Source organism: Fistularia commersonii, chromosome 30 (assembly GCF_037954325.1).
Source record: "Fistularia commersonii isolate RoL2024-O1a breed Wild chromosome 30, RoL_Fcom_v1.0, whole genome shotgun sequence".
In the NCBI taxonomy this organism is placed as follows: Eukaryota; Metazoa; Chordata; class Actinopteri; order Syngnathiformes; family Fistulariidae; genus Fistularia; species Fistularia commersonii.
The window spans coordinates 11,113,715-11,185,257 of record NC_141313.1 but is presented as its reverse complement, the minus strand read 5'-3'; the positions used below and the strand labels follow the sequence as shown (position 1 = coordinate 11,185,257).

General features: G+C 50.2%; 1 protein-coding gene and 1 long non-coding RNA gene across 2 annotated transcripts; one reads left to right on the top strand and one right to left on the bottom strand.

Annotated features, from left to right (window-relative positions):
* Positions 1 to 55,376: 55,376 nt before the first annotated feature.
* Positions 55,377 to 60,013, bottom strand: cited4a (Cbp/p300 interacting transactivator with ED-rich tail 4a). Its single transcript, XM_086177742.1, has 2 exons — positions 59,870 to 60,013; positions 55,377 to 58,390 (listed from the first exon to the last, which is right to left on the bottom strand). The coding sequence occupies exon 2, from the start codon at positions 58,369 to 58,371 to the stop codon at positions 57,694 to 57,696; it is 678 nt and encodes a 225-aa protein (XP_086033868.1). The 5' UTR covers positions 58,372 to 58,390; positions 59,870 to 60,013; the 3' UTR covers positions 55,377 to 57,693.
* Positions 60,014 to 60,802: 789 nt separating this feature from the next.
* On the top strand, positions 60,803 to 65,186 carry LOC147216418 (uncharacterized). Its single transcript, XR_015109120.1, has 2 exons — positions 60,803 to 62,206; positions 64,065 to 65,186. It is a non-coding gene; the product is annotated as an uncharacterized LOC147216418 (long non-coding RNA).
* Positions 65,187 to 71,543: the final 6,357 nt, after the last annotated feature.

The window sequence follows — 71,543 nt, the reverse complement described above, 5'->3', positions numbered from 1 at the left end:
GTCAACACGTGTGGGTGGAAAGGTGCGCTTCTGAAGAGCTTTGGCGGTTCAAACACGTGGGCGGGATTTTGCACGCGTTTATCGGCGTTTGCAGAGGATGACGGGAACGTTTCAGGGCGACAAAGACACTCCAAGACGTCGTTTTTTTTTTCTAAATCTGCCGGTGACAGCGGGTCCTGCCGCTTCCATTGTCTCCTCGGAGCGGCTTCTCCTCCTCTCAGGCCGTTCGCTGAGTCTCTTGCACAACCAGAAGGGCAACAATTCCACATTTATTCATGCAGGGCCACGGTTTCTCTCATTTCCAGATTTTCTGCACCCCAGTATTGATATTACATCATTTGAGTTCTTCGTCTGATTTGTGAGAAGGACAAATCATTTTTTCCCCTCCCCGATTCTGAAATCTAAATATTCTCAGATGATTTCTTTTTTAGAACCCTTTCCCTTCCAAACGTTCCTATTGTTTTGGAGGGAATTTCTGTCCTATTTATTCATTTAATGAAAATGTTTGCTTTTTTTTTTTAAATTTCTCTGACATGTCTTCTTTTGAAATTAAATTGCAAATTAACAATTGCAATTTATTATCATTCTAAATAAGCTTTTGAATTTTTCAATTGCACTCTTATGCCTTCATTTGGAAATGAATGAGCCATAAATAAACTAACACTTTTCTTCCTGGCTGTGAAACTCAGTAATAATACAGGGAAGCACTTTGTAACGTGGAGCTTGTCAATGTATTAAATATAGATAAAGGAATTTATCGTTATTCTGTTTTATCAGCCGTCTCTCCAGCACTCACCGTGAGGACCCGCTGCTAATCCGGGTCGGTTCTGCGGCGGTTCTGTGTGTTTGTGAGGAAACCTCAGGCTGGAGCTCGCCGTCCAGGTGGTCAGACGCTGACCTCAGTGCTCGTGACGTGAAACACGCCGACCGCCAGAAGAGTCGACCCTCTGAGCGCAGTCGGGAATGATATTCCGCATTACGGTTGTCTTACTGTCGGGGAGGCCGGTCGCTGCCGCCGCCTGACGTGAGAACAAGATGTTGTAAGTTACATTTGGAAAACCGGGTGGAAAATGATGAATCCCGAAATGTCCGTTCTCGGTTCCTTCACACCATGCTTCCCGGGGCCGAGGCGCAGCTCCGGGCTCCTCCTCCAAAGATGCAGGGGAAGTAATGGAGGATGTGCAAACTTAGGCATGAGTAACAGCCAGACGTGTGTGTTTTTCCCATTCAGCTGAGGTTGGTTGTCATAGTGACACCATGTGAAACAATACCACGGGTACCCGGGCTCTGCGGACAGTGTGATTTCATCCGTGAGATTAAATCGACGACGCTAATCAGTAATTTCATGATGGTACCGCTGCTCATCTGCTACGTCCAACCGTCGCGAGTCTCTTCAAAAAGAGAAATGCATGCGAGTAGTTTTTCAAATGTCCTAAAATGAGGCTTGAGGGTCAGGAGAGGCCAACGGCCTGTCGCTCAGCAAGGCTCCAACGCGTGAACTGATGTCGCTGTAAGTTGTTATGTGATGCAGCTCCTGAACACAAAAGCATCTCTTACCTTATGACAGATCTACTTACTGCCGACATCCTGAGGTGAAGGACCGATGAAGTTCTCATTGCCTTCAGATATGCCTGTGAAAACCTTTCCAGATCCATTTCAATCTGGGATTTAAGTGTACGGGAAGATGTTTTACAGTTAGACTTGCCAGAAGGTCCTCCAGGATTGGAGTGAAACCACAGGATATAGGGTGCTGCAGGCTTGGTCCTGCAACGTCCGTGGCACTGGGACGCCCTGGCCAGAGGTTGAAGAGCTTCCTGTTTGCGATTCCTGTTGGACTTTAGTCGTGGAAGGACCTGCGCTCTGACCTTCTCCTGGCCCGCAGGAACCCAGACCGTCAACATGACATCGTCCTGTCCGGTGTTTTTCCGCCTCTCCGAGGCACGGCATATTTTTGGGATGAGGAAGCTCCTGCAGAGCAGCACCAGACAGAAATATTACAGAATTATACTCCGTGTTCGTACATCTGCCGTCCAGTGGAGGGGAAGAGGATTTAATTGGTTGGCTTGTCACCACATCGCCGGCGCCGATATTTAACAATGACAGATTATTTGCAGTCGTTGAGTAGCGATTTTTTTTTTTGGACCAATTAAGCGAAATCTGATGCCTGACCGTCTGTCACGGCCGCGGGGGTGAAAATGTCTGGTCGGACGGTGATCTGCTCACAGCTTTGTTTTCTTTGTAGGATCCAAAGTGGAGCCTTGGCCTTTGTCGCTGCGTGTTTCTGTGGTGCTGCAGATTCTGGCTTCGTGCTCAGCTCTTTCTTTCTGTTTTGGTATTAGATCTGGGAATGGTCTCCTGGCTGTCTCCTGCTCACCGCTGGCCAGGTGAGGCCCTGCTGCCCTTCGTGGATCCGTGTTGGAGGTGAATGAGATCCAGAACCTAATTGTTGGGTTTTTACCGAAGCGCGTCGCAGATGTTACTTGGTTTGGTCAGAAGGTCCATCCAATCCATACAGCCAGGTGTCAGCGCACGCTGACTGTTTGTCCGCCATGAGTCTGAGTACATCTTCTTTGGTCATCTTCTGCTGTCTGCAGAGCTTTCTGTTTCTCCTGTATCATCTCCCATCTGTTGTACAAACTACCGACGATTGGAACCGCTGATATTTGTGCAGGATCATGGCTGGCTGCCAGCTCCTCGCGTTTGGATCCTGAATTATTTTCCTTCTTCGAGGTCAGACGGTCTCTGTTTGTCTATCATAATGGAACTTCTGCTCCTCCTGCCTTCTCCTTAGCCTCCTCTTCACCTGGGCAGCTCCCTCTGGAGTTAGCGGTGAGCTCGAGGATGAAAGAACTCCTTTCAGCCGTCATCCTGTGAGCAGCTGTGCCTGCAGCAGACCTGAGACTTCCAACGCCGGCACAGTGAAACGCAGGATCGGCATTTCACTCTCCCACTCCACTCGTCCGGTCACTCAGCATGAATGAGACGAGGTGTGACATGCTGGAATTATCCACATTATCGCAAACTAGGCCCTTGTAAACAGTGGTTGTGGTGCTCATAGCCCTCAGAGGAGTGACTTCTGGGAGCTTTGAGTAATAATCCCACCATAGTGAAACGCACTGAGCTGTTTCCTGGTCAGCGTGGGTTGCTGCCTTCATTCTCCTCCTGTCTCCTCCAACTGCCTTAGTCTGTTTAGTACCCCGAGGTATTGGGCCCGATCTGCCCAATACCTTGGGGTACTTTGAGCCTCGAAAGGGGAAAGCGCTTCCTCTGCTGTGGACTGCAGGTGGAGTTCCATTTTATTAAGGGTTGAAATGCTTCGGGAGATAAGGTGGTGACCACAGAGGTGTGATCGCAGTTGGTGCCCTCTGAACCCCCTCTGTTGGTTGGGACCATCTTGCTATGATACCCCACTCTGTCCTCCCGGAACTTCATGTGGCAGTGTGGTCGGCCCAGGGAAGCAGCCGGGTCCATTCCAGACACCGTCATCCTCGAGCCTTTGGCTGCTCCGCAACTTCATGCTTTTCAAGACAGGCGGAAGTGTTCCCTCCCTCCCTCTTCTGTCAGTCTGTATCTGGACCTCACATGTCAGGTCTGCTCCTCTTGACAGCGCCCTTCAACCAGCATCAGTGATCCCACAAACCCTCCGGTGGCGTATCAGGGCGTCGGACACCCGCCCACACTCTGACTGACTGGGACGGATAAATCAATGGTTCCTGTCTCCTTCCTGCTCATTTGGAGAACAACTGATGATGATCCTGAAACTTGTGTCTGTCATCCTCCCCAGAGGCAAATGAAGCTCTGCCAGCACAAGTGCACGGGATCTATGGCGTGCAGTGAAATCAAATCTACAATTCTATCGTTGCTTCAGCAGATAAGGTGGATAAATCAGATGGCCGCGTCCTGATGAGGTTCTTTGAAAGCATCCAGACACACAAAGATACATGTCCGATGTGGCTGAAGGGGTTTCCTTTGAGCACACGACTGAACAGGACTGCCGTCGGATCCCGCAGGATGATTCGAGATGTTCCTCTGACCGACGAGGACCACTAAGAGACACTGGTCCATGTGGGCGCTGTGTGGTCAATCAGAGTGTTTGCCAGAGATGAGCATATGACTGCAAGCTCAGTGAAAGGACAGTAAAAGCTGACCCATTTGTTTTAAAAAGATCCTCTGCCACTGGCAAAGATCTGTACACATCACAAATGTTTGTGGGATTCTTGATGCTCTGAAGAAACTCCCTTCCTGAGGCTGGATCCTGGTAGCCACGGCATTTCATTGGCCTGAACTTTACGCGAAGACTGAGTTGGTCATTTTTCAATGTCATGACGTCTAGAAATGCCCACTTGGTCATACCTGAAGTGTGTGTATGTGTGTGTAAACATGTCTCTCAATCTAAAGATGAAGGTCCGAAGCAGCACCTGAAGCAGCCGTTGTGCTTGACGGAGAACCAGAACAGAAATGTCCTCCAATCTGACCGACTTTCAGCAAACCTTAGATTATTATTGTAACTATTTTCCAACTAATCCAGGTCAGGAAAGCGTGCAGCGTGCTGATCTGCTGCCGCTTCACATTCTAATTCCACGCTGGACGTCCAGGCTGCAGCTGCAGAACCTAGTGGGAACTAACCGTGCATGTGGGAGGAGAAAATGACATTTATAAATAACAGTTTTCAAAGAACCCACCGACAAGCAACCATATGTATGGATGAACCTGTGAGACGGAACCTTCGGAATACCGGGTGTAACAACCGAAACCTCACTCTGGTCTGAATGGTGCTCTTCATATCCTGATTTCAGGTAGAATCACAACTTCTAAAATCCAAAGGAGCAGGAATGTGGTCAAAGAGGACAAACATCCATGGTACCTCCATCAGTCACAGCAGGTGGTCGGAGATGAACGATCGATCTGCTGCTTCAACCGCGCCACTGCTGTCTATTTTAGCACGTAGTCCCAAAAGACCCGCTCTTCCAACATGTTGTGGTCTCCAGAACAGTCCTGGAGATCCACAGAGGACCTGTGATGCAGCATCTTCCCACGCAGCCCAAGTAGACCACAGCTGGGCTTGAACATGTTATGAGTAAATAGATAAACATGTTTGCTGGAGTCTCCAAAGCATGGAAATGACTTCCACCGTGTTTTTTCCAGAAACCCACCGGTGGCCGTGGCTCACCACTGGGCTCACCATCTTGAAGAGAACTGGAGCTTCACCCTCCTCCATCTACGCATCGCTCACGGTGGCAGAACTTCCTGTCCTCCCCTGGATGAACACAGGAAGAGACAGACAGACGAGTGGCGTCGGCTTCTCAGAGACGAATGTTGATTGACAGCCTCCACCCTTTCATGGCTTTGTCATTACAGATGCTCCGACGCACAAACAAATAAAATATGCATCGTGCAAAAGACGTGGGGTGAAAGTCCTCCTGAGGCGTTCTGCGTTCAGCTCGCTTCTCCTCGGGCCCGGAGTCATTATGTACGTTAGCAACTGGCCTCCCCACCACGCCGCTCAAATACCCCAAGGATGATAAAGGAAGAGCAAAGATTGAGATGAAGAGGAGGGTGGTGCTCCTCAGTGCGAGGGCAGCGTCCCCATCCACGCGGGCTGCTGTTTGATGTGGAGAACATGGACCCAGCTTGGTTTTTAATGTTATGCAACTTTGAAGATGTGCTGTTTGAAGTTATGCATGAGTTGGACTCATTTCCAGCTTCTTCCTGATTTGTTTTTGTTTTTTTTTTGTTGTTTTTTTCCATCCCTTTCTTCTCCTACAGCCCCTTTTTTTCTATGTGAGGCATGAGTAATGTGTTTGAAGTGAAGGAATGTTTCAAGGGTATCTGCCAGAGCACCCAGAGTGGTCCTGGTCTTTGCTGTGAATCCCTTAATTGTGTCTCTTAAGTAATTGTAGCTGCTGTGTTTCCTCATTTGGTCTCACAACCGTGGTGTGCTGGGGCTTTGTTTGGACCCCCAGTTCATAAGAGTATTTGAAAGAACTTTGTGGACCACAAAGGGTCAGCCTCGAGGAGAGGAGAGAGAGGACCTTCTCTCAGCTTTCCATTGGTTATGTGACATACTGTGTCTGTTGAATGGCTCTCCTGCAGGACACGCTGCAGACCACACCCCTAAGGTGGGCAAACAGGCATAGACCGAAGAAGTCTGCTAAGTATCTTCTGTTGTGAAGGTATGGACATGCACCTTGGATCACTGCAGAGGCTTCTGATTCATGAGAATACAAATAGAGTGGGGTAAAAAAGTATTTAGTCAGCCACCAATTGTGCAAGTTCTCCCTCTTAAAAAGATGAGAGAGGCCTGTCATTTTCACCATCGGTACATTTTCACTGTGAGAGACAGAAAGCGAAAAAAAAATCCCATAAATCATATTCTCTGATTTGAAGTTATTTGCAAATTATGGTGGAAAATAATTATTTGGTCAAGAAAAAAAGTTCATCTCTATGCTTTGCTACATACCCTTTGTTGGCAATGACAGAGGTCAAATGCTGTCTGTAAGTCCTCACAAGCTTTTCACACACTGTTGCTGGTATTTTGGCCCATTCCTCCTTGCAGATCTCCTCTAGAGCAGTGATGTTTTGGGGCTGTCGCTGGGCAACACGGATTTTCAACTCCCTTCAAAGATTTTCTACGGGGTTGAGATTCGAAGGCTGGCTTGGCCACTCCAGGACCTTGAAATGCTTCTTCCGAAGCCACCTCTTCGTTGCCAGGGCGGAAAGAGGTTTTCACTCAAAATCTCACGATACATGGCCCTGTTCATTCTTTCCTTTCCACGGATCCATCCTCCTGGTCCCTTCGCAAGAAAAACTGCCCCAAAGTATGATGTTTCCACCCCCTTGCTTCACTGTAAGTATGGTGTTATTCAGTTGCAACTCAGCACTCTTTCCCCTCCAAACACAGTGAGTTGAGTTTTTACAAAAAGTTCTATTTTGGTTTCATCTGACCATCGGACATCCTCCCAGTCCTCTTCTGGATCATCCATGTGCTCTCTAACAAACTTCAGACAGGCCTGGACATTTACCGGCTTAAGTCTGACTAATGTATGGTACTGCAGGATTTGAGTCCCTGGCGGTGTAGTGTGTTACTGGTGGTAGCCTTTGTTACTCTGGTCCCAGATCTTTGCAGGTCATTCACTTGGTCCCCCTGTGTGGTTCTGGGATTTTTGCTCACCGTTCTTGTGATCATTTTGACCCCACGGGGTGAGATCTTGCGTGGAGCTCCAGATCAAGGGAGATTATCAGTGGTCTTGTATGTCTTCCATTTTCTAATAATTGCTCCCACAGTTGATTTCTTCACACCAAGCTGCTTACCTATTGCAGATTCAGTCTTCCCTGTCTGGTGGAGATCTACAATTTTGTTTCTGGAGTCCTTTGACAGCTCTTTGGTCTTGGCCATAGTGGAGTTTGGAGTGTGACTGTTTGAGGTTGTGGACAGGTGTCTGTTATTCTGATAACCAGTTCAGACAGGTGCCATTAATACAGGTAACGTATGGAGGACTGAGGCGCCTCTTACAAAAGAAGTGACAGGTCTGTGAGAGCCTGAAATGTTGCTTGTTTGTAGGTGACCAAATACTTATTTTCCGCTATAATTTGCAAATAAATTGTTTAAAAATCAGATAATGTGATTTTCTGGAAAAATGTTTTTGCATTTTGTCTCTCATAGTTGGAGTGTGCCTGTGATAAAAAATTTCAGGCCTCTATAATCAAGTTCTAGGAGAGCTTGCACAATTGGTATCTGACTAAATACTTTTTTGCCCTACTGTATCCGGTTTGTTTATAAACTCTGCCAGTCTTAACCAAGGGAGGCTCGGTGGCAAAGGGATCAGCAAGAAGATTAGATTCCAACATGGTTCCTTCCTGTGTGGAGTCTCCATGTTCTCCCCGTGTCTGTGCGGGGTTCCTCCCACAGTCCGAAAAACATGCAGGAGGTTTTTCAGAGACTCTACATCGTCCAATCATGTGACTGAGAGGGTGAATGGTTGGATGTCTCTATAGAAAGTACTGGTGTAGGACTATCGGGTGACGCGTCAGCATGGGGGGGGGTTGCCAGGACGCTGGATTTCACTGTTAAGCCTTCTTGCACTCGACAAATCACAGAAGATGGAAGGTGCCCAATTGAAAGCCCCGATGATATGCTTCAGGCTGTTGTCTATTGTGAGTAAGCGGTGTCTGGCTGGTGAGGTGGGAGTTTGCTGCTAGCTGGCTTGTTGTTGGTTTTAGACAGCTTCTCTACAGCCAGGATTGGGCTTCTCGACGTGTTTCTACCTGGCATTTTGGCACAAGACATGGTAACACTTTGTCCTATATATTAATGAATGACTAAACCTACTAATACATCACAATGTACTCATTTCAGGGTCAACCATGTCTGAATCTTGTACATGTTGCAATCCTGGGTCCTGATGTATTTTTGTGATGCAGGGTGTTTATTGGCTCTGCCGAGGTTTAATCCTGGACTAGACCCAGCACACAGCATCTCTTCGGGGAGAAACCATAGAGCCATCTTGTTCTGGTGAAGAGCTTTACCGTCAGACGATTCCGCGGCACGCTGTTACTCCCAGCATCCAGAGTTTGCTATGTTGAGAAAACAATGAAACGTGTCAAATGTGTGGAGAAAAGGTAGGACTGTGAACCTTTGAGAACTTCTAGAAGAACCGCTCGAGTGTTTGAACTATCAGAAGCACACGCCGGTCACAAGAGGACATGCCAAATCTCTGCTTTAGCGATGTGAAGAAATGTTACGCAACAGAAAACACAATTGTCATGGTTATTTGCAGCATTTAGAAACAACACCAGTGAATGCGTTTGTAGCCTCACCGTAATCCAATAACTGTAAAAAAAAAAATGGGCTGGTGACAATAATCTCATTTTGGCTGATTATGTGTACTTAGCACATGTGAAAACTCAATTTTCCAAATTCAGTCAGTGCAGTCTGATTTCTCATTGCATCAAAGAAGTTTGTTAAAGATGCACATTTATGGATTTGATAAAAGACGTAAAATAAAATCAGTGTTTTAAGATGAGCTGAACGAGTAGAAAAAAGGACAAAAAGGTAATTGCAGCATTCTCAGTATCTGACACTTTAATCAAAGAGAAGTGATTGTTTACACGACTACTTCCATACAATGGTAACTCCATTAATACCGTAATGAGCTATTAAGTGGTGTCCATGGAAACGCGCTCAGGGCTGGGACATAATGCTTTGACAAATAATGTGATTATGCAGTTATGGCCTGCTCAGGTTGCAGCATCAAAAGTAACATGTCAGCCACCATGACTGATGGGCTACCAGTCCTGTTTCATCACTACTTTCACAGAAATCCTTTTTTTTCGTGTTACATTGAATATTCAGCTGCTGATTCATTGACAAAGGTAGGACACCCAGTCTTGTTTGGGGTAAAAAAACAGAAGGTATTCTAGGTCTGCAGGGTCCTCGATGGCAGAAGTTGCCAACCTTTTTTGTACCCGGGACTAGTTTTATCCGTGAAAATGTCTCCCTGGACCAGTGGTGGCGCAGGGGTTCAAATCATAAAAACTTTTGTCAGTTCACTGGATTTTATCGGAATGCAGCCGTTACACTTTATGTAAGGCAATTACAATCATTTTGCACTATGATATCAATCCTCAATCCTTATCCCCTCCAAAAAGTTCACTGCCAATGTCCTTCATAGCATGCAGAATACATTTTTCCCCAATAGTAAAAGACTTCTTAGCTTTAGCAATGCGGGCTGCAACTATGGATAACGCTTTCAGGGCTGTCCCATTTGTTGAAGTGGTGACCCACAATCATTGCTTTTGTTCTTCAAGTAGATGTTTTTTTGTCTGCGAGGGCTTGTCTTTTCGTGCAGGCTGTTTTATCTGAATGTGGCAAAGTAGTGTTGCGGGTTTCATAGCTTCATCAGCTAGCCGTTCACCGCGGATAATGCATAGCAGCTGCGGAAGTTGTGTATCACCTGTTACGATGACCCCGTAACTTAGGTAGGAATCTTGATATTTTCTTTTAAGTGCAGCTTTCTTTTTGCTGGCAGTCTGCGACGCTTCTGCGCTTTCATCGTTTGCTTGTTTCCTCCTGAAAAAGCTCTCTGGCAACTTTTGTTTCTGGCTCATTTTTTTCATGGGTTACCTTGTGGTAGCTGATGTGTGAAATGGTGCAACAGAGTTAAGTGCAGCAGTAAGGTGAAGGTGGAAACAGATGTTTTTCAAAGTAAGATCTGTGAGGTTGAATGAAAAAATTATCATTTGAAAGATTTTCTTTGCGAATCAGTACCGAAAGGCCGGTACCGGTCTTGGGACCCCTGGCCTACAGGACACTTTACCTACAAGTCTGTCTGAGAGGGTCCTCACACGTCCAGGCTGATGTTGTTCATTGTCATAGCAACTGGACTTGTTCTGATGTTTCCCCGCTTGGCCAAGAGGCTTCTTTGGTTCTTACAGAACGCGTGAGGTGAGTGTTCTCTTCAGTTTGACAAAGATGGCTTCTTTGACTCCTCTCAAACCACTGCTCTGCCCAGAAGGCGTGTTCAAAAGACCCACGCTTGTCGTTGAGATGTAAATGCACCAGAGTCCTGACCTGGAGAGGTGGCTTTCCTTGTTGGACCTTCTCTTTGTGTAGAGGTTGTTTTTCCTGCCTGCTGTTTTGTTGAGTTGTGGAGGTCGTCACACCCCACAATGCAGCCACTTCTCTCCCATAGGGGGTCACCGCTACAGGCCATCTTCCTCCATCTTGCCCTTTCTCTACACCTTCCTGTGTTTGATCCAATAACTGCATGTCGTCTTCCCCCTTTCCTACTGACTGTCAGCTCCATCTCCAGATGTTCTTCTACCAATAAACTTGCTCGTGCTCCTCTTCACATAACAGACCATCTCAATCTGGTCTCTCTGACTTGGTCTCTAAGACATCAAACCTGGGCTGTACTTCTGATGTGCTTGTCTCCAGTCCTGTCCACTTAGACTTAAAAGCATACACCATGTTTTCAGCCCGGTGCCTGGGTGTTCTGTCCTTGTGGTGCACCAGCCTCTGCCTCGGGGAGTTGTATGCTTTGGAATGCATCGGGAGTTGGTGTTTGTTAAAAACCCTCCCTCTGACATTCCAGTAATCTGTTGTTTTTTAATATCCTTCCCGGTGTCTCCAACTTTGGTGGTTTTGGTTTTTGACAGAGGCCAAGTAAAGGTGGCCACAGGATTTTATGGCTTTCTTGACCTCCCAGCCTCCTTCGGCGGCAGTGGGGATGCTCTTTGGCCGATGGTGGCGGGTTCAAAGGACCCCTAGTTTATGTTCAGCAGGTTAATGAGACTCAAACATGGAGTTATCGTTCAGTTTGAGTTGGTTTCTGATACTGTATATCCTTTTGTCCAAGCCCTGTTATGTTGTATGAGCACTGCACAATCCAAGAAAACCCTTTTGTCTTCTTCAACGTCCTCCCTAATTAACTGAACGTGTCAAAGGTGTTGAGGTTAACTGGGTGCTTCAACCTCTTGTTTCTGGATGTTGACCCATGTGTCATTCACATATCTGAACCAATGGGATGGTGTTGTGCCCTTGAAGTAGGTTATGGCCCTGGTCTCTACCTCACCGTGGGAAGTACTAGTGAGCCCATGGCACAGCCATGCTTGTGTCTGAACAAACAGCTGTTGTATTGAAAATAGGTCGATTTTAAGCACAGATTCAACAGGGTCCAGTGTAGCCTGTTAGGAGGTTGGTCCTGCTAGCCTTGCTCCTGTCTTTTAGTGGTCAGTGCTTCTGTTTTACCTTCATCTAATGGAGTCATTGCTTTGGGGCAGCAGCTTTACGAAATTGACCACCATGGTTTCATCTGGCCACAATTTCGTTTATTTGACTCTGCTGGCCAAATATGGTAAGTTGTTGATTTGGTGAGAGGTGATGCCAAACCAAGGAGCCAACACTACTGCACTTTGCTTTGAATGGTTGTATGTAGTGTTGCTGATTTTGGGCCTCTGCTGATGTAACTTCAGTTGTCCACTGATGCACGGGAAGGCATGAAATGGTTTGTCTATTGTTGTGTTCTGCTATAGTTGCTGTGAAAAGCCGATTTAACTCTTGTTGCCGCTAATAGTTGGGTCATATTTCAGGGTTTTGCATGTAGTCATGTCCTTCAGGTTCCCAGTCATCCAGCTCATGGTGAACCGTTGTCAAGGCGACTGGACTTTCTTCACTTGAAGACGTTTCAACCCTCCTCTGGGAGGCTTCTTCAGTCCTTGAGTAGATTCCATTTCTGAGATGTGATCCCTGCTGTCTACAACCACTGCGCCGCCACCTTCCTACCATTGGCTGGGGGGTGGATGATGTAAGATCCTCTTTTTTCCTAATCAGTTGAAATGAATGGTGGGGACTTCACACCTGAGAGGGTGGCTGATGTTTTATTCTTCTCTCTAACTAAAGGAGTCCACTTCCTATTTAGAAGTCTGTAAACCAAGACTCAGATTCCACATAACATTACAAGGGTGTCATCAGCCAAATTCTCCCTGAACAGCTCTTTGGGGTTCAGCTGAAGTCATGCCGGCAGGAAAGCCCAGGTTGGGACCTCAGGTCGGTGAGGTCCCTTTGGTGCGACGTGGGCAGAAGGTCACTTTGTGCTTGTCAGGCATTCAGGCTGGGATTCTTCATGACCCTTGACCTACTCAGACCTTCTTGGATCTACTAGTGGTGGCCTTTGTGGTGGCGATCCTGGCTTTGATTACAGGGTTATCATTAATGCTAATCTGCGTCTTAATTTCCTTGCTTTGTCAACCGTCCAGGACAGATTACATCAAGAGAAGAGCAGTCCATACTTTCTTGAAAAATAAATAAGCAAAATGACACAAAATATGAAACATGTGCAAAGTCCAAGGAGTCAAAAGCTCTAATAGAGTATACATTTTATCTATTTATTTTCCCCAAGCCCTGTAGCTGCCCCTCATTTGTCCACCCTGCTTCCCCTGGGGTCTGTTGAGGAGAGAAAAAAAATTCACCATTTGCCAAATTCCAATTAAGTCCCCTCAGAATGAGCCATCTAAAGATGCACAGTTACTGCTCAGTAATGGCTGGCAGCAGCCAGAAGGAAAACACACCCAGATGCTAATAACCTCTTGACTCCTCTCCTGCAATGGAGAACTTTTTGTTTTTTAAGCTTTGCGAGACTGTGCTGTGTGTGTGTGTGTGTGTGTACCGAATCATCTTTGGTATGCGCCAAGTGCCGTTCAACAGCAGCTTCGACAGTTAGGTTGTACAACAGCGAGTACATGGAGCTTTTCTGTTTCTGCTGCATGCTTATAGTTGAGGTTCTCGAAGGAACCACCAATGTTTTGCACATCCTGCAGGTGCAGCGGGAGGGAGGTCCTCCCGGCTGCTCCGAGGCCATCTCTGAGAAAAAAAAAACGAAGAGCACTTATTTTATGTAAATGTGGTTTTCCTCTCGATGTCCGTCCTGTCGCGGCTGATTCTCTCAAGCACAGTAAGGAACAGATGTTCAGATGTTTCTGCATGTGAACCCGGATCAAGAGCGTGTTTTCCTGTGTAGGAGGCTGATGCAGATACGGAGGCGGGAGTTCCAGGAGCCAATATTAATTTCATTTCTTTCTTTCTGCTTCATTATTTTTTCTAAACATTGTACTTTTGTGCTCACGAGTTATGGATCTTTTTTCAACGTTGCATTGTTGAGGTGTGGACCACTCCTTCTGTTAGCTTCTCCCTTTTCTGGAAACCAGTCAGTCCATGGTTACAGTCCTCAGTGGACAAATTCCTCTTGAATTATTCCGTGAGATCAAAATCAAAGTTAGCGGGATGCGGTTAGCGACCCCTCAAGAACGTCCCCGCTTGGATTCCCACAGGGAGTCTGTCCGTCCATGTGGCGTCTCCATGCCCTCCCCGTGTCTCAGTGGGGGTCTTCCAAGTTCTCTGGGTTCCTCCCACAGTCCAAACACATGATGAAGGTTCGGTGGAGAAGCTATATAAGCGTCCCTGTGATGGATCCAGGGGGAACCCTGCCCCTCACACGATGACAGCTGGGATAGGCTCCGCCCCCGACCCGTACTGCAGGATAAGTGGAAAAGAGAAGAAATTAAATACCACTCAACATACAGGTATTTTCCACAAAGTCTGGCTGTTTAATCTTCTTCTCCCAGAGAATATGTTTAAGGTGTGGACAGCCTTCCAGTGTTTGCCGTGCGAGTTGTTAGACCGGGATTGCAAGTTGGCTCGCTGAGCTTCCACATCCACGCACAGATCTGACCAGAAGCATTTCAGTGTGACGAGCCATCAGACTTTTTTACTTCCATGCATCCAAATATGACTGCCCTCCCTCCTGGATGGATGAGGACGGAGCCACGGCGCCGCGAGGCTCCGACCCTTTGACGCTTTCCTCTCGATTCAACGGGACACTGCCGATTTCCGGGCTTTGTAAAATCAAGGGATTTTGATCTTCAGCTCCGCTCCGGGCGAGGGAGGATTCGAGCCGGTTTCTTGTACACTGAAGACGATGGGTCTTTATTTTTTATGGTTCTTTTCCCTGCCAGTATAACTCCAGATGACAACACGAGCCTTCAGTTCATGTGAAACAGCCGTCTCACAGCCACCAATCTCTCCCAAATTTGGCTCGGGTCTCGGGCTTTGTCGCAGCCGGGCCTGATTAGCACATTTCTTTTAACTTTTGTCAAAACCCGCAAACATCCAATCGTCACTCTCCTTTTGTTTTACAGTGGATTCTGAAAAAAAAAAAAAAAAGAAAAGCCCGCAAGGCTCGGGGCGGCTCGATGCTCATCAGTGGTCACCTTCATCCTGCCACTTGGCTCAGGGCAGATTGTGAGATGCGAGATTATCAGAGCCCCGTTTCCTCACGGTTTCTTTTCCATCTCCCGCTGCCAATGGTAGCCGCGGCGCCCGGCGCCATCCGCTTCCCGGCCGCTCCCCTCCCCGCCTTGTCAGGGAAGACAAACGACGTGAAACCTTCCTTTTTAAGAGCGGCGAGGCCCATTTCGGATTGTTCCGCGGGAGCAATAACAGCTCAGTATCCAGGATCGGCGTGGAGGGGGAAGCGTTCCCTCGCCATGGCGTGAGGCTTGAAAGCGCGGTGTGGAGATCTGTGATGTGCACTTTTAATGAAGCCCATTAAATCAAGTGGCAGTTCCTCAAAAGGAAAAGTTGGTCGGTGTTTAATAGTTTCACTGCGGGCTTACATAAGCCTCTTTAATTCGGCGCTCTGTCTGGGCAGCGCCGGGAGAAGGCTCCCCTTGCTCCGCCGAGAGGCACGCTACGGCAATTAGTCGCTCTCTGGAGTCTTAATTAGGCATTCGCGTCGACCTGAAGACGGGAGCGCAAGAGGACCACACGTCGGTCAACAGCCAAACAAAAATAGATGAAAAAAAATAGAGGCTCCAATTAATTACAGACTGCAAATGAGCATCCAAGTGGTATCTGGTCCTTGAGAGAGGAGCGGGATGCGGCTGGGCGGGGCGGCCGAGCCGTCGTCCTCTCCATCTGGCCTGCGCGCCGGGCCGCCGTCGCACACCGGCGCCGGGGTCCATCGGGGTCCAAGGGGGTCCACGGGGGCGCTATGGTTTCATTCGTTAGCTTGTAACTGGCTTTAAGGGGCTCTTGTGCTTCATTTGTGTCAAAGCACGCGCTCTTGCTCTCCATACGCGTGCGGCGGCTGCTTTTGTTTCGTGGGTACTGCCTGCCGTGGCCATGGTGACGGCAAACATCATTGGCGGGTGATAATCGCCATGGTGAGGTGTTCAGACACCCCTCTCTGTGCGGCTGATGACGCAGGGACGGCGCCTAGTGTCATGGCTACGACGGCGGCCCGAGATCGGTGGCGTTGCCCGTGCAGGCGGAGGACAGCTGCCTCTCGTTAGCTCTAATGAGATAAAGACATGCTCTTTGTCTGGGGAGCTCGTTTTTTATTCTCTAAGGTGACCGAGGATCCGGTTTCCTTTCGGACGCGCTAACCTCAGAAACAAACGGGGGAAAAAAAGAAAAGGCGGCGGTGTGTGTGTTTGCTGTGTTTGCCGCTGACGTTGGGCTTATTTTGCAAATGCTCCTGCTTTTCAGCAGAGCCTGACAGCTGACATTTTAACGATGCTACTTTGCATCTGTGTGAGAAAAAAAAACAACAAAATGTGTGCGAGCCTCTTTGCATGTGTGTGATGTTCAGAACGAGGCCGGGCAGCGAGCCAGCCTCTAAGTGACAACGCCCCCCCCGTGCCCCCGTTCTTGTTGGCGCATCTTTGTCTCAGAAACTAATGGCACACGGAGAATCAATTACTGCCACGGCTCTGGTCCGGATCCAGCTCTGCCGGCCACGCACTCTCCGTTTTCCTCAGCCGCCGTCGAACCTGCGCCGGCGCCTGGATTTCCGCTTGAACCCCCCCGGGAGGCCGTGCGGTCCTCCGACCAGGGTTCAAAATGTGATCCCAAGGGTCCCGGCCATGATCGCCAGCGGGGATGTTCCATACGACCGCTGCGTTGGTCACCATACGGCGCGGCGCAATAAACATAAAAAGCCAGGAATTCGGAGCTGCGGATTCCAAGTGCGTGGAATACATGCACATAAAACGTGGGTGCAGTAAATCTCCTCCATAAAAACACCAAAAATCATGATGGTTATGATCACTTTCATCATCTTTCATCATCATACATCTCCCGCTGAAGGCGAAGGCTCGCTCCCTTTCAGCCTTTCACATCCATGAACTCGCCTTCATCTTCTAATTTATCGCCCGACCGTCCCAGAGTCACAGGCTCTCCACAGCAAGCAGGTCCTCGGTTCGATTTCATTTCCCTTCCACGGTCCAAAGACACGCAGGGGGTTCATTGGAGACCTCAATGTGTGAATACGAGGGTGAATGGTTGGCTGTGTCTATAAGAAGCCCTGTGATTGGTCCAGGGTTAGCCCCGCCCAGTCACAGCCGGGACCATACCCAGCATTTCCCGACACCACAACAACAGGATAGGTGGGGAAAAAGAATGATTGAATAAATGAAGCTGGGATCGGGACTTCTGCCCTTGGTCGTCATCAACAAGAAAAGTATTTTTTGTCTAGAAAGCAAATCTTTGGTCGGTTAAAATCCCCGTTCTGTCTGAGGTCCGGGTGTCAGGTGGTCATGTTCCTTGGTGTCCATCGTTCCCCTGTGATCTGGACTGTTTCTTTGAGTTTCTGGACTCTGACCGTCGCCGACGCGTTTGGATTGCGCTTGTTTCTGGTCACCGCGTTCCGACGTCACACTGATCAAGAACCTTCTGTGGAGTCCTGCTGCAATCGGGTCCATCCGTCCCGCTACCGTATCCATCAGCAGTTGTGGGCGATATGCAAAAAGGCCGAGGTGCCGTGGAGGAGCGTCTGGCGGTGGACAAAGTAATAGCCTCAACGGCGGCTTAAACGGGCCATATTACCAGAATGAGCCTCTACGTCAACCTGCATTCTGAAGAGATGAACGTCATCTTGGGCCAACTCACTCCTGCCTCGACAGTTCTTTCAAATTATCCATCAAAATGGAGCGGACTGTCGCACTTCTTTCATGGCTTCAAACAGAGGAGGAGGAGGAGGAGGAGGAGGAGGAGGAGGAGGAGGGCTCGGCAAAGGTGGACGGAGGCATCTGACAAGCTCATCTGCGACGCTGTGGAGAAGTAAAGTGTTTGTGGTAGGAAAACTAAAAGAGATGTCTGTCTTCTGCTGTTACAGTAAATAGCTTTTATGTTCTCGGACAAAAAAAAAAGTCTTCCTCACCTCGGTTTTGAAAGTTGTCTCGACGAGACGAGGTAAACGGGCTACATTTGATGTGTTGCCAAATAAAAGATGAGCTGCTACTCAAAGGGCCTCTTCGCTCTCTTTATCTCCTCCTACTCTCTCCAGCCTCTGAAGTCTCTCCTCGTCGCTGATGGCACCTGTCTCCAGGAGGACGGGCAAAGAAGTTAGCGTCTGAATCAGCTGGCCGCGTCTCCGCGGGCACGTGGCGGCTCCAGAGGTCGGGAGCTCAGCCCGCCAGATTCGGCATTTAGTCTCCGGTCCGGCATTATCAGAAAGGGAAAAGCGGTTGTATTTCTGCTTTGCATAAAAGCGCGAGGCTTTCATCATCCTAGGATGAGCAACGTTTGTTTGCCCGCCGCGCCGTTATGTTGCTCCAGCGGTTTTTCGGCAATCGTGTACGATGTGTTAACTCATGTTTTAATAGGTCTCCCCACGCAGGCTAAAATTATAATTGCCACGCATCTGATGCAAGCATGGGTCTCACACACACACACAACAAAACACTTATCCCCAGCCGCTGCCGCCTTCAGTAGAGCCGTTTCGCAGCTTCCCCCGCCGTTAATGACATTTGCTGTCCTTTATGTAATCTGTCACCGTTCTCCCCCCCGCTGAGTGGCTGGCTGATGTTTTTACAGATCAACCGGTCAAGAATGTGTGGAAACATGACGGCACCGGCCAGAATCAAAAGCCAACCATGGCCTTCCACCATCCATCAAACCGTGAGCTGAGCGGCGAGCGGACGCCGACCTGCAGCCCGGATCAGACGTCTTTCTGGACGGACGCTAGAGGAGACGATCTTCTCCCTGCGGTCTGTCAGACAGAAAAATGCATTCAGAGAATTTGGAGCCGCCTCCATAGCGGACCATCTTTCTCATCTGGAGCGGCATCTGTTTCACGGGTAGTCTTCGCCCTCCGTCGTGATGTCCGCTCCGGTCTCCGGTGTTAGTCTGGTGCACGTCTTGACGTCACCATGGCGATGCTGCTATGTCCAGGTCAGAAACACATGGCTGCCCACCTTCTCTGCAGACATCTCTTCATGTGATACTGCGGACAGAAAAAGCAAAAACTGACCAAAAGTAATTTGTCTTTTCAAGTATTTATAGTTGGACATGTAAGGATACCTGGATGGAATTTTACTCGTCGCCTGTTTTAACAATTCAAAGACCTCGCCGAAGAACCACGGTCAAGATATGGTGGTGTATCTTTAGTCTGGAGTTGAGAAGAGCCTCCAGAGATCTGAGTTTGTGCCGATCCTGACCGGGGAGGAGGTAAACACGAACAAAAAGCGTTGGTACATAATGACGGTGTTGGCAGGGAAACCGTGGAGCTTGGCATTTCTTGGGCTTTCACCCAGCGGCTGTTGTTTTCTGGTCAAACGCTCATCCCTCCGTCACCGGAGGAGGCTTTGCAACCGCTGGGCTTCAGGGCCGCCGCCGTCCAGCCCACACCTTCAATCTGTTCGAATATCATGTCCGTAAACCCACGCGCAAGAGTTAAAGCGGAGACCGAGGAGACGGGAAAGGCCTCAGACCTTCTGGCCACAGGGCGGAGAAGCTCGTGGCCTGGAAGGAATGTCTGGCGAGAGGCTAGTCATGCGGCTTGCAGGTCAGACTGACAGTTAGCTACGTGGGAAGACGGCTGCGGTGCGACGAGGTGGATGACCCACCGCTGAATCACACAAGGACGGCGGGCTTTCACGGGCGACGGCTCCCCGCCTCCCCGTCCGGTGGTATTCCAGGGGTGTGGTGTGGTTGATGGTCTGCACGTTAGGAAGCTTCTTCTCTTCTATGAACGCTGCGCACTGACATTCCTGCCGCAGCGTGTCATTTCGCCGAAGAGTTAAGCACTCGGCCCGTCTTTGTCGTGGCGAGGGCGTCGCGCTGGACCGCCGTGGCTCTGAAGCTCCACGGGAAGCTAAAAGGAGGGGTTACTCCTGTCCACACAGGAACGGGAGAGGAGATGGAGGCTTCTTTGGCAGATGGGTAGGGTTCTCCTGGTCTTTAAGCAGGTTTACAAAACCTTTGGTACAAAATGGAAAGATGTAATTTCATTTAATCTTGTTTCTTTGGTAGTGCCAGTCTCCTCGGTCCAGGATTCCGGTGACAGAGGTCCGGGCCTACCCAGGTCCACCTCTCCGTGGAGATGAAGGTTGAGGTACGGCAGCTAGCTTCGAAGACAGGGCGTGCCAAGGCTAGGGGACACCTGACTTCCTGTCCTGCTCGATCTGCTTTGACCAAATGGAGGTGGCGTCCATCGAAAGCCTGGCCTATTGAGATGTGCTGCAGACCTTCTGCTGTATTGATGACCATGGATGGGAGCAGCTGCAATCATCTGGCTGTGAAGCTCCTGTGGAAAACAAGGTTTGGCTTCCATATTACAGGTCTGAGCCCGGAAGGATCTGTCCACGAGGTGTCTTGACCAGATGTAGCCTCCTCATCTGGCCGATGAGGAGCAGGAGCTCTACTCCGAGATGTCTGAAGTCTTCATCCTTTATCTGTGGGAGAGCTCGGACTCCCCGAGGAGGAAACCTGTTTCTGCTGCTTATATCCACAATCTGGTTCTTTGGGTCTCCACCCACAGCCCCTGTGGGTGGAGTGTGGGAATGTAGATCCACACTCATAACCAGAACCTGCAGATTCTCATCCCTGACCTGGAGATGGCGCTTCCTCCGAGACACGTCGTTCCCAATGTTTGGCGCCGAAAGACCTCTGGAACCCTTAAATACTCAAATCTGCTCGGTAGCTTGACAGCATGAGGAAGAGGATACATTTGGTTTTTAGTAGTGTGTGTGTGTCTGTGTGTTATAGAGATGACTTCTCCTGGCCCTCTGAGTGTGCAGGCTGAACAGAAGGGTGCTGAATCCTCCCCAGCAGCTTGAGGAGCAGCGTGGGCGTCATCAGACCATCTCAGTGATCACCTTCTGCAAAAGGGGGCTAAAGTCTTCATCATCAGTGTGAGGAGATATCATGCGCTACACCTCCTGTCCCGTTTGATCAGCCCCGTGAACTTCCCCGACGCCTCTGATGGACAGGAGGAGCACGCTGAGCTGCTCGCTGGGAGTCGAACGTAATATGGAAGCTTCCATCTCCATGACTTCATACCACCAAGGCATGTCACATGTACCTCTTGCAGCTTTCCAGCATATGTGACCATTTGATTTGAATCTGGTCCATTGTCTATGCTGCACACACACCCACACACACACAGAGCAACGTAGAGCAACTTCATCAATTAAATTGTCCAACGATAGTGTGTAAAGCAGCAGTATTGCAGGCACCGGCTCACACAGCATCCTCATTAACATTCATGAGCAGAGGGAAGTTTGAGATAGTGTTTGTGTGCGCGTGCATGCGTGCGTGCATCTGTGTGTGTGTGTGTGTGTCTTCATACCCCAGGGGAGATCACAGCAGTATCTCTATCACATGAAAAGACCGGGGCTCGTGGGAAACTGTGCGAAGAGTGCTGCCAACACCACACACACACACACACACACACACACACAATAAATAAATAAGAATTTCTGATTACAGTAACAAGCATATAAATTATTCAGGCTGGGTTGAGAATGATGAGCTGATGAAAGTCAGCTCCTTTTAACCTTTTTTCCCAGCAGAGGGAGAATCAGCATGCGTCCCTGGACCAGCGGATGAGATAGTCCTAGATTAGGTCCAGACGAGGTGTGGTAAGCCCAGGCTGGGGGGTCCAGCCTCAGTGCTGCATGTGTTCCAGTGAATTCTTGTGTTTTCACCAGGGAGGGGAGCTGCTTCCAGCTGCCGTTCCCATTTCTGCCCGGAAAACCGTTTGTTGCGGCTGTGTTTTCTCGTGTGTGTGTGTGTACGTGTAGGCTGTGGATGCTGGATTCGATCAGCCTGGCTACCGAGGGCATTCTGGCTCGAAGCGAATGTGCCATTGGCAGATAAAGTGTTACTAGTAGCACAATTGGCCACACATCATCAGCACCACGACACACACACACTCACTGACTCACTGACTCAGCCCTGGTCCAGGGCCGGTGAGCACTACTTTGGCTGATGCTGAGCGTGGAGCTTCTCTCTGTGTGTCGTGAGCATTCCTTTGGATGAACTGCTACTGTGATGACCGCCACGATAGATGGCTGGGCTCATCTTGGGTACTTGGAGACCTGATCCACCTCTGTGGGCGGGTTGACCTCCAGGCTGGGGAGACTGTTCGACATAGTGGTCAAAGCGTCCTTAAACTGTCAATGTGAAAGAACATCGAACACTGAGAACCATCTGAATTCTACTTTCCTGTGGCCTCTGCAGCCACGGTCCACTAGCTCGTGTCCAGCCCTTTCTGTTCTTGCCTACATGGGGACAGTCACCCCAGTGGTCCTGATTGTTTTGATGGGACCGGAGGACAATACCGGGCCATACGGAGGTGTTCTGATCCTGTCGGGGAGCGAATGTCAGTTGCCATGTCACTGCCACCTCTCAGGGAAAGGAGGTTGTGCTGTAGCTCTGGCCTTCACCTCATTTCTGACAAACTGATTGGTCGCTGTGGGGTTCTTCAGGCTTGACCAGTTAACCTCCTGCCAGTGTATCAGCTGCATCCCAGTTTGCTCCAAATCTGGGTTCCAAGAAGAGCCCAGATGGTTTCATAATGCAGAAGAGAAGCGGGTTGCTGACGGGGCAGGTCCTTTCGACACGGACCGTTGCTGCCATCCAACTATTCAGGTGTTAATAGTCACCGGGACACGGAGACAGAGTCTGTGTCCTTGTGCAGCGATGAGCCTCATCCGGTGGATTGTCAGACGGAAGGTTGGACAGAAGGTGATTTGTAACATCTACACAGACCCCCTTGCAGTGGGGGCTCTTGAGGCTGCCGGGCTAATGGGGTCGGTGGCTTTGCTGGTGTCTGGACACAGGACTGGAAAAGGGCTCCTTCTCTAAAAAAAAAACGTCTGGCCATCCAGCTGAAGTCTTCCATGCTGTGGGCCCAAGGAGGCCATCAGCAGCTCCAGAGCCCCTCACTGTTACCACCTTCAGCTTCTTGATCGTAGAAGACGTTAGAAAGTGTTGTGGCTCCACTGGACTTTCAAATGTCATCCATTCATTTCGTTACCGACAGCTTCTGGTCCCTGCCGTCAGTGGATGAGAGGCCGGTTCACCCCGGACAACCAATCACAGGACCACATATCGAGACATCCAACCAGTCACGGTCTCATTCAGACATCTGGACAATCCAGGGTCTCCTGTGAACCTCATGCATGTTGTGGGAGGAAGCCGGAGAACCCTGAGGAACCCCAGGCAGACACAGGGAGAACATGGGGAGTCCACACAGGAAGGCCCCCTGTGAGAATCCAAGCAGGGACCTTTTGCTGTGAGCTGGACGGGCTACTGGCCTGCAACCGCTGTCCGTCAGCTCGGACTCATCAAATCAAGGTCGCCAAATGGTTCATTTCATTGTTTTTGACTCGTAAAACAAAGGTGCTATTTTTCTGCTCCACCTCTCCCCATATGCTCTACTGCCTGAACAGGAACATGTAGGGTTGTTCGAGGCAAGCTTTTTAATCCCACAATATAGAACTAAAGCTCATATTTGCAGTCTTTTCAAAAACAGAACAATGGGAATGTGCTCTCAAATGATACAAATATTGCATTATATCATTATTTCCATTGAGCACAATTGAATCATCTCGTTCTGGTTCAGTTTACACATCAAAAAAATATGAACATTCACATATGTGCACCCAAGGATATCTGGCACCTTCCCAAATCCCCAATCCCACACAAAGAGCCATTGTAGTAGGATATGATAATGAGCTCAATATGCCCTCCTCGGGAATGTGTGAAAACAGTGCCGTTTCAGTGCAGGACTGCCCTCTTTCCCACAGTCTTAAAGACGGAGCGGCCCCTCCGAAACATGACCGGCATACGGATGCCTTTGTGCCGGTGTCCGGGGGTGCGGGAGGGCGCCCCTGAAAGCCTGCAGAGATGAGCAATGACCGCAAGCTGAAGCGTCTCCCCTGTGCAGGGCCCGGGAGCGAGCCCGAAGCGGGGCAAGATCCGGCCGCGAAACTGGACGAAGGTGGCTGGGACGGTTCCAACGGGAGGCTCAGATTGGCACATAGATCTGATAAACGTATCCAAGTGACTTCCACGATTAAAAGTGATTTTATCAGTCGGTCGCAACAACTTCTGCTGCCCATTTGTGTCCACTTAAGATCATAAAACAAACAATGTGAATAGAATTCCATGTGTTTTCACTTCTTCATCCTGGCATCCTAGTTATTGCAGTTATATAAAGTAGAAGTATCAACCAAGCTGTGTGAGCGCGCTTTTTGAATGTCTGAGGTAACATGTGACAACACAGAGTAGTCGGTGCATTTTTGATATTTATATTCGGAGCTGCCAGGCAAGAGGTCTCGAGGAAGACCAAAGAGAAGATTTATGGACGTAGTGAGAGAGGATATTAAGGTAGTTGGTGTAAGAGAGGAGGATACAGAGAATAGGGTCAGATGGAGAAGGTGGACTCGTTGTGGCGACCCCTGAAGGGAAAAGCCGAAAGAAGAAGAAGATATTCATATTTTGAAAAATAATTGCCATGAAATGAGTGTGCACGTGATCCCCATGCATGTCTGGGTTCTGTCAAGGTTCCCCGGCTTTTTGTGATGGTCCAAAAGATGCCGACCATGATGTGAAGGGTCTGGATTTTGGGTGAGCGTGAGAGTCGATGCTCTGTGTGTCCTCGTGTTTGACGAGTGGCCGGCCCGTCGGGACGGGCGTTCGCCCATCGTGATCCTGGAAACACTGGGAGTCCAAACGCCACATACAAACGACAAGTGTAATGTCACAACATCCCCGTAACCATTGAGCTCCAGAGGCATGCCCGTGGAATGTCGAGGCCAAGCTGGCTCATTCTGGTTTTGGTAGCATGCGTGACAGGGTACCTCCCAGTAAATGACTCAGAGCCCAGAGTTGGGTATGCTGTGGGTATGCAGAGCGACGACAGACCGGGTGGTCAGGCCGGACAGCTGTGCTAAACAGATGTCCGTGACGGTCTGGATGGAAGTTGGAAGAGTGAATGGGTTTGTTCAGCACTAGATCGTTTCTGTCAAGTTCTCTCAAGTGTATGCTCCACCATACTATCATGTCCTAGTAACATCAAGCACTGCTTGAGGAGGGAGCGGCAGCGCTACGAGCTGTCGCCCCCATCCCCTTCACAGAATCATTTGAGATCTCGGTGGCAGACAGACGGTTTGAGGAGTGAGGTCCCATTCTGGGCAGAGCTTCCAAGCCCAAGGATGCTCTCAAGGCAGCCAGGTCTTGTGGCCTCTCGGGCCAGATGCTGAGAGGCCATGGACTTCAGAAGGAGAAAAGATATCACCCGCTTTGCAGTCACCTGAAAGAAGGTGCATGAACCTTGGATATTTCCTACATGGCAGACATGACCAACAAGCATCCATAGCAACTGAGTTGCAGATAGTCAGAGCATCCATCCATCCATCTTGTGCCACTTAGCCGAAGGTATCTGGGCCAGAAGCTTCGTCAGAGAATGGCTGATGAAAGCGTGTATGATTACAGAACACACAAAATACAAAGTCAGTTCATTTTTGTGTCCTATATAGCGCCGAGTCCTGGGCTCTTAATGTCACCGTTCAGATGTAACGTTAATTAACGGGCCAGAGCTGGTCCACGTGCAGAAGAAGATAAATAACACGGCAGGAACCCTCCATTCATTAATCCAGAGCTCCACAAATGTCCCCGAACACACAAGCTGCTTTCATTTGGTGATGAATCTGTCACTTCAACAAGCCCGGCGACTCACCAGTTGGAAATGGATCATGAAGGAGAGGCAAGTTCGAGCTTCATTATTGGAATATCAATTATTAAAACTCCGGAGTGATAAAGATGAAATAAGAGAGAGGAGGAGGGCGATTAATCACGGCCTGCACTCCCCGGGAAGTGATGAGCGGGAGAATTGCTATCGTGCAAATAATTTCCCATTTCCTAATCGACAGCGGACTCTCAGTGTTACCCTGACGATTGTCAGAGGTGTTTCTGGGGCGGCAAAAATCAGAAAGTCAGAGTCCAGGCTGACCTGATTGGACGGTTCAGATGTTCAGCTGATACCACGGACAAGATCTCTCATGTTGATCTCCTCGCTACCGCCCGTCAGCACGCCGTTGACAGTCGAACCTGAACGTGAATAAACGTCTGGCGGAGCGGACGGCCCTCTAGTCAGATGACGGCATGGTTTCCTTTGGCAATATGCTGAACCCAAGGTAGCTCCAGATGGTCTTGTTGGTGCCTCGCATGGCAGATCTGCTGTTAATGGGGGAATGCGGTCCAGTGTGAAGTGTTGACAGTGCTACATAAGGGTAAACTGTCTAGCAATCCTGTAGATCCATGAGTTTTTGGTTCCATTTAGCTGCTGTGCCTCAATTCTTTCAAATGGGATCCAGGCAAGCGCCAGGGGTTTGACACTCCAACACTGAAACCAAGCAATAAAAGGCTTTCAGAATATATCCCAAATTGCTAGAGATCTTCTCAGGTGGACGTTTTGTTGACCAAACTGACTCGATTACTGGTCCCGGTCTCAGACGGACGAGGTCCTAGATTTTAATACGCGGTTCCCTCCAGTGATCAGAAAGTCAAACTTGCCGTGGAGATTTTTGCATCCGAAGCCTTGAGACAAACCAAACTCAGTTTCTTCTGTTTTCATCTCCTCCTGTACTTCTTCCCGGCCTCGCACATGCGATTGATGTGAACAAACACGTCCATCCCGCCGCTCAGCCTGGGCTTGAACAACCTCCGGTGGCAGACGAATTCTTCTTGACTCCGGAGCTCCCCTGGGCCACCGCTGCTGCTCATCAGCTGGAGGCGTCCAATCTGTGGGTGAAAAACAGTAGGGCTCCCAGCGGCGCGTCCATCTCCGTGTTAAGGTCATTAGATGGAACATCATGATGAAAACCCCGGACAAAGTCCGGGGGAGATCAGGCCTTCGGTCGTTATCGTCTCGGGGAAAACCACGCGCAGTTTGTGGACAGCCTTGCTGCGTCGTACCGTTTGAAGTATTCTGTTAATGGCCGAAGCTCCGAAACTCACGTTTCCGTCGGTTTTAGGTGTCGTCTCAGGGCGCGACCTTTGCCTTTTAAGGCCAAAAGCTGTGGTTCAGTGGTTCCAAGCAATGGCGTCTTCATGGGGAGGTGATTGAAATCCCCACCAAAGAGATGGAGCGCTATCACCCAGCCAGATCTGATGTTTCCTCCAACACCGAGTAACTTCTGGTCTCGGTCTACGACAGATCATTACTCAGACATGATGGTTCATGTGATATTTGCAAGGTTTATTCCTCCAGTATATGCACTGTTTTGCTTTCATACCAGTTAAAATGAAATCCCTCAGGCATATTTTAATGGTGTGTGCATATGGTGGCGGCGTGGAGTTCAGTTCCCGGCATCCTTGGAATGAACATTCGTGGTTGGATTCCCGGTTGTGCCTAGCCTGTCAAAGTGTTGTTGAGCAAGACACTGAACCCCTAACTGCTCCCCTGGTGATGTTTTCTGCTCATGGTTATCCATGATGCATCAAATGCAGTGGGAGAATTCCGCTGATGTGCTCGATGCAGAACTGCATGTGCGTGCGAACGTCACAGCAGTCGCACGTTCCTGAAGATTCCTCCTCTACAACATGAGGAAGGTTTGCAGATTCCTCATGGAGGATACAGCGCAGATACTCATCCAGGATCTAGTCATCTGTCATCTGGTCTACTGCAACTCCCTCTGCCGGTTCCCCAGCGGTGACCATCAGGCCTCTGGAGCTTATTCAGCCCGCCTGGTGTTCAACCGTCCCAAATTTTCCCACACAACGAAATGAATGTATGCATGTATATGGTTCTGAGATGGCTGTTTGGTCGAGTGGTCACTTCTGACTTCCGACTACTGGCATTTCCGGATTTTTGGTGACTGATTTGCACTTTTTGTAAGTCCCTTTGGATAAAACGACTGCCAAATGACTGTAATGTAATGTAATGTGACGATGAAGCCATTTTTTCAGCTCTTCTATACATGGTGTGAGAGCTAACAATGGTAGTCAGTCTTTATGGGATGTAAGATGAGAGACATGTATTTAAGGTCCTCTCAAAGGGATGGTGTCGGGGCTGGAGCCAATCCCAGCGGCCCTTGGCAGGGGCAGGATTCAGTCAGAGGGCCACTTAAAGAGTAATAAGGCACAAGGCCGTTCAGTCGCTCATCCTCTCCAGAGAACCTTCCTTCATCGGCGGGAGGAGAGGGAAGAACCCAAAGTCAGCAAATTGCATCGCAAGGGTGGATCGAGACGTTCTCAAAGAAAACCTAACCCTAACTGTTTCTTCTGTCTCCATCCTGTGCTACAGGATCCGAGAGCAGCAGCAGCAGCAACGAGTCCTAACACTCTCATTACATATAAAGATTTTTATCATTTACCTGTTTACCTCCTTTACACTAAAACAAAGGAAAACTTTGGGCTTAGTGTTACTTCTAGGTAGTGATTTTACTGGTCAGGCCCACTTGACATCAAATTAGGCCGTATGTGGCCCCCGGACCAAAATGAGTTTGACACCCCTGGCGAGGAAGGTGTTTAAGCCTATCATAGAGGAAAGTGGCTGCAAAACCAAATCTGATTCAGCAGCTGCAGAAATAATGGAGCCAATAAGATGCAATCTCAAGCATTTCACAGCAAAGAGTCACGAGGGAGGGCTGGGCTCATCCAGCAGGAAGTGGGACAAGCTATTCAAGGGGAATGCCAAAATAAAACAGGAAGTAAGAAACTTTCCCTCGTGATAGGGCGCCCAGGACTGGTGTATAAACTGTAAAGAGAATGGACAAACTCAAAGCTCAACAGATAAAGCGGGCCAATTGTGGCCCAGTAACAATATTTTGTGGCCCCCTGACTGAAATCAAATCTTTGTGTGACTGTGCGACCCGTGGGTTTTTTGTCATAGCAGCTGGGGGTTTTATGCAGTGGGTTTAAAAAAAAAAAAAAAAGGCAAGGAAAAAATGAAAAAGTAACTTTGCAATGTATTTTTTGCTTCAAAATTTGAAAACAAAATGATTTTTTGATTAAAAACCTCCAGTAACATTGCTAAAATGACCTTTTCTTTTCTTATTTCTATAAAAACCACAAAAGTTATAGCAAAAAAAATAATGGACAAAATTAAAAAGATTGATTTAATAACCAGAATAGACACCATTAGCCTTGGAAACATTATACCTCCTCTCATACATGCTAACAATCAATTTTCTAATAAATTCCAGCGACAAGATTTTCACTTTTAACTCAAAAATATTTTCCTGGTGTAATTGCATCGATTTTTTTTTTAACATTCATTTTTAAAATTAATTTGTCATGTATTTTTTAGAGGAACAATTCATTACACATAAAGATTTTTATCATTTACCTGTTTACCTCCTTTACACTAAAACAAAGGAAAACTTTGGACTCGGCGTTACTTCTAGGTAATGATTTTACTGGTCCGGTTGACATCAAATTAGGCCGTACTTGACCCCCGGACCAAAATGAGTTTAACACCCCTGGTGTTGAAGGTGTTTAATGTCCAGTATGTGGATGGACATGGTTCACATGGAAATGGTGCACATGAACATGGTGCACATGGACATGGTGCACATGGATGTGGTGCACATGGACATGTGAATGGGAGGGTGAATGGCTGCAAGTCACTATATGTGACTGTGATTGACTGGCTGGTTAAGGGTGAACCCTGCCTTTAGCTCAGTGACAGCTGGGGCATATATATGAAAACACACACACACACATCGCTGGACTTTAGCATGCTTTGAATTGCCTCCATGCTCCTCAGAAAGCAGTAGCTCTGGCGAAAATAGAAACAAAAGAGGAATCCTGGCCTCCCGCTAAACTCCACATCCCTCTCAGCCGCTGGTATTAATTTTAATGCTGTGCGTTCTGCAGCTGACCTTTCCCTCCCCGCTGGACACCAGAGCTTCTGCTCCGGTCCAATGGACGTCCGTTCATCTCACCACATCTCTCAGCTCCTAAAGACTTTATTAGGGAGCTGGAAATATTTTTATCCAGACAGACGTCCGATGATCCCTCCGTAAAAAGGTCATACCTTCTCACATTATGGAGATGATTTTGTACCTTTGCATATTCGGTCGCTACCCCTGGGATTTTTCTCTAAATATATTCTGTTGCACTATAAACACAGATTTATCACCAAAAAGCACAATCTTTGTATTTCCGCGTTATGTCATGTTCACTGTCAGGATACTGTCAATATTTGTCCCTGAATTATAAAAACAACATTCAAACAAAACTCTAAAACCAGGACAGGGAATCAAATATAGAAGGTGAACAGCAAACACGAGGTGATGTTTTATAAATATATATGAATATTTTAGTTTATCAGCGCTCATAGGAGCTCTTGCTGCTTCAAGTGGAGTAACCAGCTGCTACACAGAATACACAACTCCACATCACCGATTGCGAACCACCGCTAGTAGGCTTATCCTGCAGCCGGGGTTGTTGGGGCGCAGCCTATCCCAGCCGTGATTGCTCAGGGTCGGGGTTCACTCTGGACCAATCGCACGGCCACATGCAGAGACATGCAAGCGTTCACACGTCACGAGCACTTCATTTAAAATCACTCCATCTATGTATATCTGTGTATAGTCATGCGGTTCCAGCCTCTCTGTGTCGGCGCTCTGATGAGATGGAAAGTCTTCCCGGGCTCCAAAGCTCAAACAGGAGCCGCCGCTGCTGAGAGCGTCGGTCGCAGAAGGTCTCTCACCCCCAAGTGGGCCACACGTGGCATTACAGCTGTCAGAGGCCGTCGGCGCTCCTGCTTCGCTGCCGCTTCGATGAGAAGCTCTTGCCAGTAGGACGGTTTGTGGGGAAAACAGCAACTGAACCGACGCCGAAGATCCGCATCTTCTCGGTGAACTCGGTCGCAAAAGTATGTTCGGATTGAATTTATCTCTCAAAAAACACAGAGTGCAATTTTTAATATTTAAATTATAGCGTGAATTGTTCGTGTTGCGTTCAGAAGAGGCAGATGAATCTAAAAAAGGTAGGAGCATCAGAAGGCTGGCAGGGAGCGGGATTTACTAAAAACAAAGAAGAAGAAAAGCCGAACAAGGCAGGAACAAAACAGGGTGACCGAGGAGCAGCGAGGAGCGACAGGAAAGGGCCAACGTGACAAACTACAAAAAATGACAACAAATAAAATAAAATTGACATAACAACGCAAAGGTGACGATGAGGAAGGCCAGGAGCCAATCAGCGGAGGAGATGAAGGCGGCGGGGTGACGGGCTCGTGAGACGCGCTAACAACAACAGACGGCAGTGAACGCAGCTTCTGACAAGGCGCCGCCAATCTATAACTCAACGGGAGACTTCAGCCGTCGGGGAGTTTGAAAGCGCATTCAGATCTTATAACGGCAGCCGTCAGTTATCTGTGCGAATAAATTAATGGTAGGGCGTCTGCATGCCCGTCACCTTTGGCAGGAAGGTCTCATCAACATCAGGAAAACTTGATTTTTCATCCAAATCATTCGATCCTGTCATGCCTTCCGTGGAATAATCTGGTTTTCGATAATCTGCGTGGGTAAAGTCGATCCGTTTTTTTTTTGGACGTTGAAAATAAACCTCCCTCCCCCGATGCGCAGCGTGAGTGGGCGCCGTGCAGCAGGTAGCCATGTCGCCATAACAACAACAGAGTGGATGCACGCGCCGTTCGCGATTCGACGTTCGCGCTGCTTCAAACTGAACCTCCCCCGGTCTGCTATCCTCCCCCGCAGGGCGGTAGCCGTTAGCGCCTCCGTCCTTTTCTGTCCCCTCTCGTTTTCCCCTTCCGGTCGAGGCAGAAGGCCGCCCGTCTTTCCGAGGGTCCCGCACCGCTGAAGGCGTGTTTCCTCTCCGGTGCCGCCCTGGAGGAACGCTGGAGTGGACTGACTGCCAACCGCCGCTGCTCCGCTCACACGTCCTTATTCTGGTTTTGCTGCCGGTGTGTTTTCCGATAAGCGTCCTATCCGCTCCGGACCGGAGATGCTCGGACACCACGGAACCCGCGCCGTTCGATCGGTAAACATCTCCAGATTTCTATCGAGAGGACCCGCCGTTATTTGTGCCTAACAAAAAGCAAAAAAAAAAAAAAAAAAAAGAGAGAGCCTGGTTTCACTCAGTCTTTGTTGACACGGAAAGATCTGTTACGAAAGACGGAGATCTTCATCTGGTTTGCTCTTTGCTGGTTTTCCATTTTCTTTTACCCGCCGCCCTTTCTATTTCCTCGTCATTTCACACTCGTTCACCGTGGGTCCGGTGCGATCCGCCTCCCCCCGGTCTGCGTACCTGCGTTACTGTCCGCCCTCCGACGCCGCAGAGCGGATTAATAACAATTATGGACGGGTGGGAAAGTTCCCCGCCGCGTGCCAGATCCCTAATAAGGACATGTGTAAGTCATTACCTCTGCACTTCGAGCCCGAAGCAGTTGAAGAGTGTGCATGCGTGTGTGCACGAGAGAGAGAGTGAGAGAACAAAGATGATTGATGAAGAGGAGGAAGAGTGTAAAGGGGTTGTCGAGGTCGTATGCTGAAGAAAGAGAAGCGTCTGTTCGCTGTTGAAAAGTGATGAAATGCTCCTCGCTGATGAACTTTCAAAAGCCTTTCTTTTTTTTTCCCCTCTGTTCCATCACTCTCTCACACACACACACACTCACACACACACCGGCATTTCAACAGCAGCAGGTCCTAGGTCAGACCATGTCTTTGCAGGTGATGCCCGTCAACGTATCCCTGATGTCGCAGAAGAAGAGCTCGCGGCCGAATGTCGATTCACGAAAGCGGTGATGGATCCGGGGCTTTCCTGGATACGCAGGCGGATTGGCCGATCCCGGGACGATGACGGGATCTTCTGTCCGGATCGCGGTGGTTGACGCGACCTTGCAGTTTTCCTGCCGCCATCCAAGAATCAGCAGAGTTTGAATGACGGTAGACCATGATTCCTACTTTCCTCCCTGCGGACGAGGACTGTTGCAGGACTCGAGCTGAGGAGGAAGAACCTTCAGGGATTAAAGTGCTGATGATTATCCAAGATTCATCCTTTTCACTATTCCTAGCCATTTATGGCAGTTTGTCCCTTTAGCATGGGAAGGTTATCCGAGCCTGTATTTATATTCTATGGTGCTCTTTTCCTTCATCCTGATTCTCATTATTTGTATTTTTAAGCACATGGTCATCTGCATAGAGGCGTCAGTCGAGGAGAGATCAGAGTTTTATTAGCGGTGACAGTCACACCTGAATTGACAAGGAATCCCTCGGGTTTCTTTAAGTGTGTGTGTGTGTGTGTGTGTGTGGCGGGGGGGTGTTCTCTTGAATGCGGGGGGCTCCTGTATGCCCTATAAATAGCCACTCCCCCCTGGGCCTGAGAACCTTACTTGCAGCCAAGGTGGCCCAGCCAGCCAGCCAGGCTCCACCTCCCCCCGTCGATATGAAGAGCTGGGGGGGGTAGATCTCCGTGGAGCGAGGGACAGACTCCTCGGAGCCACACGCCCAGACGGGGATGGGGGAGCGTCGCCCGGCAACCCCGGCAGCCCCGGCAGCCCCGCCTGTAAATCATGCGGCCGGGGCTCCTCGGCGGCGCCCGTCCGTCCGTGCAGTCCATCAGCGCAGACGGCTGGAGGACTGCACTCGGGGTTGCATCGAGGGAAAACCAGGAACATCTCGCGAAGATAGAGAGAGGATCGCAGCTGAGGAGGAGGGCGGACTATCGGATTACTCGTCCATCTGTGAGGGTCATCAGTCCGCCTGTCACGCCCCGGCGGCCTCGCCGCGGCCCTTCGAGCTTCACGTGTTCGCACAAACCTTTGCGCGAACGCCGCGACCCGCGACCAGCCGCCCGGGATATGCCCTGGCATATTTGTCTCTTTCCCTTCTTCACTCCGGCAGCTCTGGGACCTTCTTAATATTTATGACCCTGTCAGACATACATCTTTAATCTTTGCCACCGAGAAGACGACTTACGTTCATTACGACGTCAAACATCCTGGCGACGGATGTTTTCCAGCCTCAGAGAAACAGGGCCGTCTCTCAGCTCCCGCTCAGATGCGAGGGCTTCTCACTGAAGTGACAGCGGTGATGGGGAACATCACAAATAAAGTAAAATAAAATAAAAATGTAAAATTAGAGTAGTAAATAAAGTCAAATGGATTAAATCAAAATGGGTAATTAAATTAAATCACTGGATTAAATTGAATCAAGTAAGATAGTTTAAAATAGAGTACCACAGCTTCGATGAAATTAAATTAAGATAAAATAGATTCAATCAAATTAAATTGAATCAAATTAAAAACTGTATTCAAAAAGAAAGTTATTATTATTGTCACAGCACAACATGTGTCGCTGTTTAACAGATACGGATAAATCGGAGCAGACCGAGCCCACGGCCTAAAGGTGTTTATGAGTGTTTGCCTCTCAGCCTCGCTCTCTGGAGGTCTTTGTGATGATTGTTGCACGCGTCCACACCGCAGTCACATCCAATCCCGTCGGATTTCACTGCCGGGTCAAAATCCCGATGACCCCGGCCAGGTCTCAGGCCACTTCTGCTTTGGGTCTGGATGCCATGCCGTAACTGGGAGGACGTTTCTTCCTCGCGTCAATTACAACTATGGATCAATATCCAGATGGCGCCGTGGAGGCCATTTCTATTTCCGCACAGTATTTCATTTTGTATGTGACGTTTGGACGAGAGGGTGAACGGACGACCACCTGGTCAGCCGGTCCGGGTTGAGCCCGCCTTGATCGCTGACTAATGAATGAATGAATGAATGAATGAACCGTACGTTCCTGTCAGAATGGCGATGTGTGACCTGCCAGGGGGCATTCACCACCAGCACTGCTCTGTGGACCCAATATTAAACATCTCATTATGGAGAAAAGAATAGATTGGATAAGATGAGAAAAGATTTTTAGAGGCTTATTTGATTCTTCTGTATTAAATCCTGAAGCCAACGGTTCGATCTACTGATGTGGCTGAGTCACTTCTGTACAATATGTGTAAGTGAATGGGAACGAGCCAGGTTTAACCCTCCGTGCGCCGCAACATTCTTTGGATTTTGAGCGTTTTTCAGTAAATGCAGCCTTTTTTGCCTTCCCATCTGCAGGGAAGGCCGGGCCTCTGGTCCGAGGCCTCTTAGGATCAACGCACACCAAAGCAAAGCAGAGGCCTTCTTCATCCATTCAGTATTTTCTGAAATATTCATAAAAAACGGTTTTGTTCCGTTCATTCATCATTTACAAAGCACACCGTTGTTATATTTCTTCATCTGATGAAAGTCAGATTTAAAAACCAGCAATCAGAAATCCAAAAACTCTGCACTTCACCTGAGCACCAGAAGAGAAGCTCAGATTAAACAGAAACGGGGAGGGGGGGAGCGAATAAATGTCTTTAAAACCTTCAATATTTAGAAAACGACATCAACAGTTTATCAAGAAGGTGCCGATTAGCAATTTTACAAAGAAGCTCCGGCAAAAGTCTATAATAAACTACCAAAGCATTACCCAGGAGCAAATCAGACACTGTAACCCAGCAGGAAATTAACTTCACTTGAGTTAACTGGAGTATATTTGATTTGACTTCAATAAATTGCAGAAAAATCCCTTGATTTAGTTCCTTCTGTGATTTCTGACCTGGTATCTGTGATTTCCAGCACGGACTGATGTGTTTGGACCCCCCCCCCCCCCCCCCCCCATCCCTCTCAACGCCTGCCCTTGCTAACATGCTACTCTGCGCGCCCCTCGAGCTCCTCCCCGCTGCGCCTTCCAACCCCCGCTAGCCCACAGACGGCATCTCGTTAGCATGCCGGCGGCCGCACGCCGCTGACCTTGACGGCCGGCGGGCAAGGTCACGGCCCCCCCGGACCGAGGGCGGCGGAGAGAAGGATGTGGGTCGGGGGGGTTAAGTCAGCCTGTCCTATTAGCATTCACCAGTTCCCTGTGCTGCGCTAAATTTTTCAGTAACCTCCAGCTGCTTGATGCCGGAGCAAATCATCAGAGGCTCACCTTAACCCCCCTGCAATTTTCTCCTCCTCCTCGCGCCGTCTCATCCAGTCCTCCTCACTTATTCATGTGTTTATTTATTATTTCTTCGTCTGAGCCTAAGAGGGCGTCATTAATTCATCCACGCCGCTCCCATCCGTCCCGTCCTTATCTCCCCGTCTCTGTCGGGGAGGACATTTTTGTCCTCCAGCGTAAACATCTCGCCCCGTCTACCTCCTCACCTCCACCTTCGCGCCCTCCGCCGCTCGCCGTCCGCATTCGCCGTCAACAAACACTTTCTGCCGATTTATCTCAATTTAGCCTCCTTTGATGCGGCGCGGACGGGCAGGCGTTTGGCTGAGCTCCTGGCAGGTGGAAGCCGGGCTGTGCGGAAAAGCTCTCGGTGCAGGTCGCCGCTCATTGTCTGGACCCTCCCAGGAGTAAACTCCCTTTGCGGTCGTATTACAAAACACCGGCTCGTTTAAATCGGCCTGAATAATTCCAGCGCAAATAAGATTTAACTGTCGACAGGCGGCGGCGTCTTGGTTTTAAGTAAATCTCCACGTGCCTGAGCTGCAGGGGGAGGAGGCCCCCGTGACAAAGACAGGAGGAGACGTCCCTGCCAGCCCCGCTCAGACCTTTTCTTCCCCTGCTTCGCTCAGCTGAACGGATGCTGAGGATGTCGGGAACGACACGAGCCGGTTCCTCTGCGTTTTCCCCTCAAGATACGCCTCCGGTTCTCCACACCATCAGAGGGGTGGACTGTACGGCCCGGTTGGCGGCCAGACACGGTGGTCCTTCTCTCGGGTGAACCTCTGCTCCCGGTAAGGGCGACCACGTGGGAATTGCACATGAAAAGTGGAGAATGCCGGCGACTTGTACTCTTCGTAGCTTTTTGAAGGAACCTCCTCACCACCACCGAGGGCTTGGTTTGTGCGTCAGTGCAGGAGAATGTACCCGGAACGCTGCTAGCATGCTAACAGGACGGCGACGTTGCTCTCGCGGGCGACGTTGAGACCCAACGATGTTTTCGACTAAGAGCGAGGACACAAGATGGTCCGCTGTTTCCACGGCTACCGCCAGGGACGGGCAATGCGTCATGGACTGCCTGGCTGCCAGCGTCAGCCGCGACGTCCCTCAGAGCTGAAGGAACCTGCGGGCCTTCATGAGGAGATGATCCACGGGGAGTGGATGGAGAGATGGAATTGTGGAGGAGTAGAAGGTCAGAGGACCGAGACAGGTAAGGAGAACGGGGAAGGAGTGATGGGTTCAAGAACAACCAATGGTGAGGACACAAAGTTGTGTGTGTGTGTGTGTGTGTGAGGGGTCGACAGAGATTGTAGGTGAAGAAGAAGGAAGAGGAACGGAGGAGAGACGAATGAAGACGGCATAGAAATGGAGGCTTCAGACCCTCAGACTGAGAGCGAGGCTGAGGAGGAGGAGGAAACAACAGCAACACAAAAGGACAAAGGATCCAGACATGGAGATGCGCTGCTGGAAGAAGGTGTTTCTGCAGGGGTGGTGTTTCCCCCTCACACACACACACACACACGCACGCACACAGGTGAAGGTCAGCAGGAGGGACGGACAGATGGCCGCGTGGAATGATGGAGTTTCTTCCTTTAAGGAAGCCGTCAGCGCGGGGCGTCCTTCACCCCGATCCTGCAGGAATTGCATTACAACCCCCCTTCCTATTACCCCCCTCCTCCCCCGCGACCCACTCTCTCATTAAAAGCGCGCGCCTCGGCTTCTAATTAAATCCCACTTGAAAGTCTTAAAAGTCAGACTCAGATTGATTGAATTTGCATGTGTGAGCAGGAACGCTGTGCTAAAAGGATTATTACTGCCCGGGCTGGGAAGGCCCCGCGCCGCTCACAGCACAACAGCAGTGCGGAGCGAGACTGCTTACACGGTTTTCTACACCTTTGTCGACATGCTCGTAAAAACACACAAACATGTAAATCAAAAAAAAAAAAAAAAGATCCCACAAGTCTGTCGGTCTTCTCGTCCGCGCACCGCTCGTCTCCGTGGAAGCTTCCCTCGCTGCACAATTGAATTCACATGTTTGTAAAAAAAAAAAAAAAAAAAAAAAAGATTTCCGAAGAAACACTGTGTCCTTAAAAGTTGTGAACACACACACGCAACAACACAACAGTGCAATGCTGCTGGGAAACCTCCAAATATTTCAGGAGAATGTGTGGATGTGGATGGATGTGTGTGTGTGTGTGTGTGTGTGTGTGTGTGTGTGTGTGTGTGAACGTGTTTAACACAAGGCAGGCCCCAGGATGAGTTAAATCTGTCCGATGGGAAGGAGAGCGAGGCTGATGACTCTCTCAGGCGATGATATGCAGCGGTAGACTGGACACACACACACACACACACACACGCACACACACACACACAGTAGCGTCAGACTTTATGTTCCCAGATGAACAGTTTACCCCTGACCTGAACTGCTGTGATGTGACTGTATTGATTTTAAACGCAGTCACCTTCTTCACCAACTTTTGATTCATGGATTTTGGGTGACAAAAAGAAAATGGTGAGAAACCAGTTAAATACAGGAAACGGAGCCAAACTAGCAAAAATAAAGCAAATTAAAGCAATTAAACAACTCAAATGCACAAGATACAGCTTTGAAATGAATTAGATAGCTATTTTTTGCATGCATGTATGATTTTTGAGAGTGTGAAGCGTGTGAATCCCCTGTGGATCCCCTGAACAAAATAATCAATAAACATGCATCACTTAAACTCCAGCAATTAGCCAGGCTGAAGCATGCGGCACCTCCCACCGTGCACAGCTTCGCGTGATCCTCATGTGAAGGCGTGGAAGGCCAGCGGAGGGGAGTTGGAGGACAGCTCAGACTGGTTACCAGCCGACCACGGGTTCCATAAATACCTTCATCCAGCCATCGACGGTCACGTTCTCACATGTAGCTTTGGGCGTCCTTTACCCTGCGGCTTGGCTGGAGCTGGAGGCTGAAGACATGACGTGGAGGTTCTCTTTGGGAGTGAGGAGGATGGAGAGGAACAGGAAGGAGTCCATCAGAGGGACAGCACATGGTAGATGTTCTGGAGATAAAGTCACACTGAGATGTTTGGATGGAGAAGATCTGGGTAGAAGGATGCTGAGATTGGAGCTGCCTGGCAGGAGGTCCACTCTGGACAGGGAGGTAGAAGGTGTGGGGGGAGTGGGTTAGGGAGGCAGATGTTTGGCTGTTGAGAACCCTGAGGGATGCAGCGTGGAGGTCTGGTCTGACCTGCTGATTCTCCAGTAGGACCTCCTGCGCCTCCCACACTGGTGCAAGGCGGCTGAGGTCTTCAGATGGTCTCGTCATGACACATTCTGGTTCCTACAATCCTCAGATGATATTCTGACTCTGCTGCTGAATGTAAAGGTGGATCAACCATCTTCTCGGCAGCTTCTGCCAGGGAGGGTCCGCCACTCCGTTTGCGACAAATCCAAATCCTGAGAAACAGAAGAACGGAGCTCCGATTCTGGAGAAACCACGCACATGCACAGGACCCAAATCTCCCAAATGGCAGCTTTAGATTTAGATCTTTCACATGAACAGTAAACAGCTCCTCCAGCAGCTCCTCCAGATCCTCTGAGGTGTTTGCGCGGAGCTTCAGGTGGTCGCAGCCGACGCTCAGAGGACAACCCCATCTGCCCTGAGAGGTGCAAACATCTACCCTCCGAGGTCCAGGAACCGGAGAACCCCTCGCTTGGGAGACTGACGGGCCAAGACGCACTCTGGAGATCAGCGTGGAACAACACTGACCTCCTGTGGAGCTTCAGCTGAATCTTCACCATGTTCTTTCATCCTGCAGTGAGGATCACCTTACACTGATCCCTGTGCGTTGTAGACACACACACACACACACACTGTGCAGACAGTGATGGGACACGAGAAGAAGTTGAAGAAGAATCTGTACTGAGGTTTTATTTTACCATGATTTCATATTTTTAATACAAATAAAAGAATGAAAGACAGCAGACAGCTTCTTTCACTGAGGTCATCCTTCCTGTAGACCCTGCAGGAGATGGAGAGGAGTCCTGGCTGGTCGTGTAGGTCCTCCAGGAGATGGCGAGCAGTCAAGCAGAGATCATTATAAAGTCATTTGTATTTTTCATAGAAAAAAAAAAACAACCATGACTTCAGGCAGATTCAGAAATGAAAACCCCAAACGTGGGGTAACATCAGACTTGGAGGTCTTCCTTCAGATGCTGACCTCTTCACACACCTGCCATCAATCACCTGATCACTCTCAGCTGGACCAGGGTGGAGACACCAGCCTCGCCCTGAGACCTCCCGGTCCGCTTCATCTGCTCCCTCCTCGGACTTCAGCTTCTCTGGTAGGTCTCTGCTCTCCCGTCTGCACCACACCTGTTGTCTGCCGGTACCGCCGATAAGAACATGGTGGAGAAGAGCTGGTGCTTGTGGTAGAAGAACCTTTGTATCGGCTAAATGTTTCAAGGGTTTTCAAAAATGAAGTAAAACGGTCGTGCTTTTACTTTCTGCAAACTCCGGATCCAGCAACCAGAGAGGACAGATTTGGGGGATCGTGGTTTGGAGTAAGGAGATGTTTCCTCTAAAATGTGATCGATTATGGCTCTGATCAGCTTTGACTCTGAGATCAATCGAAGCTTCTTGAGTTGCTGACACCTGCTGACCATCAGCCAGAACACACACACAAGCACACACAGCTTCCACCAGTACCAAAGGGCTGGGTGTATATATACTGCTCAAAAAAATAAAGGGAACACTTGAACAACACAATGTAACTCCAAGTCAATCCCACTTGTGTGAAATCATAGTGTCCACTCAGGAAGCAACACAGATTCATTTTGACTTGTTTTAAGGACATTACATCAAAGTTGGATCAGCCTGGAGTTTGTTTTTACACTTTAATTTTGTGTGTGATTCCTAATCAGACCTCCATGGGTTGATACAATTGATTTCCATTTATCATTTTTGTGTGATTTTGTTGTCAGCGCATTCAACTGTGTAAAGAGCAAAGTATTTCATAAGAATATTTCATTCATTTAAATCTGGGATGTGTTTTTTAAGTGTTCCCTTTATTTTTTTGAGCAGTGCATATTTACAAATACACTTCATGGGTGGTTGCAGCTTGAATACCTTCAGAGATGTTTCTTCTCAATTCCTGGTTGTACTGATCTCCTTCTGAGGCTCCTGGCCCTCACCAGAAGGTTCCTGGACCTCACTGTGCGAAGTGCGATGAATGGATGAACGCTCTGTCAGCAGGAAATGAGTGAATCCATCAGTGACCTCCTTTGTGCTGCTCCCCTCAGGGGCCACAGCCAATCACCTGCCTCCATCTAACAGTCTCCTCTCACTCCTTCTACCTTCCTGTCCTCTTCCCTCCGTCCATTTGTCTTCCGATGGAGTCCATCCTGATCCTCTCCAGCTGGTGAGTTGTTGTCTGATCTGCTGTCCGGGTGACGTTTCAGCGTCTTCTTGCCGGTTCTCAGCAGAAGACCTAATGCTCGGTGTGTCACTGATCCCCGCGGGAAGGAACCAGAGCCGGTTCCTCTTAGATCTTTGAGGTTTTATGCTGCTTTATTTCGTACCGATGCAGAAAAAGGTGTGTGTGTAGACATGCAAATCCAAATACATCGCTATGAAGAAGGAGAGTAACTCAAAGGAAAGTGCTTAGCTGTTGGTGCTTTTTCATACTGGCCACGTAATAGTGACTTGTACATGCATTGAACGTAATATTCTATTCCACCCTTCTGCAGTCTGTGCCTTATCTGAAACACCTTCAATAAAAAAAAATCCTGGACACACTCCTGTCAAATAACATGGAATAATGTTGAAAAGATTAGATAAGAGAAAAATAGATTCAGAATGCAGGGCATCTAACCTTCAGTGGACAAACAATTGCTTTTTTTGTTCAATTCAAAGAAAAGGCTGTTTGTCTCATCTGTCAAGAGATGAGACAAAGACATCATTCATTAGTGTTGTTTTTATTTTTTTAATTTTTTTTTCTCCTTCCCCCCTCCCCCGTCAAGTGTCAAGATACCAGAAAGGGCTAATTTTTGGTCATGTGTGGCTTTCTGGAAAACAATTTAATGTTTACGTTTAGACACCACTTGCGATCATCAGACTTTCTGTTACAAACTGGCCCCCCATCAGAGAAGGGAAAAGTTATTTGGCCCTTGCAAGAAAAAGTTTTGGGTGTCTAGATCTGCGAATGGTTGGACGTCTGTGTGAAACAGCCAGGCTAGCCGCCCCCCCCAGTGCAGGAGAGGTGACTGACATGGTGGAGATGCTTCGTGTCTGCAGAGGGTCACACTGTCAGCCCCGCCATTCCTGTCAATGCTGCAGGGCAGCCAGCAGGGAGCAGCAGAACATCAGCGCAGCAGCTACAGAGCTCCCCCGCCTGGGGTGGGAGGGCGTAGGGGGGCCGTGGGGTTGCGGGGCCCACTCATTGGTGATTATGGTTCTGGAGATGAGTCACGAGGAGGGGGTGGGGGTTGCTCTCCCTCCAGGTGTCCTCTCACGTTGCCAGGAGGCTGACAAATTCCTGTCGGCCGCGAATTCACCTCCGTCCATGTTTCGGATCAGGTCCTCAAACCCCGGCTCATGTAATCCACGCCTGGGTCAAGTGTGATCCGCCAGGAGAAACAGGAATTTAAAAAAGACCAGGGCAGATGTTGTTCCAGCAGCATCTTGGAGAAGATACACATTTTCCCAGGAACCTCTATCTAGGAGGTACTTTGAGAACCTGCTCCGGTTGTTCTCCTCTTACCCTTCTGGGTGAAACCCCTGGGTTGGTCCATGTCTATTGGCGTCTATTGTGCGCTCATGATGTGAACCTGGATGTCCCACCTCATTCTGACACTGAGGTGTGGAGAGGCTTCTTACAGAAGAACAGCAAACACTAGGGTGGGAGAAGAATGAGTTGTTGAGGAAGAAGAGGAACCAACAGAGCGGCATCACAACACACACCAAGGAGGAGCCTGTCACAGTAACATATGAAGGTCCAAGGGGTCCAAATGAAGCCCCGAAGACCGGAAGCTGCCGGTTCTCGACCAGTCGGAACCCTGTTTGGCTTTCATAGTCCCTTCTTCTGGGGCAAAGTCCAACTAGTGACAGTTTATTCCAAGTGAGGAAAGAAGATCAGAAGTGTGACATCTTCTCCCTCGTTCAACCCAAAGGCCATCAGACTCCCGTCGGTAACCACCTTCTACTTCAGGCCTGTCTGACGCACCTGCTGATCACTAATGGCAACAGGCAACTTGAATCTTCTGTAGCCTCACCTTTACCTTCAATCCTGGCTCAGGTTTCAGTATTTCTTCCCGTTGGTTCCTCGCTCATCTTCAGCATGTTCTGCCACTTGGGGTGACCTGAAGTAGGGATTCTGAAACCCTGAAGCTCATCTCCTCTGCGTAGGCTTCCAACCACAGGCAGTGGAAGGACCGGCAGCTCAGCGCGGACCCTGCGTGCTCTCCTGCGGTCTCCATGCGGACGTGTGTGAAGTGTGCGTCCACAATCCTGCTTTTTAGGCCGCTCGACTTCCTGCCCTTCAGGAAGCTGAGGACCGCCTCTGCAAACCGCCATTAGGGATCTGCACCGAAGGAAGGAGACTTCACCAAGAAAACCCATGTGGAAACAGAAGGTAGCCTGTTGTATCTGAAGACGTCTGTCTTCTGAGGTTGGGCGCGTGCGGCGGAAGATCTTCAGATGCCGGTGTTTGTGTTCTGCATGTTCACTGTTTGCTTCCATAGAAGCTCCACATGGTGCTTTCATTTCTCCGGTCCTCCTTCTTCTCCAATCAAAGCTCTCTTCATTCCATCTGCCGGCTTTGAGATGTTCACCGGGGGAAGTTGAGGGCGCGAGGAATCCCGGGGAAACCACCAAATCCCTTCAGCCGTGACGACAAAGGCTGGGTTTGTTAAAGCAAAACAAATGCACCAACAGCTGCCTGCTGTGAAGACACACTCCCCAGGAGCCCAGAGCTCCATCTGGCCTCCAAAGAAGTTCTCTGTCTTCATGGACAAGACCAAACTGCACCAAACCTCAGTGACTGTTTGTCAGACACACTTGACAGACTGACAGTAAATGACCTGTAAATGTAACCTGTGAGGACCTGTGTGTGTTGGTAACATGTCGACTCCTGGAGGAGCTCAGGCGTCCAGCTCTTGGAACTGAAACCAAATGGAAATTCTATTTCAATTCCATGTATGGCTTTTTGTTATGTCACAAGGGGGCGGAGCCTATCCCAGAGAGTTGGGGTTCCCCCTGGATCCATCCCAGGTACTCTTCCAGGTGCTTCCCACCATTCACTCTGTCCGTCACTGGCCACTGATGTCTTGTACAAGCAAGAAGACATTTGATCAGCCCTTCATTTATTCATTACTTCTGCTGCCAGGCAGGAGGTCTCGAGGAAGACCAAAGAGAAGATTTATAGATGTTTCGAGAGAAGATAAAAAGGTAGTTGATGGGAGAGAGGAGGGTTAGATGGAGAAGGTTGATTTTCTGTGGTGACCCTTGAGGGGAAAAGCCGAAAGTAGAAGCATCTCCAGTGAACTCCCTGCAGGTGTTTGGACTGTGGGAGGAACGCTGAGGAACCCCCTGCAGATACGGTGGCGCATGGGGACTCCATGGAGACTCCATGCAGAGTAGTACCCTGTGGGAATCCAACCAGGGACCTTCTGGCTGTCACCAAACACTGAATGAGTTATTTGAGGTCGTTGATAAAGCTGACTTTTGTTTAGAGGTTGAGGAAATGCTTTGCTCCTGATGATACTCCTGGTACCTCCCACTCATCAGGACGTGTTTCTCCAGCGTGCAGCACCGACAGAAATGTCCCCAGCAGGAGGTTTCCTGGGTGTTTCTTTGTTGGTGTCGGGTTTCGTGTCTTTCAGGCGACTGTATCGTCTTTAAAGGTCATCGAGCAAACACAACACACACACAGGCAGGTTTCACACCAGCTTACAGCACACACACACACGCTTAAGTCACTTTTGACAGCTTCCTGCTAAATTCTTGGAGGTGTGTTGTTAGTGGAGCTATCGTCTCTCTCCATGCTTAGTTTTGTAAGCGGCGTTCACAGTTACCTCCCCCTGTGCCTGGCCTCCAGCTGAGGTGACTCATGGTGGCCTCTGTACCTTCTAGTCACGTAGCTTACTTCCTCCTGACGCCCTCGCACCTCTGTTGGTCTCGGATAATATTTGTGTTGGAAAGCGGTGACGTCGGGCCGCGGTGAGCAAATCTTTCAACACTCGCCGGACGACGAGCTCCTTAAACCAGCATGGCCTCCAGCTGATGATCAGCCAGGAGTGTCAACATGCGATGATGTATGCATGACAAGGTGCTCCTGCAGAACTACTAGGCGGGAATGTCCTGTTTCTGGCTGTGACGATCGGTGGCAGTGTACGCTGGTTTGGAAGGGGAGTCCTGCTTAGCTGCTAACAAAGGGGCTTCATGGATGGGAGGCAGAGAGTGTTTTGGCGTTTCAGAAGGTGACAGCTTTATCGGTGCACACACACATACTCAGATTGCCTAAGACCATCAGCTGATTGACCGCTGCAGATCTCCGGCCTTCCTGACGACTGTTTGTCAAATCTCTCCGAGCTGCGACTCAGCTGCTGGAACGGAGCCTCCGCTGATGCCCGAGCTTTGTATCTTTAAAGGGGAAGGCTGGTGAGGGGGACGGACACACATGTTCATTTTCTGCGCTGTGTGTGTGTGTGTGGGGGGGGGTTAAAATCAATGCTTTTTCCTGTAACCCCTATCTTGGTGGCTCACTTTGGCGGTGTTTCCTGTGGTAGATGACTCTCCACTGTTAAAAACAAACCTAATCATGACGTTATGACAGCGAACTGAGGTGAGGTGATGACATCACTGTGACATCACTACGTCATCACGTGACCCGTGCTCCATCTCTGCACTGTTTGGTCGTGGAAGTGGTTGAAACCAGAAAAACTCAGTTCCCTTTGTTGTTTTCTGAAGCAGTGAGCGTCTGACCCCGTCTCAGCTCTGACATTAAGAACATCTGCACAGGCTTGAAAATGTCCCGTGTTCTCCTGTCAGGAAAGGGAGGTCCTGCTGGTTCACGTGCAGCTCCAGTACATAAGGTGGTGATGAAGGAGGTGGAGGTCAGATGGTGTCCTGAGGCGGCCGGTGGAGAGCAGTGAGGGGCGGGGATGCTAGCGGAGGATTCAAAGAACCCGTACCGGATCACATACTGGTCTCTGGACGCTGAGATTGAGATGTCGATGTCTTCTTCTCCAGCTTGGGTTGGCAGACATCTCATCACGTGGTGCCGGTTATCTTCTGCAGGACCCAGATCAGACCGGCTTTGCTCTGGTGATAAGGGGTGAAGCTTATGCGCGTGGACTTTGTAAAGCCAGCTGAGCGTGGGATAGGAACGGCACCGGGTGAAGATCCTTCATCAGGTCTCTCAGAAGAAGCTGATTCTGAGACAAGGCCACGTCTTCCAGAGACCTCCTCTTTCTTTACCCTGGAGTTTGGAGGCAAACCGGTTCAACCATCGAACCACCAACAAACACAACCTTGTTGATCTTCCACCGTACCCAAGGAACCTCCTGTTTGCAGCCAAACAGGAAGCTGCTTGGGGGTGGGGGAGGGCTTCCACTGAAACCCAGTGCGACTGCTGAATGAGGTGTGTGTGTGTGTGTGTGTGTGTGCAGGACCAGGAGAGTTCCGTTGCTTGATGAAGAAACAACGAAAGCAGGGATGAAATAAATAAATCTCCAAACTAAAAGGAGCGTCCACACAGCGGCTCCCTGAGAGGAGCTCAGCATTTCTATGTTCTTGTCCTTTTTGCAGAACGTCAACAATCCTTTCGTTCTTTATTTCCACTCCATTGTCTCCTGGAAATGAGCAATTCTTGTGTTTATTTTAGGACAGAAAATAAAGTGTGCTTTATAGGCGAGGAGATGGAAATGGACCCTCAGGGCAGAAGGTCGGTGGAAATCCCTGTGTGGCCATGGGTGAGATGAAGCCAGGGCCGTTTAGATGTGTGTGTGATCTCCGTTCTGCCACCACCGCAGAGGGTCTCCTCTCGTCTGGGTAAAGGTGTGTGTTCGTTATCTCCACAGGGGAGACGGGCTCCGCCGTGGCCCTCAGTTCGAGGTGAGCGCTACGTCGCGATGTTTATCAGTGGGCCGACGCCAGCGTTGGTGACGCTGTCTGTGGATGTCTGCGTCCAGCGCTGGCTCGTGGCCTCCTGTGTCCCACCTGCACAGTCCGGGCATCGCTTTGAGGCGCCTGCCTTTCTCTCAGACACCGCGGGCGTCCGTCACCGTCCTGCATTCGCGACAAAGTGACCGGGCCGAGGCTCTCGCAGCGCTGCATCCATCTCACACCTCTGAATTATTAATGTGCATGTCATCACGGGAGGGGTGAGGGGCGGAGGAGGAGGAGGAGGCTCAAGGACACTGTGTGCTGTGGGAGCGCCGGCTGAGGTGTTGCAGGGAGGAGGCGAGGAGAGAGGGGGATGGGAGGAAGGACTGCTGACGCATTTAGGAGCCGGGGGGTGGGGGTGGGGGGGCGCTGACGTCTGGACAGCCATGCAAATCAAGGGAACCGAGCAAATGGCCCCGGTCCAAAGTCTGCCCGAGAGCCAGGAGCTTCTGGCGGGGGATGAAGAGAAGAATTGAGGGAGAGGGGCAACCGAGTTTGCATTTCTTTTCTGCGTCTCAGCTCTGCGTGTCTCAGACAGACGTCTGCGGACGTGAAGAGCGACATGCCTGACACACACACACACACACGCAGTGGCGGCCCAACTCCAACACCCAGGAGTGTTGGAAGCAGAACAAACCGCCTTTGTTTCTGACGCCATTTTATCAACAGAGAAAGGTTAAATTGTCTGTGGTGTTTATCCTCAAATGGTGACTACAGAGTGAAATAAATGAATAAACACAATTTAGGATGTGACCGCAAGGGGAAGTCCGCAGCATAAACCCTTTGCATGCAGGGACACAGTCTTTACAACCACTTCATTTCTATCTATCTATGAATGATACTTCCTTCAGATACTTGCTTTTACCCTTGAGTCTAGTTATTTATATAATATGTTGGGCTTTTTGCTCAAAAAGGGTGAGGGGAAAACAAAACATGCATTTTTTTTTTTTGAGATTAGAGAAGTGTCAGGAACCAGCAGAGGTGACGCGCCGGAGGAGCCAGCAGCCGTGTTGTCCGGTGTAAGCAAACACACGGCCGATGCCGAGCTCTTCATTGCTGCTCTGAGTTGTAGCGCTCAGCCTGAGGTGAACGTTCAGGCTCCTTTAGCCCACAGAGCTGTAGACGTTTCCATAGTGTTTATGAGATCAGTGAGCAAGGGTGTCGTGTAGATGAGCGAAGATGCAGGAGCCTCCGCCAGGACCTCTGACCAGCCTCTCCTCGTTCCCACGCCGGGTGTTTTCGTTTGATCCTGTTTGGTAAAACCAGAAGGCCGTAGTCCCCCCCCCCATGTGTCTCTGCTGCGGGTCGCTGCTAACCTCAGCATCCTGTCCGGCGGCGTCCTCCCCGCTGCTGCTGCGGGGAAGCTGCTGCTTTTTGCCTCAGTTGATGGGTTCTAATGCAGCGAATTGTCTTTTCGGTTGTCATGGTAACCGGTCCGGCTCCCTTCTGGTTCCGATGGTCAACCCTCAAACTGCCACGGCAGACAGGTGAAGATCACCTTCAGACCCATCGCTGGAGTTCAGACCCCTGCAGGTCATTCATCATCTACACCGCTTAGCCTGCATTCCGGGTCACGGCGGGGGGGGGCGGAGCCGAGCTCAGCCGTAATTGGTCCACCCTGGACCAATCGCAGGGTCACATACCGAGACCGACAACATCCGCACCTCATTTAAGAGCCGCACGTACAAAGAGACACATTTGTTTGTTTCTTCTGTTGCACCAATCCTTCAGCCGGGGATGCGTGAAGGCCGGTGGGCTCCAGAGAACCTCTTGCATGTGTTTGGACTGTGGGAGGAACCCGGAGAAGCCCACACAGACACGGAGAGGACAGCCAGTTGTCCAAGTGAGAAGTTCTGACGAGGCAAACGTTGGCCAGGAGACTCACCGTCCAGTCTGAAGATCAGACACCGGGATAACAAACGCGGAACGTCCAAACACCATGATGTCAGTGTTCCTCAGGGACACGTGGTCCTGATGGAGGGCTGACTGATGAAGATCAGATGACTTGCATCTGAAGGCGACTTGTCAATGAGGGAATTGTTTCGGGGAGACGCCTCCGAAGGTCCGAGAGCGAGCGCAGCTCCTTCACGTGGATGGAATCCAGAAACGGCTAGGAGTCCATCATAGCTCCACAAGTCTCCGTCCTCACACCCCCACCAGACCGGCTGGAGGAATCTAAAAAGCCCAGGTTTCTCTTATGCATTTCAAAGTAGAGCAAAAACCATTAAAGGAGGGAAAGGCGATCCCTTCATTTGAGAAGAAGCCTGAGGCGTCTCTAACCAGCTCTGACAGCAGCAGCAGATCATCTGACGGGATGGAGAAACATTTCTCTAACGAAGGTCATCGTGCCGAGGCTCGCAGCCATTCCAGCTTTGTTCCGGGCAGCGGACCCATTAAATCCTCCAACTCCTCCTCCTCGTGAGAGGACATCGCACTTTGAAATATGTAAATGCTCTCTGCTGTGTCTCCTTCCTCCTCAACGTTCACAAACCGGAGGCGTTCTTTCTGCCGTTCGAGGAACTTCTGTCTTATTGTTAAAAGCCGCACCAGGATTTCTGCTTCACGGTTTTATTCTTAGTGTAAAACCAGGGTTGTGATGGGAATCTATCCCATCAGAGAACCTCCATTTTCAGTCAGGAAGATATTTTTCTCATCAACCACCTTGTTGGGCTCTAGGACAACATCTACTCAAGTTACAGTTTAAACTTGAAAGCAATGACTGTGGTGTTTGCAGACACGACTGGAGAGTAGGAGGAGGAGGAGTGTCCTGGAAGGACAGGGATGAAGGTCGGCTCAAGCGAGACCCAATCCATGTGCGTGGATGAGAGGAACCCAAGAGGAACAGTAGAAGGTGGAGGAGTTTAAGCAGTCCAGGGAGGATCGAGCTTTTTCTTCACTTGTTGAGGAGTTGTGGCTTTCAGAGGGAGATGTCGGTGCGGAGTGGAGGAAACCATGGCTTTCTGAAGCTTAGCATCTGTGAGCCGATCTGTGCTTGAACGGTGCTCAACAGCCTCCATGTTAGATGTCCTGGAAGGTCTTTTCACGCACACCAGTTTTCTGAAGTCACCGTGGGCTTTGGTTGCCGCAGGCCAGGACTCCACTGGCAGGACTGAGATGATCCCTCAGAAGGATCCACGTGGGCAAGCAAAACCCTCCGAATGGGTCCACCATCTCCTGACAGCAGAGCTGTGCGAGATCCCCGAGCAGGCCTCATTTAGACACTCTCAAGTTGTCACTGCGGTAAAAATCCACAGCCAGATGTGACTTTCTGATTGGAGCTGCTGATCCAGAGGGGACACCTTTCACATGGCCAGAGGATCTTGTTGTATGCTTGGGTTCTGGGCTCAAGACCCGGGGAAACACACACAGCAGCGCCGCCAAACCCTGTTTGACAAACTGCTCCAAACTCCTATCGGGATCAAACATCTGGCCGCTGAGCTCAACCACTTCAGGGGTGTGTGCTGATGTTAAAGGTGTCACCTTCTCAAACGCTCCCCGTTCTGGCAGCCCTTTTGACATGAGTATTTAAAGTAGTCCTTGTTGAAGTTTTTAAGTGGACCACCATAGGTCTGTTCCTGATGAGATGCCTCCTCCTCCAGGTTCATCACTTTTAGACTTTTATCAAGCCTCTGGCAAACTCCTACATGAGCTTATGGCCCATCTTTGTAGCACATGTGAAGCACAGATGCACAGAACGTCCCCCGGGCTTCTGACTGGACCTGCTGGCCTCCAGGAGCTCAGACGGCATGGTTTCCCTTCCACCTGCCTCTCAGGTGACGCAGCCTGACCCTGGACGCTCCCAGTGTTACCCGGTTACCAGGGAGACCACGTCCCAGGCCTGAGCTGCAGCATTTGGTGGCACCTCTCGCAGATACAAGATTGTTCAGGTTTTGACGGTTCGCTCTTTGGATGAAAAGCCAGGGAAAGGCTCTGAGTAGCTTCTTGACATCAGAGGACTATGTCTCCAAACCTGGAGGCTCCATCCACACATAACCGCGGTTGACATAGTGAACTACATACCTTTGCTTGAACAATAATCCTCTCACGGCACCTTCTAGCACCTGGAATACAAGGGCTGAGAATTTCAAGGGGGAAAAAGAAGGACTGAGCTCCTTGTCAGAGCTCAGACCTCACTGGGCTGTGGTCGTGGAGGTGGTCTCGGTGCAGAAGCGCCTGAAGCTGCTATCTGCTTGTTGTGCTGTAATTCTGGCAGCGACCTGATGAACACGTTTTTTAGATTCCGGCTACTGAGCGCCGTCGGCTGAAAAATAGACGAGCCAACTGATGGCTAAGCTCCCGGTGACTGGAGAAGTTTGACCCTTTGAAAGTCCAGGCAGGCCCTGAGGCGGTACTGTGCCAAGGTGAGCGGTGTGTAGATGCTCTGGCACTTGTTAACCTTTGCAGCAAAATCGCTTCGATAACCGACGTCATTAAACGTGGTTGTCGAGGACGTTTCACAAATCCGCCGTTCCTTCGGCCTCTCTCCCGGCAGCCTGAAGCAGACGTCCATGTAGAACATGACACCAAGGACCACAAATAAATCATCGGTTCTCCCCGCTTTCGTTGTCCGCATTCCAGCTGTAGGAGATCCTACTTCCAAATTCCTGAAGGCAAGAGAATACAATGGCTGTGACGAGCCGGTCTCCATGGGGTTAGAGCCATTGTTAGTTGCCCCCCTGTGGCTCATGTCTGTTTATGAATTACTCCACTCTATGGATCACCTATCACATAATGTGAAAATAGAGCCGGCCTCAGGCTCAGGCCTCCATGTTGTGGGTCCGTACAGGGAGAACATTAGATGCTGCAAACATCAGCTTCTGAGAGGAGATCGCAGCCGGTGGTCTTGTGGGTCTTTAAAACTTTTCAAGCGTTTGTTAGGTCCAACTAATAGCACGAGGGAGAGTAAACAAACTCGGACTACGCTATTTTGGGAGGCTGAGGCTCTCTTGGTGGAGCGGGCGTCCATCTTCCCGGAAGGTTGGCGGTTCAATCCCCGGCTCCTGCTGTGCACATACTGAGGTGCCCCAGGCAAAACGCCGAGCTGCTTGCCGTGATTGCCGATGGTGCGTGAGTGAACGTAAAGGTTATGGAAGTGCTGGAAGTCGTATGCCTGTGTTTGAAAGCTGCTTCTCTCTCACCGCACGCTTCTGACTGAAGTCAAGACCCGGTCGCAGCTCCACAGCTGGAGAACTACAAACCAGCTCCAGCAGCCAGATGTTCCCGAACGCATCCGTGCAATGCAAAGATCGTCCACGTGGGCACAGTCTGCTCATCCCCGGGTGACGATCAGATGATCTCTAAGGCGGGCGGATGGAGGCCATGTGACGAAGAGAGCGGGTCAGAGGGTCGGCCGAAGTTTGATAGCCGCTAGCCAATGTGGGACATGAAACCGAGGCTAATCGGACCGCGCACGTGTTCGACCAAGGAGTCCGGGACCAGAGAGGCCGAGCGCTGATTTCATGTTCAAAGCCCTCTGCAGCAACTGTATGAGATGAAGCAGTGAAGTCCAGAGACAAAGGGACAGTGTGTCTCTTAACACAACCACATTGTTGTCTGCTCCGCGGGGTGAAGTGTGACCCTCCGGCCGGCCAAGTTCTCTTTCTTATCGTGAACAGTGTGGCCGATTCACGCCGTCACTTCCACTTCCACGATATCGTGTTCTGTCTGCCGTTTCTCTTTTTCACCCCGCATCATCGAGCCACTCTTGCGCTGAGACGCAAGGGCTGGCGCCGTGAGTGTGTGAACGCACGCCGCCGCGTCTCATGTTGCTGACTCGATTTGCTGTCGTCATCTAGTCACGTCCACATGAATGCTTCTCCGCGATCATCTCCTGTCACAGCACATTTCCACTTTCACACACAGATGCCTACTGGCTCTGTTTACCTCTCCTGCTATGCCGAGTTCACGTCTCCTGGTCGGAGACATGAACACGGAGGTCCATCTTCGGGCTGAAGACACGCAACCTTCAACATAAATCGTCACATTTGAGTAACCTTTTATGCATTTTTGTTTTTACCTCCGAATGGATCGCAGAAGACATGCAGTGCTCACTCAACTGCGATTAGTGACACACACACACTCACAGAGTTTCCACAGGTACACACTTTGCTCGAGCGGTGGTTGAAACCGGCCACACCGGATTCTACTGGCAGAGAGATTCCACTTACTTATCCCTTCAATGCTGTCGTGACGTTTAAACAGTTCAAAGATCGATGGAAGGCCTCCAAAAAACAGAAAAGAAAACTGACAAAAAAAAAAAAAATATATATAGATATTTAAATAAACGTATTCAAAAAGATATAAATTATATATTTATATACATTTCTTTCTATAATTGGCAAACATCTTGTCTCTGCTGTTAACATTTAGACATTTAATAGACTTTGGATTTTGGTTACTCAACAACTACAACAGCTATGTCAACATTTGGTCCTGAAAGCTCCTGTCACACTTTTACACCTGCTGACACACACACACACACACACACACACACACAGCTCCTGTGTTTGGTTTGTAACTGAGCAGCTGCCAGCAGGCCTGGATGGAGGTTCATCTCCTACCAGGGTTTGCAACCGAAGCAACATCTGCTGTCACTGTTTCAAATCTTAATTAATTGCATTTGATTTAATATTGTTTTTTTCGCACAAAATAAATGATTGCACCAGACGCAGCCGAGGCCCCTCCCCTGCGGGGAGCCGACCGCCGGTGTTCGGTTTAAGTCATGTGTCTTAGAAGCTTTCAACCGTCTTGAGAAGGTGTGTCCTCCCAGGCAGGACCGCTGACGGCGTGCGTTGGAGATGGAGCTGACAATCCGTGTCCGAAACGTGACATGAAGACGGACTTTGCTCCCTGAACTTCACATCAACCCTGCACTCTGCTGGTTCAGCTGGACTCCGGTCAGGAGGTGTGCGTGTGTGTACACACTCACACTCACACACACGTGAGTAGGCTGTGGCTTGGCTCTGTGCTTTAAGTTCCCTGAATAATAAACCTGTTGGATCCTGTGAAGGTTTGCAGAGTACAGGAGGGACTTGGCTGCTCTCTGTTGCAATAAGAATGATAGTTAGCGATAATACGTCCTGTTAGAGGACAAGCATGAATGTCCAAAGATGTCAATCCGGGTGCTTTTCACACACGAGGGTTTCTGGTCCATTCTGGGGGTTTCTTCCTGGACGACACCGGTCTGCCGGGCGTCTTCGGCTCTGCCAAACATCTCGGTGTTTCCCTCAGACGGAGCTCCTGCCTGCGGGCCGTGTTCTTACTTTGACAGCTGGGTAACCAGTGACGTGGAGAAGAATCTGATGTCAAGGAAACAGAGGAGAAACAGTTCTTACCGAACGCGGGAACTGTCGCTCACGTTCGAGCTTCACTCCCAACAATTTGTGCCACGTTTTCTTTTCAAATTCGATTTTCAAATCTTCAAACCCTCAGATCCTCTTCTGACCCCACATTACCTTAGCGTGTAGTCATCGTACAGCCGCGGTCGGAGCGTCCGGTTAGTCTTCTGGTCTGAGGCTGAGAACCACGTTTGAGAAAGGAGACCCACAGCTTTGGATGTCTCATAGAAAGAAATTATCTAGTTTTGTTCCCTTTAAGAACAGGCCACGCTTTGCAGTCTGCTATATGTGTATTGACAGTCTCTTAGCAGGGGTTCCTGAAGAATCTATGATCAATGATTTGATTGATCCAGAAACACAATGAACATTCTTTCTCAGGTTCTCACTTCCATAGGCTGGTAGGAATAGATCTCCCTCAGCTTTTCCTCGGGATTCTGTCTGACGTGGGTCAGCTTTGACGGAGGAGGAGCGTGACGAGCATTTCTCTGGAACGTCTATTTACCAAGAGCTGGTCTTCTGTTAAGAAATGATCCGCAGACGCAGGAGCGCAGCTCACACCATTGATTTTAGTTTAGCAATCCAGACAGTTCTGGGGAAGCGTGGAGTAATCGGATAGGAGTTGGGACATCCTGCAGCGTGCAGATGCTTCCTGTTGAGACGTTGCGACACGGAGGACGAGGACGTGCCGCTGCGGAGCTCTGTGCTTCGCCTTTCAGCTTTTCTGTTCATCTTGCATCGCCATTGTGCTCGTTTTCATACATTTGAATCACCGTATGTCTCCAAAACATAAACAGAGACTTTGTTGATCCCGAAAGAGAGTCAGGGTTGTGTGGGCAAGAAGGCCAACGGTGGCGGGACCAGGGTAAGCCCCATCTCTTGCCCAGCGCCGAGATAGGCTACGTCCCCGAGTGCAGGTAATAAAGACAGCAGGAGGCTACTTTGTGCTGATCGGAGTGTCCCGACCTTCTTGGCACGCCGACCAATCAATCCTCGCTGTCTTTAAGATTGGCCGGAGAACCGTCCCAAGCCAGGCGAGGAAGGGGCGGGACGGCAGCATGCTCTGTGAATGATCCGGAACGTGCGAAGAAGGGATAGCTAACACACGGAAATCCTTAAATAAATATTTTATTTGAAAATAAATACATTTTCTCAAAATATAATCAATAACATTACAAAAGCTTTGGGGGTGGGGTGGGGGGGGGGTGAGTGATATGGAACCAGAAGTACAATCGGACAGTGTACACAGCGTTTCCAAGCGACGTCCGTACATTCACAGTGGCGGCGTGGGACGGACGCGGCCGACACTCACGGCCACCGCACCAGGCCGCGACATCCACACTTTTTTTTTTCTCTTTTTTTGAAAAAAATCTAGTTTGTCTATTTTTTTTTTTTTTTTTTTGTCAAACACCAAAACTGTTTTACATTTACGTCATACAATGGTTTTCTTTTTGTCTGTTTTTTTTTTTTTTTCAAAAAGTACCTTTTGAATGCATCTACAGTAAATCATGGTCACTGCTAGTCTACAGTACAAAGATACGATACCAAAGAAGGCGGCGCTTAGTGATGCGGCGGTGATCTGAGGCCACGGTCCCATCGGCTGGCCGCGCTGGTGAGTACCCGCTCGTGTCGGAGCGGTGTCTAACAAACGGGGGAAGGAACCCTCGGCCGATTGGGCTCGTGTTTGGCGGAGGATAAGGAGGATCTCCGATTTCACAGAAGCGTCGGGGGGATCTGGGCTGGTTTACCTGCGGGCTCAGAAGCAGCACGCTCGCACACTTGAGGTCATTTCAAAGCGCCACTAGGTTTGGGGCGACTTAGAAAATCGGGAAATACGTGGCCGGATCTTTTCTAAGCGCCAGGCCTTGCGACGGCAGGGGGAAACTGACAGGAGGGGCCGGAGTCACGGCTGCCGGATAGCGTGTCGCTGCTGCGATGGAACAGATCGGACCCTCCGGCCGTAGCTTTAGGAAGGCAGGACGTTCCTCCTCCACTGGCCCGCAGCGGCACAGCAGCGACCTCCACCCCGTCCGGGGCAGGGCGAGCAGAGAAATAACGATGTGGTACTCGTCCGCTTGATGACCGCGAGCCGCCGCTGAACCGGCAGGTTGACCTCCATGAAGACAGGGTCGGCAGGAAGCCGCGCGGCTCCGCTCCTTCGCCGGCCTGGCGGCGGAGGCAGCTTTGGGTCGGTGAAGCGGTCACAGCTGGGGCGGCTTCACCAGCACTTTATCGATGTATTATTTCCAAAGGTTCTCATTTGTCTTCTTCCGTCCTTCCCACGTCCCCTCACCATGATCCTCCTGGGTTTGCGAGCCTAGATTTCATCGGGTTTTGGTTTTGAAAAGCTCGGATGAGTTTGTAATCTGCTTTCCTGGCACCTGCCAGGACTGCTGAGGTCCAGGGTCGGTAGTCATCAGCTCAGCTGTTTGATTTTGGTCTCGACTAAAAATCCACAGGGCTCCCAATGCAAACACACACGCACACACAAACACTCGTGGACCTCTGCTGACACCTTAGAGGACCTCCTCTGACTGAGCTTCAAATCCAGTGTTTTCAACGCTTGTCCCGGTGATAAAACTGTCAGTGTTTCCGCCCACAGATGCAGCTGCAGGTGCCTTCACTCCACAGAGGAGGAGTGGACCGACGGATGTCGGACTGTCTTCCAAACACCTGTTTCAACAAGATCCATCTACAAAACGATGCTCCCTTGGAAAACGACATGCTATGGCGACAACAAGGGGTAGGAAGGAGACAACGTGAGCGAGGGAGGCAATCGTTTCTGACAGACAACTGATTCTCCTGTGCTTCTGCTTCCAGAGCGGCAGCGGTTGAGACACAGTTGGAACTTCTCCTACGTTCAGCCGTTGATGGACGGGCCCAACAGGTAGACGGGCTGCGCCCTGATTATTCAGACAGGAATGCAAACAAATAGAACAGGGGAAAGCAGGACGTGGGTTTCAAACTGGCAATCTGACGGCAGGTTGTAATCAGGTAAACTGTGAAGCTTGGTGTTTCTAGGAACCTTCTCTGCTCTGAGGAGCCAGCCTTCAATGAGCAAACACCTGTTCTTCTCCAGTCCCTTCACCGGCACCTCCACAGGCTAAACGAGCATTGACAAATATCAAAGAGATACATTTTGAGATGCCACCGGATTGAGGAGATCCGACGCGGAGCGTCCTCCGGGGTGGCCGGAGGCCTCGGCTCAGCAGGCACAGGGGCAGAAGGCCAGACGGGGACGGACGGGAAGCTGCGCGGAGACGCCTCGGTGCGGACGGAGAGCGGCCGACGCGGCTCAAAGGCAAGAAACTCCGCTTCACGTTACCGTTCGTTATTGGCCGGCGTAGGGGAACGCCCAAACGGAACAGAGGCGGTCCGCTCTCACTGCTACTGCGGCCCTTCGGTCGACTCTTTGGGGCGTCCGGTCCAGACTCAGCAGCTCACCGTGCTCGGCTGCTGTTTGCACACGAAGTCCGATAGGAAGTCGAACTCGTTCTGTCCGAGGAAGAGTTCGGGCAGCTCCTGAACGCGGTCCAAGCCGAACTCCAGCACCAGCGACGTCAGAACCTCCTCGTCTATCAGATCCATGTCCATGCCGTTGAAGCCGAAAGGGGCGCCGATGTGCTGCATCCCGGACAGCTGAGCCGGACCTACCCGGTACTGGGCCCCGCCGGGCAGGTGGTGGCCGCCGGGCGAGCCCAGCGGGTGTCCGTGGTACTGCGTGTTGAGCTTCTGAAGGTGCATGCTGGCCATCAGCTGCTGGGAGCTGAGGCTGCCGGGGTGGTACTGTGGCGGCTGCCCGCCCTGCTGCGGAGGGTGCATGTGGTGCTGGTGCTGCACGCCGGGGCCGCCGTACATCATGTTCCCCGACATCATCTGGTGATGGTTGGTCATCGGAGCTCCGGTCACGGCGCCGCTCATCCCTCCCGGACCGACCATGCCGGACCTCTGCCTCATTGCCGCCTCCATGCCGCTCTGCGGGCTGCGACCGTAGTGCATTACCTGGCCGGCGGGCATGGCGCGCATCCCGGGCTGAGGGCTGTGCTGCGGAGGGCCGTTCATGCCCATCCTGAAGCCGTGGGCCATGGGTACCATCATGTGTTCGGCCATGGCTGCTGCTTTGGTGGACCTGAAAAACAGATGTATGAAAAAATGGTCAGAACGACAAGGTGAAGGACCAACACCACACCGAGCTCCTCTGGGATTACCCGGAGGAGCTTGAGAGGGGAAACATCAAGTGGTGGACCAGGGGCCAACCGTCAGTCACTGGGCTACCGGTCCAGTGACCAAAGGAGGGGCGTCTTACGCCGTAAGAGTCAAACCGTTGCCTTCTCGTCCTCATTAACCAGCCGTCCGAGCATCCAGTCAACACCACCGTGAACATCAGAACCGCCCACGTGAATGTCGGAACTCCGTGGACACGAGACCTCCTGGTTCCACCAGGGTCCACCTTCCAATCCACGGCCCAATCAGGTTTGAGTAGAAGAAGATGTCAAAGTCCTGTGCGGGTGACAACTGGGCTCCTTCTAGCGCCCTAAGAGTTCCTTAAAAAGTATTCATGCATTGAGACAACTTGTGTCCCGCGAGAGCCACATTACATGAAGGAGCTGCGTGGTCTGGTCTTCTCAGAGAAGGAGCTCTGTTGGGAAACATCTCTGTGACGACACGAAAAACCGCCGGTGGTGAAACGGGTTCACGGCTCCTCGGGTTCCTCTTTCCCGCTGCGATCGTTCACGGCGAGGTGCAGAAGCTCCGACGCGACAACACGAATGAATCACCGTGTGCAGGAAAGGTCTCCGTGAGTCACAGCGGCTCGTCTGGTTTCTCATTTTGGGGCCTTTCAGACGTCACATCGGGGTCGTCTCTGGACCAAACGGTTGAAAAGGACCTTCTGTTGCGTCTTTGGCCGATTCTTGGTTCCATGAGCGAGAAGAAACCTTCCCTTCCACAAGAGCTTCTCCTTACATGCCCTGCTGCTTCTGCTGAGGAGTTCAGCTCCTCCTCCTTGTCTGCAAACATCTCAGAGGCTCCGCATCATTGTGTTCTATCAAATGTCCCTGGGAGAGGACACACACCAACTCGTGGAATTCATCTGTATGTGTGTGTGTGTGTGATGTCGTTATGTAACGCTAATGAACTGGATCCTGGAAGCGTCCATGAACCTGCACGGGGATCCTCCTCAGGACCCGCAGACCCGGCGCCCGGGACCGGGACGAGGACCCGGTCCGTTGACACCGGACGCATTGAGTATCCCTAGAGCAGAGCGGCCCCGCAAGAGCCCCGCAGGACTCCGGCTCCGGACCGCGCACGGACGCCCACAACAACTCACGCACAGATGCGCACCTTCCTGATTCTCGCGAACCGACCGGAAGCCTCTGCGTCCGCACGGACTAGGGTTCGAGGCGCGGGCAGGTCCGCTCTCTGGTTCTCCGCGCGTCCGTACGCACCCGCGCCTCCCGCAACCCAACCATCCGTACCCCCCCCCCCCCCCCCCCCCCAAACCGAAGTGCGTGACTGGCAACCCGCAACGAAGAGGCGACGAGACCGCAGTGAGCGCGCACAGGTGTGAGCGTGGACAAAGCGCGTCCCCGGTGGAGAGCAGACGTACCGGGGCGACTGGATGGCTGCGGGAGTCAGAAGAGCGGCTCCGGCTTCATGCGGGTCCTGCGGCGGCTGTGCGACTCTGTGAATGCGTTGCTCTCACGCACGGTCTGCTTTCTGGGTCAGCGCGGGGAATATATACGCCCGGGGGGGCGAGGGGGAGGAGCCTCCTCCTCTCCTTTGTTGCCACAGATCCTCCCCCTCCATCAACACACACACACACACACACACACACACACACACACACACATGCACACACACGGCGCCTACGTCCGCCGAGTGAGCGCGACGATTGGACGACCGCGGTCATGTGATAACAGCGGGAGTTGCTGCGCGCATACTTCATACTTCATTTATTTACATACACACACACACACACACACATGCAGACAACGTATACGCATTCATGCATTTAGCTTTATACACACACGCACACACACACATGGACTTTGGAAGAAGTATCCAACCCTCCGAGCAGAGTGTCTCTCTGACTCTGCAGAACCTCCTGCTGCTGCGGTGTGTTTGCTCCTCCAGAGGATCCAGTCCATCTGGTTCTCACGCTGTAGAAGACAGAACTATAAGCAGCGCCTTGGGTGTAGGACTCATTCTCTCATCATGAACATCCCTCGCTTCATCCAGGGTGTTTTAATGTTCAGAAGCCTTGCTGAGAGCAGGTATTCGACGTTCACCGACTCCTCCAAGGCTGTGGTGTGGGATCCAGGGGATGGGAGATCCTTGAGGACCACCCGCTTCCGCTGAGATTCTTTCAAAACACAATTGTTACATTACATTACATTACAATCATTTGGCAGACGCTTTTATCCAAAGCGACTTACAAGAAGTGCAATTCAGTCACCGAAGATCCGAAGTACCAGTAGTTGGAAGTCAGAAGTGACCACTCTACCATATAGCCATCTCAGAACCATACATACATTCATGTCTTTTTTTTTTTTTTTTTTTTTTTTACAGGGGTGCTTTGGGTCTTAGTGCGATTAGTAGGGTAGTGCTTGGTGAAGAGGTATGATTTCAGCTCACGGCGAAAGATGGGCAGCGACCCCGCTGTTCTGACCTTTTTCGGGAGTTCGTTCCTCCACTGAGGAGCCAAGACCGAGAAGAGCCGAGACCGATTCAATCGGCAGCCGGGGGCTCTGAGCGATGGGGCGGACGGTCGCCCAGCGGTGGCAGATCGGAGGGGACGGGTAGGGACACGTGGCTTGACCATATCCTGGAGATAAGACGAGGCTGTTCCATTCACTGCCCGGTAGGTGAGCGCCAGGGTCTTTAACTTGAACTTGTTCATAAAGTGCCTCTATGAGGATGTGAACATCAGTTCATCATTGCTGCTGGAGATGTCCTGAGAGGAGCCACGGTGGGAGGTTGAAGGAACCTCTCCAGCAACAGGCTGATCTTTTTGTGCTCATTATCTTCATCAATGTGGTGTCCAGAACCCTCCTCTGTCCCAGTGTAGGAGAATAACGGAGGCTGCAGCTCCTTACCAATCCGGACCGAGACCTCAGGCCGGTCGAAACTCGAGCGTGAGCGATTGTCCGGGGACACTCGCGGCACTGGACCTTCTAGGCATCTCCCGACGTGTGAGTTCTGTCGTCGCTCGGACGATATGGTACGTATTTGACGCTCGGCCACGTGACTCTCCAGACCCTCTGCCGACCCTCCGCGGCTGACAGTCGGGACACCGGGTGGTTCTGCAGCTCGGAGAGGACCTCCAGCCCAAAGCGTCCATGGAGCTCCACCCGCTTGCCCTTTTGTTTGGGCCTCCTCCCCTGCCAGGGGAGACCAGCCCCTCAGCGGGGGCTCGGTATGCATTCTTGTTGACACACACACACACACTCTCACACACTCACACACACTCCTGCGGAGGAATGTGGCCTGCTTTGGGGCCCAGAATGGACCTGCTGCCTACTTCTCCCCAGAGCTGCTTAGTGGAAGGTGCAGTTGAGCGTCACCTGCTGCCAGCTGATCTTCATTTTACTTTTCTCTATAAGTCACTTTCACCACCTGTTTTTATTTTCAAATGTTCCCCCCAGTGTTCTCCAAGCTCTTCATCATCCACGCTTTAAACAAAGACATTTCTGTCGATTGTTTTTGCCTCAGCACAACAGAAAATGAAGAGCGTCCCGTTCACGCTTTCATCCATTCTCTGTTCTCCACGCTGACCTCGACCACACAAGGGGACCCGTTCCCACGCCCGGGAGAAGGTGAGTCCGGAGAAGAGCGGCGCTCTGAGGGTGCGTCCAGCAGGAACATCATCGTGGAGCTGCTGAGATGATGCTCACTACTCTAAGCTGTGTGGCGTGTGATGGTCATCACTCCTCTTCTGATGAAGGTATGAGATCCAGGTCTGGGACCAGAATGATGTGTTTATACCTGTGATTCACCTGTTGTCACACACACACACACACACTCACACACACCCTATTCCATTCAAACGGCTGCACGATAACTCACTGTAACACAACTCCCCTCTCAGAGCTTCAGAACCTCTGGGTGAGTCCAGAGGCCTCCCAAAGGTTGAGATGTGCTTCATCTGGTTCCACCCACCCTCTCTTTCTCCTGACAGGCTATGAAGACCATACTCGGTAGCTGCTGACTGCCTGGTCGGTGCTCTGTGCGTGTGTGTGTGTGTGTGTGTGTGTGTGTGCGCGCGCACATGTGTGCCGAATGTACATGCAAATGATTTTAGTGTTTTTCATGTTGCTCAACTCTTGTCAGGTTTTGTTCTTTAAAAGTCAACTTCCACCAACAGCAGGAACCTCTGCTGCTCCTCCATGTTCATGCTTCATGCACTCAACTGTGTGTGTGTGTGTGTGTGTGTGTGTGTGTGTGTGTGTGTGTGTGAGAGGGTGTGAGTGCGTGTGCGCCCAGAGGGGCTTCCCACCTGCTGCTCCAGGTACCTGAAGCAGCAACATATGCTGTTTTATTAGTCAGTGTGTGTGTGTGTGTGTGTGTGTGTGTGTGTGTGTAACCGTATCCAGTATCCATTCATGTGTGTGTGCTCGAGGTGCTGTTTTCTTAGTAATGTTTACAAGAATGGGGGAGGGGTGGAGGATGGAGGGTTGGATGCTCACATTCCCTCGTCTCTCAGAGGACTGCGATTTGCTCCAGCAGTTACAATTGGCTGACACCGTGCGCGCACACACACACACTCAGACACACACACGCACACACACACACGCACCATAACAGCCATTAGGTAACCTTTCCAAGACGTACCTGCCAAGATCAGGCCTGATCCTGTTAACACTTTCATAACGGCCAACTGGTTTTAAGCTGGGGGTGTGTGTATATGTGTGTGTGTGTGTGTGTTTTATGGCTCTGTTTGTGAATGTGTGTGTTTCTGTGTGTACACGTGAGTGTGTATCAGATGATCTGACTCCACCTTCAAACGCAGTCAGAGGCCACACGTTCTCTGTTCTCCACCGTCTAAGTTCCTGGCTACGACATTACATTGGAGCCAAAGAGCTGTTTTGGTTTCATTGACCTTCATTGCCTTCTGAAGGTTTTCGTTTGTTTTCGCTGGAAGCTCCAAAAAGAGAGCAGCCATCTTCAGCTGACTCTGGTTCCTGAAGGCTGCCTGGAATATCTCCATCTATTCAGCCACGATGGTTTTGAACCGGATGACTATCTACTAACGCCAGCATGAGGTGTATAAATAGATAATTAAAGTCTGATTAAAAGGCAGGCTCAGTGCATCAGTCAGTGGACAAGAAGCCAAGGTGAGATATCTACAAAACATCTAGAGAAACTGCAGTGGCATCGTCCTTCCACAACACATTAGCTTAGCTTTAGCATCCCAAAGGGAGCTTCCTACAGCTGAGGTGTCCACCTTTTATAGTTCCAAACAGAAGTGACAATCTTAGAGGAGGGAGGTGATGCAGGGCGGGTTTGGGCTGAGGAGCCCGTGCACACACGTGCACACACGTTAACCGTTAGGAGTGGTTCAACGCAACACCTGCGCTCGGGTCACCAAACACACACACACACGGAGTCCTCTGCACCAGAATACCTCTGCAGTTCCAGCCGAAGCAAAGGAAGCCACACAAGCAGGCATCGCACAAAAAACACAAGACGACGGCTGGTTGTTCAGACCAGCGTCTGGAAGACTGGGAAAGCGGTTTGCTGGTGAGGAGGTTGATGGAGGGTGGTGTTCTCAAAGTAGAGTGAAAGTTTGCTCATCTCCGCAGGTGTCTGCCGACTCTGGCCCCACAGGGTTCGTGGTGCAGGTGGAGAGTGAAGGGGTTCGGATTCATGCTGACACCTTCAGAGACCTGAGCAGAGACAGCAGAGCACCAGCTCAGGAAACATCGAGAGAAATATTCAGCAGATTTCCGAGCATCCTCCTCTGCGGTCTGCTCCCATGACTGTGCCGTTGTCTATCAACGCCTCACGGGAGACTCACGGGAAGGTTGAGGGGACTCGCTGTCGCCTGGGACCTACAAGGAGTTGCAATGGGAACATGGATCCAGCGTGCTATGAGGAAAGTTCAAATCCTGTGTAACATCTTTGGGTTTGGTTGACATATAGATGCTTTCATTTTGTAGCGCTTTGATTTTAATGGCCGATCAACAAGTCCAGTGGTTCATGATCGGAATAACAGATCACCGGCACACCCTTTGTTGGAAGTGGATTTTTTTCTTGCCATCCTTTAGGATCTTGTCTTTTCTGATCGAACAGGACTGAACCACCTGACAACAAGCTACGATTTGAACACAGTCATAACAATCAGAGCTTTTTCTTCAAGCCCCTTTCTCAAAGCTACAGTAAAACGTGAGTGAACTAAATGCACTTCCCCAGACCCGGCTTCCACAGCTGAGCTCAGAGGCTCCGGTCCCAGTTGGTAGAACGAGTTGCCGGTTCCACCTCGGCTCCTACTCTCTGCTTGACAAAGAGTCCTTGGGTAAGACACCAAAAGCCCTGGTCGGTTGGCGCCTCTGGGACAGTGCTGCCACCATCGGTGGGTTTGAGAGCACGACTTTGGGCAAATGATTGAGTGGATGGATGAATGCGTTGATGGGCGAATGGGATCCAGGGTGATGGAGGCTCGATGTAAGTGGAGATCATCTAAGGACCAACTTGAAGCCATGATTCTGCATTTTGTGGATCCAAAGGTGGCACTGCGCTCGGAGCCAGACACGAAATGAAGATACGTTAGGGAGGAAGGGCAGCAGTGGTGGCGCTCCTTGCATTGTCCTTCTTGATGTTTAAACAGTAGGCTAATCAATGATCCTGCAGTTGGGAGTGGTCCTGGCATAACGCGGCTGCTGTTTGTGAAAACAGAAATCTGAATAAAAAAATAAAAAAACAGATCAATGTTCCTTCCCTAAAACCTCCTCTGGAAATGTTCCAGACCTTTGGCACCAATGAGTGGATTCAGAAGTGACCATGGACGACTTTACCTTCAGGGTTGTGTTCAAGTACAGTCTATTTGTAGTTTCTAGTAGTTGAACGTGTTTGTCACCACATCCCCGTCCCCTCCATCACCGTGGCTGAACAGTCAGTTGGTATGTGGTTTGAGATTTGGACCCTGAATCCTCCATCCTTGGAGTCCTGACATCAGACTAATATGAAGCCAGCAGGGTTCCTCACCACTGTGGACTTTTCTTCTTTCCTCATCTACCTGATGTCTTGAAGACTTGATCTCCAGCCATACGCTGATGAAACCCTGCTTTATCTCACCGTGAAACAAGCGGATCCCTGTGAACTGCCTGGGATGGGGCTGAACATGTATTCTCTTCAAGAAGGGCAATCTGAACTTGTGTTTGGCTCGTCTGGTTGTCCATCCTTGTGTCTTTCAGAAACCTCAGGTTGTTCTCTTGACTCCGCTTCTCAGTTCACAAAGCAGATCCAGAAGAGAATTGTAGGGAAATTCAGTGTCCTCACCCTCAATTGGAACCCCGCCTTCAAGAGGGAAAGAAGAGCTTGGATTTCTATCTCTCGACCTTCTGCAGCTGCTTGCGCTCCACCCCTCGCCCATCTGGAAGTGGCCTAAAAAGCTGCTGCCCACCGGCGAGGTCTTCTCAACCCCATCCAGGCCTAATGCTGATCTCCTTTTTACTTAAAAACACTGCAGCCATCTATAGTTCATCAAACCAGCAGGTTCCTCACATCAGCTGACCTTGGACTCCAAGCTCTCTGCCTGACTGTGCTTCAGCAGCTGCAGGAGGCAGCTGTTGGAACATCATCCCCCTCCCACGCTTTCATTCAAGGCTGAAGGTACGTCAGTTTTCCTTTGCTACCCCTCCTGGTTCTAGCTGAAGATGGCCCGGCTGCTTCTGACGTTATCCAGTGGGTTTTCTTCCTTTCTTCTTCTCTTCCCGTCCTAACGGCTCCGTCGCTGTGAGTCACTCCTTGCGCTACAGAAATATATTTGTCCTGGTTCCACTGGATTGGACGGGGAAGCGAGCTGTATCTCCCACCTTTGGCTCCTCCTTTATTTTCCCATCTCACAGCTGCGGCGCTGTTTATCAACACGCACGTAAACACATTAGCGTCATTTACCAATTGGCAGGAGGTTTTCTCGGTCCACCGCTCATCACTTTAACTTGAAGGCGCGCTCCCGGGAGCTTCTGTGGAGCTGCAGCTCCAGAGACCTTCAGCTTTGACAGCGACAGACAGACAGCTCTGCTCAGCTCAGACGGTCTGGTGCAAGCTGTGGGGTTCAGGTCGGGGATTCGCACCCTCATCCTGGACTCAAGACAGATTTGTTTTGTATAATTTCATGTCGAGTCAGATGGAATGTGAGGCGCTGAAGGGAAACCCGGTGAAGGGAGAGAATAGAGCGCTATGTGCTCCTGGTACCGGTGATGCCATTCTATCTACTCCGGCCCGCGAATGAGATCGAGGTGGGCTGACAGCGAGGCCGCTGGACCTCGCCGCCGGAGTCCGAGGTAAACAAAAGAAACCAAGGACCTGTTTGTTGCCGGCCGAGCCTTGGCAGCGTCGTTCAAACCCACGGCTAAAAGTAGCTACAAGTCGAGACGGATCCCAGGCCTCAGCCCACATACCGATCCCATAACCGGTTGGATTTCCCTTCTCCACGCCGACACCGGCGCAGCCAGCGGGGCTGAAACTGACTGATGATGTTCCTCTCGCCATGGTAATGCTGATAAATTCCAATCTCTGAGCTCGCGCTCGGGCTGCACGCCTCTGATTCTCAAGAAATTGTTTTCTTCTCTCGGTTACAAAGTTATCCGACGGCGTAAACGGGAGAGGGGGAGTCGGAGCGGAGAGGCGAATGAAGGCTGGCTGGCGAAGATGTTTTAGGATGGCGAGCGGCGGCCATGTTGGATTCCCCGTGAGTTTCTGCTGGGTCGCGCCAACGCTCGGTGAGTCACGGCTGCTCGAGGCCGCAAACGCCAACTCAGACGGCAGACAGCTCCTGGGTCTGAACTCCACTCCGGGATACAAAACACGAGGTCATACTTTGAAAGCATCTTCAGACCAAACTCGGGATAGTGATATTGCGTTTAGACACGTTTTTCCTGGTGGCCATTATGTGAAGAGCCAGATGTTCGGAAAGCGGATGCTTATTTCAGAATATATATTAACGAGCCTCGCCCCGTCAGTCACTTCGACCTCTAGAACAAATCCTGTTCAAATAAATGGGAAAAGACTTCTGCTCAAGAATCGGGTTCCAGAGCCGGCTTGTTCCTTGAAAAGGAACGTCCCCACACGGCGGGCGGACCTGATACATCACGAAAAACAGACGGATCATCCATCCCATTGTTTCCATAAACATTTACAGAGCAGCGGGGAAAACTGAAGATCTAATCGGGCTCTGACTGATTCTTGTGCTGGTGGAAACTGCGGAGGAACTCAGGGGTCTGATGTTCCAATGAGACTGATGTGATAAGATAAGATCAGATAAACTTTGGTGATCCCCGTTGGGGAAATTCTTTTGTCACAGCAGCATAACAGTTATAAGTGTCAAATAAATATGAATTTAAATATTAATCGAGAGACAATCAGGAGACAATTAGAAAAAGCAAAAGGCATTCACAAATAAATAGACAGCAGAGAGCACAGCAACTACCTCAAGGATAAGAATGGAAAAAAAAAAAGACACTAAGGATGAAAGTAGAGAACCAAAACTAAACGACAACATAAACAGAGTGACAATAGCAATGACTAGATTAAAATAAATTAAGAAAAATAAGCAGGAAGCGAGTAGGCTCAGACCAACTGGATAAAAAAGACAACAGAGTCAGATGAATGAATGGGTGAGGTAGTGAGGTTGTGGTAGCACAGATGAACCTCCAGTCTGATGGCCGTGGGCACAGAGGAGCGTCTGAGGTGTTCAGTTCTGCATCGGGGTGGGATGAACCGATGGCTGAAGGAGCCGCCCATCGGCCACAGCTTGTCGTGCACGGGGTGGAAAGGATTGTCCAGGATAGCTCCCGGTTTGACCTTCACCCTCCCCACTCCCGGCCATTGGAGATGGTCCGGGTTCAGTCTCACCACCGAGCGAGCTTTCCTCACTAGCTTGTTGAGCCTGTTGACCTCATCGGCCACCAGCACACTATAACCAAGAAGAGCGAACAGTCCCCGTGGACTAGTAGAAGGTCTTGAGGAGCCCAAAACAGACGCCAAACGACCTCAGGAAGAACATCCTGCTCTTACCCTTCCTGTAGAGTCCATCTGTGTTGTGTGGGAGCTTGAGATTCAAACCAGCAACTGGTGTTTTTATGTACACATGTGAAGGTACTTTCACCTGCAGAGGCTCTGACCCACATCTACATTATAAATACCTCCAGGAGCCTGTTACTGCTGAGCAGTCTCTGAGAGCATCGTGCTGCCTGCTGGATGTTTGTTCCTGAGCTCCCTGTCCTTTCTCCTCCAATTATGCTCTGATCAGGTAAACCTCGGACAGCTGCTCCCTTTGCACACACTGATTTATTTACCGCCGCGCTGTCGTCCTTATGCCGACGACACCTGCCTTCATCTTACCAAAGCTCTCTGCCCCAGCAGGACGGCCAGTCATGCATATTCGCAAATTAACTTTAAATTACGCTCTTATTCCTCTTAAAATACATTTAAAACAAATCAGGGTCATGAATCACAGTGATTCTGCTTATTACCAGTGTGCGTGTGTGTGTGTGTGTGTGTGTGCTTGTGCTGTCATGTGTACTTGATGCTCCGTATTCAGAGACAAATGGAAACAATCCTGTCCTGAGGAAAGAAGGAGCCCATCCTGGGATGTTAAAAACAAGTTTATATTAGAAACATAAATCATAGACAACTCTTCTATTTATTGGCTTTATTGTTTCCAGAGCAGGGCATACACACACACACACACACACACACACACGGTCAACACATTGTATATTTGTAAGTGTGACAGTGAGAGAACACACTGATCTTGACCAATGTTCTCACACACACACAGAACTGAACTGAGTTGATGTAAAGATCTTAGAAAACACTTGAGCTGGCTGGACGTCCATGCACGTGTGACATTCATCTGCCCATTGTGATCACACACACACACACACACACACACACACACACGCAGGTGTAAGCTGAGTGAGCTGAAGTGAGCTTACACCCGTCATACTTCACGTATCAGGAGTCGTGGGTGATGTTTCAATCTTTGTGAAGAATATTTCAGTCCTCGTGAAAACCCTCTGAGAACGTGACTTAGAAAATAAGCTCTTTGTTTTGCCGCTCTTGGAGCTGATAGCGGTTGGTTTGGTTTTCGTTCCTCACAGTGTCTAGACGTGTCATTCTGCTGGCGGCTGATTGGCCAATTCTGGTATTCTCACCGTCTTGTCACAACTGCAGTTCTACGTCAGTGCAGAGCAAACCCAGGGGGCCGGAGGTCCAAGGGCCACGCTGGAAACTCCAGACCTCCAGCTGCTTGGAGGGACGTCAGAGCTCTGAGGCCAAATACGTTCATGTAGTGGAGTTTGTATGGCGGCAAGGTGCTGAGCTTGTGTGTGTGCGTGTGTGTGTGTGTATGTAGTGTATGTATACGCAGGGTTTCATGAAGAATGAGTATAGGATCTGGAGGTCAAAATCACCACCACTTCTTTCAACCTGCTGCTCTCTGGACCTTTAAATGAAATGACTTTGCACTTACACCTCAGCACGCGCACACACACGCACACACACACACACACACACACACACACACACACAGGCCTACCTGGCCAAAGCTCTGGCACCTCTACTTGTTGTTGCCAGGAGAAGTTGTGGACTTGGCGCCCGAAGCTCAGGGTCCAGGGAGCTATTCTTAGCGCGGGTGGAATGCCGCTCCTCGTGAGTGTGTGTGTGTGTGTGTGTGTGTGTGTGTGTGTGTGTGTGTGGTTGTACGTCCTCCTCCCTCTGCTTGTGTTGGGAAACTGTTGTTTGTCTTGGCCTGAAAGCAGCCGGGGATGTGTTCCCTAAAAGCACACTTTGTTATTCACCAAGTGGGGAATAACAAAGTGTGTGTGTGTGTGTGTGTGCGTGTGTGTGTGTGTGTGTGTGTGTGTGTGTCAGTGGGGGGGGTGGGGGGGTTACTTCATATTTCTATTTATTTAGCAAATAAATGTCAGTTAAACGAATACCTTCCACCAACACCTGCTTCATAGATGATGAGGAGAGAATTAGTGCACCGTGTGTGTGTGTGTGTGTGTGTGTGTGTGTGTGTGTGTAAGCTGCATCTGGATTGCCAGAGAAGACCACGGGCTTGAGAAGATTGTATTTGTTAAAGAAAAACACACTGAATCCCAGCTGCCTCCAGTCTGTCACTGAGTGTCACTTAAAGTAGCATTTATTCCTCTCAGATCTGCTGTGACGGCTGATGTGTGTGTGTGTGTGTGTGTGTGTGTGTGTGTGTGTGTGTGTGTGTGTGTGTGTTTACATGGACCAGGCAGAGACACTGCCTCCACACACAGGTTTTCCTGCTGAACGTAATGGCTGTGGTCTTTCTGCTGCTGCGTCCTGGCCTTATTGTTTAAATACAGCCAACACACACACAAACACACACACACACTCCCAGTCTATGATTCATATAGATAATTGTGTTTTGTAGTCAGAGACATGACGTGACATAGCACAACGCACCCCCCTCCACTTAACACACACGTGCTGTCTCTGAGTGTGTGTTGCGTGGGGCGTCCCGGAGAAGACTCGCTGGAGCTCCTGGTCTGGGTCGGCCTGGATTGGGGGGAGGGGGGGGGGGGGGGCATGTGACGAAACACCACCGCTGGTGAAACGTGAATTTTCACGAGAGAACGATACGATCTGTCATGTGACAGAGGAGGAGGGATCTCGGTCGCGGTGAAATCCCGCCGAAGGTGTCAGGTCCGTGTGTGTTAACCGCCAGTCAGCAGCCAGATCAGCATCTCCACCCATGAAAAACCTGTATTTTTTATAATAACAGACTAATAATTTAAAATCTAATTAGATGGTAAAACTGTCATAAGATGAATGTGTGCAGAGGGGAACATCGCCATCCCCAGTGGTACCAGCTCCACGTGAGGGATTCCAGCTTCCTCCTTGTGAAGGAGATGCCGCGTCACGGCGATGACTCGGAGTGTGGAGGTGTCTGAGCAGACCTCCTTCTGCAGGAGACAAGTGTTTATGGAGCAGGAGGAGGTCTGGGGGTCTTCAGCTCAGGCTAAAGTCCAGACTCCTCCTCCCTAGATGGTCGATCTTCTGACCCTTGGATATTGAGATGT

Bases quoted from the DNA above. Each gene is read 5' to 3' on its own strand.
- cited4a (XM_086177742.1), bottom strand. From the start codon at position 58,371: ATGGCCGAACACATGATGGTACCCATGGCCCACGGCTTCAGGATGGGC.